This window comes from Pecten maximus, chromosome 12 (assembly GCF_902652985.1).
Source record: "Pecten maximus chromosome 12, xPecMax1.1, whole genome shotgun sequence".
Classification (NCBI taxonomy): Eukaryota; Metazoa; Mollusca; class Bivalvia; order Pectinida; family Pectinidae; genus Pecten; species Pecten maximus.
The window spans coordinates 35469630-35522654 of NC_047026.1; the positions used below are offsets into that span (position 1 = coordinate 35469630).

General features: G+C 37.6%; 3 protein-coding genes across 5 annotated transcripts; 2 read left to right on the forward strand and 1 right to left on the reverse strand.

Annotated features, from left to right (window-relative positions):
- Nucleotides 1-5751: 5751 nt before the first annotated feature.
- LOC117339070 (26S proteasome non-ATPase regulatory subunit 4-like) lies at nt 5752-16503 on the reverse strand. The gene is made up of 11 exons (XM_033900440.1): nt 16390-16503; nt 14449-14589; nt 13380-13491; nt 12865-12951; nt 10480-10548; nt 9704-9765; nt 8184-8337; nt 7712-7826; nt 7148-7306; nt 6747-6835; nt 5752-6288 (listed from the first exon to the last, which is right to left on the reverse strand). The coding sequence occupies exons 1-11, from the start codon at nt 16413-16415 to the stop codon at nt 6109-6111; spliced, it is 1194 nt and encodes a 397-aa protein (XP_033756331.1). The 5' UTR covers nt 16416-16503; the 3' UTR covers nt 5752-6108.
- Nucleotides 16504-16628: 125 nt separating this feature from the next.
- Nucleotides 16629-30264, forward strand: LOC117339071 (ultraviolet-B receptor UVR8-like). Of its 2 annotated transcripts, none has more exons than XM_033900442.1 (6): nt 16629-16670; nt 18595-18888; nt 19155-19332; nt 19881-20002; nt 29118-29600; nt 29956-30264. In XM_033900442.1, the coding sequence occupies exons 2-6, from the start codon at nt 18624-18626 to the stop codon at nt 30177-30179; spliced, it is 1272 nt and encodes a 423-aa protein (XP_033756333.1). In that variant the 5' UTR covers nt 16629-16670; nt 18595-18623; the 3' UTR covers nt 30180-30264. The 2 variants fall into 2 exon arrangements, with proteins under 2 accessions (XP_033756333.1, XP_033756332.1); XM_033900441.1 differs by having other exon boundaries at nt 16636-16821.
- LOC117339072 lies at nt 20463-24063 on the forward strand. 2 transcript variants are annotated; one of them, XM_033900444.1, is made up of 2 exons: nt 20463-21322; nt 21613-24063. In XM_033900444.1, the coding sequence occupies exon 2, from the start codon at nt 22800-22802 to the stop codon at nt 23892-23894; it is 1095 nt and encodes a 364-aa protein (XP_033756335.1). In that variant the 5' UTR covers nt 20463-21322; nt 21613-22799; the 3' UTR covers nt 23895-24063. The 2 variants fall into 2 exon arrangements, with proteins under 2 accessions (XP_033756335.1, XP_033756334.1); XM_033900443.1 differs by having other exon boundaries at nt 20463-21245.
- Nucleotides 30265-53025: the final 22761 nt, after the last annotated feature.

Genomic DNA, 53025 nt, shown 5'->3' on the forward strand with positions numbered 1-53025 from the left:
TAAAAGCATGAAACTTGATGTGAACAAAGTTAATAACTAAACAAAACATTTCAGATATGGACCCATCGCCAAAAAGCCATACTATCAAGAATCAAGATGGTCGCCGCGGTATCAAAATAACAAGATTTTAGGCAAAAACAATGGTTGGATATGTTGTATATACTAAAAAATACTGTTTATCAACAATCTACTAAGTATACAAACGAATCAACTTATTCTTCATTATGTTTTGCTTTTTTTTCTTTCAAAACGAAAACTTCCGGTTTCTTTTAAAATTGTCGCCATTTTCACTTTTATTTGAACAAAAAATATTATCAATTTAAAATGAAGAAGGATATTGTACTACTTCGTGGAATTTATTGCAATGAAACAATATAAAATCTTATAAACAAGCCAAATTTTGTGAAACTAAATGCGTTTCTACTTCCGGGTTTCAGGGCGAATAAAGAATTTGTTCATTACAAAAACTTTACATTTTACTAACATACTACTATAACATGATTTGTACCATGCATCAATAGTTGCCTACCAAAATATTCACTGTTGTTTTTGTGGTAAGACGATGCACATGACTTGTTTCCATTTGGATTTCCGGTTCCAATAAGCTAATATCGAAAATTGTCATTCAACTTCCGGTTATTTTTTTTGTTCTTGTAGTTAAACCCAGTCAACTTTGACGTTATCAGTTTTACTTCAAAATATATTTACGTTCATCCTGTTCTGCTTAATTTCCGTTCCATTTCACCATCTCTTAGTTACATTGACCTTTGTATATAGTTCAAAATTACGTTCTCGGATTGCTTTCACAGAAAACAAGATGGTTATTTCAAGTTGAAAAGTTAATAGCCAGTACTTGAATTGTGGTCTTTCGTTTGCCATTCTTTAACATCATTCATCTAAAGAGATTGGTTGTTCTTCGAAAGTCTGCATAGTTGTCATAAGCTGAGGTCATCAGTTTATACAAAGCATTTACAGCTACCTGGTGTGCTCTTCTCGTCCTCGTTGCATGGGAGACTTTAAGAAAGGAATCTACTGTTCCTGAAGAGGCTATGTTCGCCTGTGCTAATGCGAATGTCCATCCCGATCCTTCCAACCAGTCACCTACTAATTTGAACAGGCCAATCTCAATATGTAGGCCGCCAAACATTACAACGAACTGGTTTTCGCTATATGAATCTGGCCAATTCCACTTTATCTGTTTTGCAAGCGCATAGAGCGGTTGACCAAGTGCGATAACCGGAATTTGTCCAGGATTTTAGGACTGGACACATTTCCGGATAATCGTCATTGAGTGTTTAATCATGGACGACAGAAGCACTATTGGATAAAGTTTCATGTGTTCCGTGGAATGCTCCCCATGACACAGCAGGTGATTCTCCCAAATTCTCAGTTGCTTCTCGTACTTTCTGAAGCCACCTCTATTCCTCGATCTTGCAATGGAGTAGAAACGTCGACGATGTCCATCCTGAGGTCGTCTATTGGAGGTACAGTCGGAAATTTGTCTTTGAATATGACCGAGGAAGACTTGACGTGATGCAAACAGATGCCAGCATCGGGAAGAGAAATCCTGTCGTGTCCGGGTCAGGCCTCAGATGTGTGCTGAAAAAGTGATATCCCTGGTCCATGAAAAGAATCCTTTGCTGTTGTTGCACTCGGATTATGGTCGATGTTATCAATGTTTGTCATCCTCCTGATATTTTTGGCATAGGGGGTTTGTTATGTTTGTTGACATAGATAGTACGACTAGAGTTTGACAATGCATAAGAATACCAACATATACAGGTAGAGGTGTTTCACGTAATACCGCATGACGATGACCTTTGCTACGACCAGCTTTGAAGGTGTTGTATGTAAGTAATTGTGACATTGACAAGGTAATCTATGAAGGACTTTCGACCTTCATACTTGGACCATGCAGAAGCGCGTTTACAAATGTTAGTAATGACATGGGGACAGACTCCTCTTGACATTTTGGCCTGAAATCAACAAATGGTACATGACGGCGTTTTTAAAATGTTTTTTTTTCGTAACAGCTTTGCTGCAGCAAGTATGGTCATAAAACTGGCATCATAATTCTCGCTGCTAACCGTGTTCAGGACACTGCCAATATCATCTTTAAAGACAAGTAAATTACCACGACCTTCCTTTTGAGACTCGATGTCTGGACAATGTTCAAGTATTCTGATCATGAGTCTAGTAGTATGAACACATGCTTCGTCTTTAAACCAAGGTTCTTAATTCTCTCCGCATATTTTTTGATATATCAAACATTTTAAACACGTGAGACATATCTTCTTCATTTCAGGAATTTTCAAGAAAGCTTACGATCTTGAAGCTCGATTTTAAAGCAAAACTAAAAACCTTCGGTGGTACTTAGCTTCTTGAACTACAAGATCACCAGAACTTAAGATAGCATCCTGCAGGATAAGTTTCGTCTCGTGTGTTTTCAACATTCTCCTAGAGATTCGTCGTCGTTCTCAGCTTGATAATGGCGCTTCTCAGCTCTATCTACTTCTTTCTTGTTATATCGTAAACTGCAATGCTTGTGCAACTTCGCTTACTTTGTTTGTAGTGAGTGTGCAAGTCCAGTTCCATCTTCCAAAGCACTGATGTCAATGTCACTTTTCAGGTTCCTCTATCTTCATGAAATTGTCCGCCAGAGTTTGTAAACTGCACCCGCATTCTTTCGTTTTGAAGTGGATGGACACTGTAGTGCTTCTTCAGTTTCTTGCTGACAGATAATGCATCGCTACATATCCAATTCCTGTGCTACTCTCTGTGGTGACTGTGTCTGAGGCAACCAACTTGAATATTTTGCGGACATCTTCGAGAATTGCTATAAAAATAAGGTCAAACTAATGTTCTCAATTTTAGGAATTTTGTTATTGGTACCTTTATTCACATCAGATTTATAGAAGTGTTCCTACCCCCCCAAAGTACCTCATTTCTATCAATAGAAAATGTCAACAAGCCTAATATGTTTTCTAAATTCTAGAATTTTTTTTTAAATATTTCTAGATAGTTTACATTTAGGTGGCCGAGTGGTTAAGGTCTCTTGACACTTTATCACTAGCCCTCCACCCCTGGGTTGCGAGTTCGAAACCTACGGGGGGCAGGTGCCAGGTACTGACCGTAGGTACTTCGGATTTCCTCCATCTCCAACACCTGGCACATCCCTAAATGACCCTGGCTGTTAAATAGGACTTTAAACAAAATAAACCAAATCTGCAGGTAAGGAAGAATCGCACTTGCTGCCCCAATTACATGATAGTAAAAGGCGACTAAATTTAGGATTTTGTCTTTCTCTTCTCGCTATAATGTCTCCCTTGAGACCACCTCACTTTTGGCCTTTGAGTTGCGCGTTCGCCCAGCTATTTTATTGCGATAGGTGACCGCCATATTAGATTTGAACCGGAAGTCGTATCTGTTTTAATGAAATGGAAAATGCTGCTCACTGGTGAAATAAATTAACGAAGTAATAATATGTTTCAGCACGGTTAACAAAATTATATCAGTCTGAATCATTTTTGGTGATAATAAGACTGCATTTGAATCAGGAATATAATTTTATTAGTGTGTCATTCGAAAAGATACATCCACTTATTCATCTGGAATTCAATCTAATTTTGTTTCGTTTTAACTGCATATCTGCATTTTGCATTTACCGCTACATACTTCATCTTGACCAGTTACGCCACCTGTCGTGTCAAATCGGGGACCAAAAGAATATTATACGGCTATGCTGAAAAATATCACAGAGATCGAAGCAAATTTTAATGGTTTTAGAAGTATATGTGTCTGCCATCTTGGATTTTTACCGGAAGTAGGGCACTGTTTTGTTAGGTCATAAACTATTGTAGCGGGACTGGACTGGGTCGATCATCGGTGACCAGGTAGCTAAATTGGTAGAGCATCCGGCTAGTGTTTGGAGGTCCCGGGTTCGAACCCCGGTCTGGCCGCTACATTCTCTCCTCTCCTGTTACAAAATTGGCGCCCAACTAAAATACCCACTGTGGTGGTATTAGGGTCTCGTGTGTCTTCAAGGGCGAAGACTTGGAAAAAAGGAGGGAGGTGTGTAGCGGGACTGGACTGGGTCAATCATCGGTGACCAGGTAGCTAAATTGGTAGGGCATCCGGCTAGTGTTCGGAGGTCCCCGGTTCGAACCCCGGTCTGGCCGCTACATTTTCTCCTCTCCTGTTACACTATGTTCAGGCAAAGTTTCATGCTTTTACCTACTCCTATACGTATATGAGGTCTTATTCCACCTGATTACATTGGTGGATATTGTTACATGACAGCCTGTCAAAAGTTTCCTGTCGTGTAAACCTCTAATATTATTTGAGTAGCTTTTACCATGCAGTATTCCTCAGAAAATCGCTAGTTAGCTGCTGTACTATATAGGTCGAGTATCGCCATTATGCACCATACTTATCTGATTATCTCTTCATTCAAATACAGTGGCATGTCTAGTCATATATTAAACAAAAGCTCCGCACACGAGAGCATGCTACACCCGCCACTGGAAAAGCTACCACAGGAAAATGTAGCATCTTTAACGTACTAAGGTATATCTTGTGCTGTCCGTTTGCTTTTCCTTATTTAATTGCGAAATTCCGCGATTATTTTTAGCAGAGTTATGCCACTTTTATTGCCACATATGGGTACTGTGTAGAAAAGTTTTTATTTTTTTCATTAAATTTCTCAGATTTTGCACAATAAAACTAGAAGCATATATTACAGGTTTTTGGCTTGTGTTTCAACTTGGCATAACCGCATTGTATATTTATATTTGCTCAGGTAAAGCTCATTTTTTGCAGTCCTTCCTCCCAGTATACTCCTCGCCAAATATCTCTGGACTAGCTACCTTGCTTATTCAGAAAAAGTTAATATAACATCTATTTGACCTCAGTGACCTTGAAAGAATGCCAGAGTCGAACAAAATAGGTAGCACTTTATTCCAGCATGCTACTGGCCCAATATCTTAACCCTGGACCTCTTATTGAGATAATGTTGTTTCATTTGACCCGTGACATTGAAAGGTCAATGCTGACCACCCAAGCAAGATCAATACCAGTCCACATCTAACCTAAGTTTTTTTTTAAAGATTTGAACACATTTGACCCCTTTCACCTTCATCCCAGCAAGCACGACACAATAATATGATGTTAGGTCTCTAGATTATTCAGTTGTAGTTTAAATGGAGATGTTGACGCCAAATACTCAGACAGCTGATGTATGGACAACAAACATTGCACCAAGACATAACCTCACTTACTTATAATGAAACACCAATATGCTGTGTTTACATCCCACGACTTGCCAATGGTATATCTGATTAGACGAGTTTTTGTACCATAGATCAGGAGGCCAGATTTGGGCACAAGACAAAATATGGTCTTCCCTCGAAATGCAAGTTTCTGTGTTATATATTGTATGATTAAGCAATGCATAATATATCCCATACGATATAGTTGTAATTGTTGTTGTTGTTGTTACGAATTTAAACCTTTTAAGGTCTGTTAATTGTTATGTTTTTATTATGATACAAAACCAGGAATTACCCGAGTCAACCTAATAAGTGCACTATAGTACCCATATAACTGCATCCCACCAAGGGCAATAACTCTGTTCAAATGTTGCATGCGTCACAACATGAATGTTTATAGTCATGAAATTGATGACAGGTAATGTTAATGGAATAACTACTGTTTTACAAATGTATTATGGTAAGTAAGAAAATAAATACAAAATTAGTGTAATACTTTATTAGACATCCTAAACATTCACACTCGATATCATCCAGGACACCAGCCTGCCTGATGCCCACATTCCACCCTTGATGAAGTAACTTCAAGTTTCAATGCATCAATACATGTTTCCCTAAACTTCAAAAAGAACAGAAACACAAAACATGTGATTGCTAATTTGAATATTGAAGAGTTCAGTTTGACGATTAGATTACAGATAAATTATATCCTGAACAGATATTCCATCTTCCAACACAACAAAACATGTTTTTATCATTCTCGATAACATCGGCAGCACTTTAGCAAACATCAGTCCTTTCATTCACAGATATTTACATTCCAATTAAATTTTAGAGATTACTATTTACTGTCTTTGTCTTTATCCTTTTTTCCATCCTCTTTTTTCCCAGAATCCTTTTGCATTATAGAACTCATGGCATTCTGTATTGTTTCGCTATGAGGATCCACACCGGGTAAATTTTCCAATACATTTTGTAGAAACTCTGGATCATTCATGACTTCCGAGTAATCTTCATCGCTCTGGAAGATAGACACAAAAATGTAGCACTAAGAAAGATGATAAAATTAGTGTACTGGGTGGAACTCTTCCAGGGGCACAACACAATTGGATATAAACCATTCTTTTTTGTTCTGACTGCAAACAAGTATGATGATTAAAAAAAACAAAGTTTTTTTAAAAGGGGGCACAACTTCTAGTGATTTGTATTCAACATTTTTAATGCATTGGCCTTATCAAGCAGAAGCTGGCATTGCATGTTTTCAAAGATTATGAATTTAAGATGGACCTTATCAAGCAGAAGCTGGTATTGCATATTTTTAAAAATAATGAATTTAAGATTAACAGTCAATCTAATTTGCACAAGAATAAGATACCCCTACGAGGAATATTCTAATTCAATGATTAATTCTGAAATGTCACTAAAATAACACTTCCTTCTTCAATACATTGTTTGATAATATCAAGGCTGATCACTCACAGGTTTTTTCTCCTCTTGTTCTGCTGCTCCAGCTTTTGCATCATCATCTACATCCATCGGTGCTGGAGTATTCTGTGTGGTGTTGGCAGCTAGGAAAGAAAGATTTAGAAATGATAGGATGACTGACACAGAACTTTAATCAGTCTACTCACTGCTTTTTTTCTTTCATTTTACCCCACTACCAATATATCTAAATTTCACAATTTTTTTTTTGGATAAAAAAAAACAACAAAATAAATAAATCAACCACACACAAATTGAATGAAATGATGACTTAACCATCCAAGAATGCCATTAAATTGTAGTATGGTACCTGGCTGTACAAGCTGGTAGACTATGACCAACACTTATCCGAGGTGGCTTGTTTAAAAAGGATATTTTAGATAACAACTGTAACCTACCAGAGTTTGCTAATGACATCTGCATGGCATACGCTATCTGCTCTTCCTCCGACATGGAGCCGAAGTCTGGAACACTGGGGGTAGTGGTCTGCTGTTCCATGGCATCTGGCTGCATTGACATGGCAAGGGCCTGTTCCAGCATTGCCTCGTCTGAGGTCCCTGTGGTAAAAATAACAAAGGATGTATAATTTTGGGGAAGTCTATTGTTTAGATGAAGGTGAAATAAAATGAACATCTAAGATTTTCTCACAACTCTGTGATGTGTGCTAACTATTTCACACACAGTTTTTAGTTAGGATCCTGACTGGCATGACTTGTACTTAAGTTACAAGGCTCTTTTTTAAAGACTCCTGAAGCATTGCAACTAGTTAATGGTGGGAACAAATTAAAAGAAAATACTTTATCAAGTCTCCAACAACCAAGTTTCTACAGACAGTATCAGACAGAAATGTAACCAGTTCCTCCTGTAGTTGTTTGGAAAGATATCTGCCTTATATCAATCTATCATTACCTCCTCCTGTAGTTGTTTGGAAAGATATCTGCCTTATATCAATCTATCATTACCTCCTCCTGCAGTTGTTTCCATGCTCTGTGCTTGTCCCTCCTCCGGTGCTGGTGCAGTTTTCTTAGCCTCATCTTCTTGTCGTGCTCTTTGCTCTTCCATAGACACTCTCAACGCCTAGGGAAATTGATAATTCTCATGAATATTAATTTTTTTAAGCATATTCAATATACTTAATACTATCAACAGTTTCATTTACAATGGGGTATTTATTGAGCCAGCTTTTTGTGATGTAATTGTATTATAGTTAGACTACAAAGTAAGTATTTCGTCTAGTGCTCAGCATTGTCTGTTCTTATTCAAAATATCCTCCACTTCCCCCAAAAATCATAATTGTTCCTAATGTAACTTGTACAAATCTTGAATGAGCGTACTAATATAAAGTTAGTACTTAATTACCTGGTATTCTACAGAGATAATGATATGATGAAGATAAACATCCTTGATAAATTTTTGTATTGTCATTATACTTACCAAGGCTAATTCTGGATCTTCGTTGGGGTCAACACCAAACTCGAATCCAACTGCTTGCATGGCTGCTCCTGATCCATCCTCACCCACAACTATAGGGGAGTTCATCAAGGCCTCGGACAACATGGGACCAGGTGGAATGGTCACTAGGTGGGAGCTGAGTAAAGACAATGTACTAACATCTGTCATCTTGATATATCAATATCTGCTAGGTGCATGATTGGAATTTAGATAAAGAAAGACCAAAATTGAGAGGAAGAGAGGAAAATGATCATTTTTGTTGTTTTCTCTTTTGTTTTTCTTTTTTCACCAAAATACCGGACTATAAGGGCAATTAATACACCATGTAATTTTAAAGCAAAGCCTTCTTCACACAAATAGTTGAGCTTTGTGATAAATTCATGGCAGGATTAGCACTAAAATTTCATCTTTGGAAGAACTCTGGTTTCTCAATAGCAAAAGGTGTTATATTTGTCCCGCCCCTCGTAAATTTTTTATTAAAACCACTCTCTTACCAATGATGTTCCCATTATTTTGATAAAATACCAGTTGTAATATCTTTGGTGTTATGAAAGTCACAATCAATCAAATTCAAGCTGACACTTTAATATGGTGTATGTACCTGGAATGTTTGCTGCAGAATTATTTTTGCAGTCAGACTACAGCTAATCCAACCATGTCTAGCAGCTAAAACTACTAGTGACAGATGGTTGAAAAGTTTAGCTACCTTACAAAAGATGTTAATAATAAACTTTACCATTACTATGAAAGATTAAAATACTGAAGACAATTACATTCTATCATTAATTATAAGATATGTTTAAAAGATGTTTACATGTATTATTCATTAAACAATATTGTGCCAAATCAGTGTCAATATCAAAATACCTGAATTGCCAAGGCAAATGATATTTGGCATTATCAGGGGTTAATCTGTCATCTGACTCAGGAAATTGAGACACATGATATTTGGCATTATCAGGGCTTAATCTGTCATCTGACTCAGGAAATTGAGACACATGATATTTGGCATTATCAGGGCTTAATCTGGGATTTGGGGAATACTAACCATTATGAAATTTAGGGAAAATGAAGGGCTGCAGTGTCTTGAGTTAATCTTAAAACTCCAACATTTTACAGCTATTCTTTGCTATAGTTCATCAAAATTTTGAGGATTTTCCCTGTTTTGGAGAATTTTACCCGGTTATATGCGATTTTCTTGAATGGAAATTTGTTTTTATTTTTAAAACACCATCAGTGAGGAATACTACCTAATTTCGGATGTAAATCGGTCTATATAAACCTCTTGACTAGATACTGTCTCATGACTGTCATGTAATTTCTTGACTACCTAAAGAAGATGTCAGGTGAAGTGTGTATACATAGCAGACCTGGACAGACCCATTTTCTCTACAATTTGATTTAATTTGCAAATACAAATTGCTTGATGAAACAACACAAATAACACTGCTTTAAATTTAAAGCTGAATACAGAAGTACAAATCCTGCTCCGTAGTACATACCCAGTTCCATCTTTTCCATTCAGAGCATTTACCATGGCAGTCAGCTTCTCAGTGTTTAAGCCCTTCAAAGAGATGTATTAATATGATTACGTACATTTAATAAGTCTGCCAAATAGTTTGCAATTTTAAAACCAACAAAAGTTAATGTAAGGACAGATTTTCATATTCTCTTTCCTTTAGAGTCAATTAATACAAATCCTAAATGCATAATACAATATCATTTTTGTTGAATTACTTTGAGCTAGATGATCTCATATTAAATTATTTAATATTTCAGAAACTGCATATCCATCATTTGGTGTGAATCAAGTATTCAACAAGTGTACTGTATACCGTAATGTCCTGTGTATTGCTCACTTCGTTATATTGCCCACACAAGCCAAAATAATGGTTTAATAATCGTAAGTCTGCAGATAGCCTGCCCTGGTACATTGCCCGCAGGTTAGCTGCTACGTAATAGAGTACAAGTTCTCACTATAAGGGGAATCCCCGACAGTTGACCTGTATTACCTTGACATGTAAACAATGTAATTTTAAAACATATTTTAGATCTACTTGTGAGTTGTTTTCATTTGATATGCATATTTATGCCATGAATAGGTATGTCGGGACCTGATATTAAGTACACCAAGGAAACAAACAAGTTAACTTGGATTAAATATCAGATAGCCCCCACAAGGCATCTATTAATGTTTTAAATCATATAGCACAATGTACGGGCAATACACAGGATATCACAGTAAAAATGTACATGGTGTATTTGTCATAATAATTACCTCTTCACCAAAGTTGATGATGTCCATATTTACTTTTTCTTTCTTTAGTTTTTTGGCCATTTTCACCAACTGAAATTAATAAACTAAAATCTGTGACTTTGTACATGTGGATACTTCTCATTAACTGTCAAATTATGTCAGAGCTGAAACCATTCAAATGATATAACCATTTATCTGCTTCACCAAAGTTGATGATGTCCATATTTACTTTTTCTTTCTTTAGTTTTTTGGCCATTTTCACCAACTGAAATTAATAAACTAAAATCTGTGACTTTGTACATGTGGATACTTCTCATTAACTGTCCAATTATGTCAGAGCTGAAACCATTCAAATGACATAACCATTTATCCTCACAAACATATCCACTATTAGGGAGCTCGAGGAATGTAGCATTCAAATTCACACACTGCATTTTATTTGATGAATAGAAAAGATATGAGACATGTAGACAATTTCAATTTCATAGTTTGGATGTGTTCACATAGCATATGTCATGGTGGCCTATGGGTATATCTAGTAATCATGTCATGGTGGTCTATGTATATCTAGTAATCATGTCATGGTGGCCTATGGGTATATCTAGTAATCATGTCATGGTGGTCTATGTATATCTAGTAATCATGTCATGGTGGCCTATAGGTATATCTAGTAATCATGTCATGATGGCCTAGGTATATCTAGTAATCATGTCATGGTGGCCTATAGGTATATCTAGTAATCATGTCATGGTGGCCTATAGGTATATCTAGTAATCATGTCATGGTGGCCTAGGTATATCTAGTAATCATATCATGGTGGCCTATAGGTATATCTAGTAATCATGTCATGGTGGCCTAGGTATATCTAGTAATCATGTCATGGTGGCCTTGGTATATCTAGTAATCATGTCATGGTGGCCTAGGTATATCTAGTAATCATGTCATGATGGCCTATAGGTATATCTAGTAATCATGTCATGGTGGCCTATATGTATATCTAGTAATCATGCCGTGGTGGCCGAGGTATATCTAGTAATCATGTCATGGTGGCCTATAGGTATATCTAGTAATCATGTCATGGTGGCCTATAGGTATATCTAGTAATCATGTCATGGTGGCCTAGGTATATCTAGTAATCATGTCATGGTAGCCTAGGTATATCTAGTAATCATGTCATGGTAGCCTAGGTATATCTAGTAATCATGTCATGGTGGCCTATAGGTATATCTAGTAATCATGTCATGGTGGCCTATAGGTATATCTAGTAATCATGTCATGGTGGCCTAGGTATATCTAGTAATCATGTCATGGTGGCCGAGGTATATCTAGTAATCATGTCATGGTGGCCTATAGGTATATCTTGTAATCATGTCATGGTGGCCTAGGTATATCTAGTAATCATATCATGGTGGCCTAGGTATATCTAGTAATCATATCATGGTAGCCTAGGTATATCTAGTAATCATGTCATGGTGGCCTAGGTATATCTAGTAATCATATCATGGTAGCCTAGGTATATCTAGTAATCATATCATGGTAGCCTATAGGTATATCTAGTAATCATATCATGGTAGCCTAGGTATATCTAGTAATCATATCATGGTAGCCTATAGGTATATCTTGTAATCATATCATGGTGGCCTAGGTATATCTAGTAATCATATCATGGTAGCCTAGGTATATCTAGTAATCATATCATGGTAGCCTATAGGTATATCTAGTAATCATATCATGGTGGCCTAGGTATATCTAGTAATCATATCATGGTAGCCTAGGTATATCTAGTAATCATATCATGGTAGCCTAGGTATATCTAGTAATCATATCATGGTAGCCTATAGGTATATCTAGTAATCATGTCATGGTGGCCTATAGGTATATCTAGTAATCATGCCGTGGTGGCCGAGGTATATCTAGTAATCATGTCATGGTGGCCTAGGTATATCTAGTAATCATATCATGGTAGCCTATAGGTATATCTAGTAATCATGTCATGGTAGCCTATAGGTATATCTAGTAATCATGTCATGGTAGCCTATAGGTATATCTAGTTATCATATCATGGTAGCCTAGGTATATCTAGCAATCATGAATGTAGTCCTGTGGTGAATATGTACTCCATAAATAAACTCTTTGATCTGTGGTCTTTAGATTCTGTGTTCTTCAGCTATACATATATCATCAACAATAAAAATAACTTTATTCCAACCCAAGGATTAATGACTATGTTCCATGTTCAACATAAAGCACACCATTGGATTCAAATGATTTTAATGAGAAACCAAAACCAATCACAAATTACAAAATTAAATGTACACAGTAATGTGAAGTCACAGCCAAGGTACCATAGTGGCCCCCAAAAAGCCAGAAAAGTAGCTAACACTGTAAATACAGAGAGATACCTACTTCTTTTTCATCCTCTGTGATAGGACTGCCTACAAACAATACAATCCTCATCTTGTGGTTACGTCCCTGTCTATGTTTGAGTGAAAGCTGTAAAATTATAATTCAATTAATTAATTTATGTGCCAGCATCACATATGGATTGAGCACTAAAACAATATCAGAACCTCAATACATGTATAATCACTTTCAAAAGTAAATCACTAAGTATTATTAATATGACATAATAAAATTTGAAATAATAAATTTTCTCAAAACAATGAATATATTAATCTCCCCTTTATGTATCTCACACAGCATGTTAGATGATAGATCTATTATGAACAATACAATGTTTACAGGTACCTTATTTTTGTATCTATAGTAAACCTACTGGGTAAATAAAACATAACAAAATTATAAATTCACTTGCTGATATTAACTGATTTTCAACACTACTCCTCACAGTCTGCAGTGAAAATGACACTTACCTGTCATTTGTTGTTATAATAATATATGAACAAAAAGTAAATAATTACATGAGCCACTTTGAGTGCTGTCCCAAACTTTAGGTCTCCTTTTGGCTGAACTTGATGGAGTTTGCTAAGAATGCGACCAACATCAGTTGTAAGTGTAGCCAAAACCTCAACACTGAAAGAAAATGTACAATGATATTGTGCCATATGCAACAAGGCATGTCATATTGATTAAAACTAATCTATAAATATCTTCACAAAACATTTGTTTAACTTTACTCTATAAACTTTTGATTAGTTAGCTCTTCCCACACTTTGTGTTCTTTCCGGATTTTGTATCGGAAGAACTTAATAGGCTCGCCAATAGAAATTTAAACAAAATGGCAGACTTACAGACTACTCCATATATGCATATTTGATTTTGGCATGTTGTTTTTTCATATAGAAAGACAAAGGGCAGTATTATCTTCACACGTTATTGAGAAATGTTTAACTAATTTGGTCTATATGTCTACTCTCATGAAACACTATGAAATTCCCTTGGGTTAGTGAAAAGTACAGCCATACTATATTACCTTAGTTTAATCTTAATAATATGGGAGTTTGTTTGTTTTTGTTTAACGTCCCATTACATAATTAACAGCCAGAATCATTTAAGGACGTGCCAGGTTTTGGCCTCTGCGGCCCCCTAATATTGGAGTCATTTGTACCAAATTGATCATACAAGACGTCTCCTTACCATAGCTTTTACGACATTTATCAAATATTTAATTTTCTGATTTTTCCCCATATTGTTGGGGTCCTAGATTCTTAGTTTGGGCTAGTAGAGTTTTGGTGTCTTATTTGCCCTGGGCTAGTGATGAGAGCATTTTTTTACACCCCTTGTTTATTTTTGTGAAAGGATGAATTCTGATGATCAACCCAGCTGACACAAATAAAAAACAAAATCGTGAATTGATACAGCCATTCAGACTACTATATAAATATATGCGCCCATATATGACAAAGGGATTCTGCACAATGTTTTAGAATAAAATTTCCTATGTCGTCAGGCCCTAATATATATGTCACTGCGGCCTGCTGGAAATCTTATTCAGATATCTTCGAATTCACACCTATAATATAATTATACCTCGACATAGTCAGTAGACCAACATTATTTTCTGGATTTGCTCGTGTCTTTGAATGGCAAACAAGGTTGACTGCATCCTGCTGGGCCTGTAGCCGTGTAGGAACAAAATCACCATTTCTCATGTAATCACTGTTGTCAACACTGCAAGAAAAAAACACAATACATAGTATAGCCTTTAGTTCTAAAATAAGAAACTGAAAGGGAATCTACTTATTATAGTCACTCAGTGTATATTAGGAAGTCCATATAAACACAGAAGTTTGATGTTCCCTAGGTTGCTTCGCCCTTAAACTAAAATCTTCTTTTCATTTTAGTGGCTCTTTTATTTAGTTACCAATAAATCAATCTAATGTTTAACATTGTTTTCTTTTCGTGATATCTGTACACGTGTACATTTATTTGTTGTTTTAGCTAATTTTAGGTGATCATTTCATGAGAAGTTTTATAAGATAGCCTGGAGTTCTATGGTATTGCGGTAGTTAACATTTAAACAAAGTAAACACAATGGCTGAATCAACACACACAAAACTATTTTGGGTAATTAATCTTAAATATTTTTTCATATTATACACACTGTGAAACAAAGAGCATGAATAATTTAATTTAAATCACTGCCTCCGCTAGGGATTGAACCCAGGACCTCTGGCTTGCTTACACTCAACCAATCTAGCTAAAGAGAAGTATATCTCTCTAGCTGAGCAGTATATTGCGACTAGTATTTACCAGGGTTACATACTCCCCATCTAGGAAAGAACTCGTCCTCAAGTTTCCAGAGGTAAACAGCCATGCTTGTGGAGCAAAACTGAGTATTTTTCCCCTGAGTCCCTACATGGGCGCCAATGTAATAAAGTGCATGATTAAATGAATTTATATTACTGCCTTTGCAAGGGATTGAGCCCGGTACCTCTAGTTCTGGCTTAATAGTCTTACACTCAACAGATCAAGTTAAAGTGAAGATCTCTCTAGACAAGAGGTATATTTAATTACGACTAGTATTTACAAGGGTTACAACTTGAAAAACTTTTCCAACACTTACATTTTTCAGTGTATCGGCAACGTTTGCGCCCCTGATGTCTAACATCATTCAAGGGAGAGTACTATGATATCGCGGTATAGTTACATGGATAGTTGATGATACACAGTCTTCTTTATATATACATCATTATATTAAGTTTGGTTTGTTTGATAACTTGTTTAATAATTTGTACAAAAATGTGTACCATCTGACGATAAAAAAAAATGAAAAATCAGGGCGAAACAACCTGGGGCGAAAAGGATTTAGCACGAGAAAGGCTTTAGGATGAACAGGATTGAGAGCGCAAAATGACCTGTTACCTAAACTATTAAAGTGTTTTTTTTGGCATGGATATGCAGGCCTTATTGACAGAACGGCAAACACTAGTGGTTTAATTAATAAACTATTCAGGAGGACCCATTTTTATAAGAAAACTAAGGATTCTATAATAAAATAGCCAGTGCAAACAATAGATCAAGGCATTTACAGCAGTACTGGTGACTTGACTGACATATAGGCCTAGACTATTGGATAAACCTACAGGGTTTCCCGGCGAGACTATCCGTCGAGCATACCTCTGAAATTCATTTATCCTGTAAATCTAGTAAACTAACATAAACGTATACCAAACAATACACTAAATTCTACATATGTCGAATACAGAGAACATATAAATAAGAAAATAATACAATATGCAATTATGCGGGTCAATATATTATGAAAATTCAAACAATTTCCGAATGTCGAAAACGTCTATTTCGCTTTGTCATTACACAAAAATGTTTGAAAAATATGGACTTCGTTCATAAATTTCAAAAAGTTGTTCTTCAAAACAACCATTCTATAAATTACACCAATATTCTCTCATGAAAAAACAATTTGGTGAATTAAATTTTACTAAAAGTGGCATTTTAATTTTTGCTTACCACACAATCGTACTTTCAAGCCCCATCTTGGAACGATATGATCACATGATAACGTTAGCATTTGATTGGCTATTATAATGTGTTGGAAAATGTATTTATTCAATTACTCTATCAAACATAACAATTAATTCTGTTTTAAGTAAAATATGTAATATTTATATATATCACATAGATATCTATTTATAATAAATAGGAAAGTAAAAATTCAACATTGTGCGTTCCTAGTCTTTTTGTCAAACTAAAATGGGAAACGGCGAGTTGAGAGATATCCGGCTATGGATGTATGTGTATGGGGCGCAGGTTTTAACGGGTTCAGACAAATTTCAGAACAACAGCAGCATGACAGTGTTGCCTCAGTCCCTCAAATTATTAAGTCCACACGCTGCATTTTACAAAGCAGCATTTCCTGGTCTCATTTGGCATTCCTTGATGGTAATAACAAAACTGTAGACTTACACAAGTCCCACACATTGTACTGTATGTGATTGCTACAACTCTATATATATTTTATTTAAAGTGTGACAGGTAGCTGTGGCTTTATTTTTCTATTTTTTTTATAAAGGTCGAAAAATAACTTTGTAAGTTTAAAAATAAGATTTTGTAAACTGTAGTATTTTTTTATATTCTTGTAAACAGTGTAGTATTTTTTTACATTCTAGTAGTGTTTTTTCTATCATTCTATACTATTAATTGTTGTATGTATCTTAATAGCGCATCTGTCTGTTGACCAACAGGGGCACATTACAATTATAATGTATACATGGAATTATTAACAAGGTATGGTGTTATGTTTATACTGACCCACATACATTTTTAATCATTCCATCGTGTATACATTACTATGGTAACGTGCCCCTGTGGTTGGTAATGAGTTGGGGGACACGCCACACCATTAATCTGTGAAGTAATTCTTCATGCCCGTGGCACTTATCGTCCGCATAGCTCTCCTTCTTTTTTTTTTGCTCCCTGTTAAAGAGGTATTTATCGCCTTTCGATCCCATTATCTACTGTAGATGGGCACACCAATCTGGGGGATCATGTAATGTCCATATCTATATTGCACAAGGTCAACAATTACTCGTCGCTAATTGTTATTCTAAGTGTTACGTGTCACATTTAGGTAAAAGGGGCCAACCGCTCCTTCACAGGAGCGGGCTGCTCCTGGTGCTCCTTCTGCTCCTTCTGTTCTTTTGCGAGCGCTCCTGCAAGTTTCTGTATAGAAGAGGTGAGAGCGAGAGCAGAGGGGGAGTTTGAGTTTTGCATACCTAGGTGTTGCTTTGCTGGATTTTACTGGTATTCCTTATGGTTACAGTTTACAGAGTAACTTGCAACATCGCTCTCGGCGATGTTGTAAGTTACTCTGTAAACTGTAACCATGTCCTTTGAATGAGGATGTTGCTGAATACAGATAGCCTGGAACTGTAATGTGGTGTTGAATTGTGTTTTCTCAACGACCCACTCTACTATAGGAATCTAATTTGACAGTTCCTTAGTTTTTGCTACCAGTGTAAACTGATATTGATATCAACTATTTTTTTAACATTTCTACATTATGATTCCTTAAATATCTGAATGTTCTTGATTTGTTTGTCAGAAAATGTCATTTGTGTTTTTTTTATGTGTGTATAAGTATTGAAAAACTTTGACGATATTACTTTTTATAATGGCCTTAATTCACTTACATACATGCATGTACAGTAAACTAAATTTATTAGTAAAATCAACAACAAATTTAATATGTTATATATATTATGCTCCATCAAAAAAAACTGTTGACATTAACCAAAATGTGGCATCAAGCAGTTGTGTTTATAGTGATATTGAGTTGAATGATCCAATTCCCTGTGATATTAATTGGAATCAAACATCAAACTTCTAAGAAAAGGCATTCACATGTATCATTCTTTTAAATGTAGATACAGTAGCCCATTTTCTTGTCATGAAAATTTGAAATAAGATACAGTTATAATTGCATTTATAATAACAGTTCACTAATCAAATCAATTAATTTTATATCTTAAATAACAAAGCAAAAGATTAAACAATATATGTATTATTAATGTACTGTATATCATGTGTGAATCCTGATAACTAAAACTTGAAATGGACCCCAATTGAAAAGAATCAATTCCCCTGCCAAAATACATTGAAATTTAATTTATACATGTTAACGTTGTATCTGAAATAATAAGTATTTTATTGTAGGTAATGGGAACATTTCCACTTCACCATTAATGGAGAAAGTTGGGACTGTAAAAGTTAGCAATGGAGAAGATGAACACAGTGAAAATTCAACTTGTAGGAGTTTAGCATGTTTAAACAACCAGATAGTAGCTCTACTTAATGATGGTAGTATCAAAATACTGACATCTTGTGGCCTGAAGTATGTGAGCTTTGGTGAAACAGATGTCCTCGTTAATAGTAAGTTTAAACAGCCAAATAGCACAGTATCTACAGAGAGCATCCACGGTACAGACAAGGAATTGCTGTTTCTGGAAGGTTGGTGAATAAGCAATTTACATGTATTAATTTGTTACTCGGACCATTTAAAAGTATACAGTTCAGATTGCAAAGACAGATTATGTCTGTTGTAAAGGACAATACCAGTTATTGAAATTATTACTGGAAGATTGGGATTAAAAATGAAATGTTAAGACTTTTGAAAAATTCAAATGAAGCATGCTGCAAAGTTGGATTCATTAGTTGTGCATATTGCTTTTTCATGACATTTGAGGTGTTTAAACAAAAATGTATTCTGTTTCTAGTTGGAGGAAAACTAAGCTGTTGTACTCTCACAAATATTGACACAGATACATGTACCTGGGTTATGTCCCCCTTAACGTCTGTCTTATGTGCGGAGCCCATTGTAACAGTTAGCTGTGGCAAGGAACATGTGCTTCTGTTAGGCCAAAACAGGCAGATTTACTCTTATGGTGGAGGCAGGTATGTACAGCAAAAACCAAGGAAATAGGACAAAGCTTTAATTAATGAATTCAATGGAACATTTTTCAACAGTGAATAATTCAAGGCATTTTAATTTTCTAATCTGATAACTATATTGATACTTGTAACATATTTGTTAATGAAACATAAATGTATATTGTAATTTATGAAATAAACCAATTACCTGGTACTAGATATCATATCTCAAAATCAGTTTTGAAATGTGTTGGATAATGTGATGTCCATATCCAGTTATAAATGTCAGTCATGACATACTGCACTTTTTAAGATAATTATATTAGAAAAAAAGAGAAATTTTGATCTGAACTGCTCTCAAGGCTAACACTATTATGAATATATGATTTAATAGTTCTCTTATTCCTGTTTATTATTGATATAAAAGTGCTATTTATAATATTTAATTTGCACCAGTTTTATTTTCATTAAACAGCATTGACTTTAACATGGAAATTGTTGCTATTAATCAGTTAATTAAACCAAGATAATACCTGTAAGAAATAAATGCATGGTTGCTGATTACTTTTCAGTCGTGGACAGTTGGGTCATGGAGATGTTGTGTGCCAGAAAGAGCCGCAGCTGGTTGAGGCACTTGCAGGTGTGGGATTTAGCTCAGTGGCAGCGGGCGGGTGGCACTCGGTGGCATTATCAGGTATGTACAGTGTACTATTATTACTGTACAATGAATTGTGTACACAAATTAACTAGAGGATTGTATTAGTTACATGCATGTACATTGGTGTATGATGTAAGTCTATTACAAATCTGTGAGTTAAAATGGTGACATTTTTCCAAATCATAAAACCAATTAAAAGTGGCTTTCATGGTCATATAGTGTTATCTATAACTGTCATTCTGTTGTTCTGTTAATCTGTCATAATGCCTTGTTTCCAATCAGCTACTCATTAACATATACAGATCTAGAACTTTCATGTAATTTGGTTAGCTGGGAAATGATAATAATTATGCAGATCAATTAGATTAAGGGATGAATTGGATACTGTCAATTCATTTGTTCTAGAGCTACAGTGTATGGTCAAAACTCTAGAACATTTTGATTAAAATAATTAACACATGAATAATGAAAAGTTTACACCAGTTTCATTTGTTGCAGATGTAACCCAGTCTTATATGTGTACATGTCTATGTATGTAAATCTGTATATGGTCAGGGTTATATAATCACGTGATCTTGACATCCGTGTTGTGTGTTTGACATATATGTTGACATTGACCTGGACTCGGGACATCTGCAATGCGACAAGTACGACACTGACCGGAACTCGCACTGCACGCTCCAATTTCCCGCCGGACATAACACTCTAACATCCGGTCTGATGACCGCACCATCATTATGTGTTTTGCTCGCGAGGGCAACACATCGTAGGAATCATAATACTAGCCTTAGCTGCAAAGCTACTGAAGGATCGGGGTGCCGGATAGTCTGGTAAGCACAGCATATATGAGTAAACGTGTTTGTGTGTGAGTGTGTTAATTCTACTTTCGGTTTACCTGTATTTAATATTCGTATAGTCCGTTTCATTGTTCTGTGAGTAAGAATGTGTTTGTATATTACAGGTTTCTTGTATGAAGGAACCCGATGAAAGGAATAAAGTGTGTTGCAGAGAATCGTTGTCCGATTGATCTTTAAAAAGAGCCTCATGTTACAATGGCGCCCAACGTAAATTGATAAAGAAACCAGACGGTATTCCGGCCAAGAGAGTCCCTTTGCTGGAACAGACTATAGAGGTGGCGGAAGTGACCAACATGTGTTGTTTTGACGTCCGTGAGACTGATGAGTGATGTACAGTACCTGTGATTCGTGGAGAGATGGAGTCGAGGACGCCTCTTTCAGGACCGGGGACCAAGGGATGAAAGCGGAATGAACTTTTGAAAGTGACTTTTGTTGTATATTTCATGTGTATTTGATTATGTTGTGTTAATAATATGTATTTTGTGAGTAGCAACTGAGTGTAAGTATGATGTGTTAGGCCAGGGATAACTGTATTTATATCCTGTGCTTGTCAGGCTATCTGGTTAATCCTATATGATTGATATCTATACCGGGTTGCAAATTCTGTCGTCTATATATTTATACTCTATCTAGATCTATTTCTTTTTGCACATAGATTATTAACAAAAGCTTGCAATCACGTACAAGACATTTTGACTGTTAATGACTGATTTGACCAAGTTATTTGTTGTGTGTCATGTATTGTATGTTGTTGAATATTATATAAAGTACTGTGAATTTGAATTGCAGCTAGTGTAATCCATATCTTGCGAATTTCAACCCAAGGCAGACCATTGTGTACCAATGCAGTTTTCGAGAGATAACATGTATTACAGCAACAGGTTGACAGACAGTAGCGGTTTGGAGTTGTGAGTAAAACTGCATGTGCATGGTTCATTTATTTTGTAGGTGATGAATAGCAAGTTAAGCAAATATGTAGATAAACCCATTTCTTTCAGTGGTGATTTGAGTAGGAAACCAATCATTTTGACTAGTAGCAAGGGGTTTTCTTTGAAACGAAATGTGGATATTGCTAGCAAGATAGGTGTAGGTATTGAATTTGTTTGTAAGGCAGGTGCAAGATTTGCAGATTATTTACCCTGGTTACATAAAAATTTAGAAGCGCGAGTAAATGTTTTAGGAAACATTGTGCTGTATATATGGTTAGGTACCTGTGACCTCACTGTTAAGCAGGGTAAATTTATTAGTCTGAGGCATTCCTCCGATACATGTGCCCAAAATTATCTTGTCCATTATATTACAGAGTTTAGAAAGTTTGTAGCAAAGTTTCCCACTGTAAAGTTGGTTTTTGTAGAAATACCTCCATACTCAATAGTGGAATGGAATCGTAGCAAGGGTCATTGGAATCCAGAGTCATTTCGTGATCAAGACTTTGTATTGAGAAGTCGAGTTACCTGTTTGAATGATTTTTTGCATTCTATTAACAGTGACTTGGGGACAAGATCACCCTGTCTTAGGGTTGATTTGTTGAAATATAGGAAATCTCGTAAACAGGAGGGTTACAGAGTTTCTATTCATTTTCCTTTCTACAAGGATGGAATTCATCCCGGCACATTGTTAGCAAGATGTTGGATGAAAAAGTTTGTGGAAGCCATTCTGACTGACTGTCTATAGATAAACTTGGAATATCTATTGTTTTTCATTGGATTGCTTGTATTTTGTTGTGTATTTTCAAGTAGATTGTTTAAAGAATGCACACTACGTCACTGGCATGGCAATAGACTCAAGTACCTTGTAGGTAGGGGTCGCCCAATCACTCGGAAACTTGTGTCAGTATATTGTTTATGCCAAGTGTAGGCGTGTCACTATTTTTCTTCATTTTTAATATTGTATATATTGTAGGTAATAGTTGAAGTTACTCCACCTTAACATTTGGATTAGTTGTATATATCAGTATTTTTTCAAACTAAACCAACATGTCTCTGACACAAGAGGAGTTGCACATGATCAGTGTATTGAGTAAGAGTGGAAAGTTCAAAATAACTCCATTAGTCCAGTTACCCTCTAGTACTCCTTATAAGAAAGAACCAGATTTCGAGGAATTCACTGATACAGAAGATGAGAGTGAACTTCCAGGAATAGGTAACAACCTTCAAAAAGGTGCTTTGGTACCAAATAGGGATGTAGGACACTTGTCTGGTAGTGTGAATGAGGGTCGTGATCATTATGCTGTTCAAGGAGTTCCCAAGATACCACCTTTCTCTGGTGAGGATCTTAAAGGGGATGTGACCTTTGGAGAGTGGCGATATGAGGTACGCTGTCTCCAGCATGATCCAGATATTTCTCAGAACCTACTCATGCAGGCTATCAGGAGATCATTAAAAGGGGTTGCTAGGCGGATGCTTAGGTCTTTGGGAGAGACAGCCACTGTAGGAGATATTTTAGAAAAATTGGATACTTTGTTTGGTGATGTGTCTACAAATGGAATGATAATGCAGGAGTTTTTCAGTTGTTATCAATTGAAGGATGAGAGTGTTACCAATTTTGGGTGTCGGTTAGAAAACATGCTTCAGGTAGCAATTGAGGGTGGTTATTTAGATCGAGCTGCCAAGGGAGAGCTACTCCGGCACAAGTTTTGGACATCTTTGTCCTCAACAGAGCTCAAAAGCCAGACTCGCCATAAATATGACTCTTTAAAGAGTTATGATGAACTCTTAAAGGAAATTCGTAGGGTTGAGAAAGAATTGAATATAACACCAAGGCAACCCAGTTCATCAAATGAGAGTGCCAAGGGCAGTAGTGGCAAGAAGGCTCATCAGCATGTTATTACAAATAGTTCTGAGTCAGAGAGTTGGAATAAAGATATTAAGGTCTTGGAGAAAAAGATTGATGATAGGTTGCAGAAGATGGATAATAAAGTAGATAAGATCTGGGAAGAGCTTAAGAAACCCTATCAGGGTAACCAGAGAGGCCGCGGGGGAAATAACAGAGGTTATAACCGTGGCAGGGGTAGATTTAGCAACAATGGACAGAATAAAGAAAGTCAGAAAGGGAATAACCCAAACGAGTAGAGGTCTCTACTGGTGGCCATGTGGGGACCTTATCTGATAAACAGAAAGGCCAAATCTTGTTGGATAGAATGGTGGGGGTGTCCAATGAGGGTACAATTCTTATTGAAGGTGTTGAACTCCCTGCTTTGATTGATAGTGGATCAATGGTCACTACCATATCAGAATCTGGTCTTTGTAGGTTACCAGGAGAAAATCAGTTACTGAATTTGAATGAACTTGGTTTGGAAGTGTCAGTAGCTGATGGGTCACCATTAGGTTACCTTGGATATGGGGAATGCAGTGTTAAATTACCTTTTCTATCAGAAGCTGAGTTCTTTGTGCCTATTTTGGTAGTCCCCGACACCAAATTCAATGCTAAGTGCCCAGTGATAATCGGTACTAATGTAATTAGGCAGTGTAAAGATCTTTTGACACAGGAGGGTTGTGATGTACCTCCAGAGTGGAAACTAGCAGTAGCTAGTATCCAGGCTAAAACTTTTGTGGTCAAAACTCTAGGTAAAAAAATGGTAAGATTAGATCCCTATGAGTCTGTAGTTGTTCAGGGAAGGGCTACAGGTTTAGATACAAGCATGGGTGAAGTTGTAACTGAAAACTTGGATACTGGTCTGAGTTATGCAGTGTGCCCACGTGTAGTGAAACTGGGTAAAAATGCTCATGTAGCTAGGATACCAGTAAAAATTTGCAATATTACTGCAAAACCAATGATTATTAAACCTGGGTCGAACTTATGCCAAATACAAGAGGTCAAGGTAGTTGATAGTCTGGGTACTGATTCGCCTAGCCAGAGTCGGGACACTAAGACAACCAAATCTGTACCTGAGGATTTGGGGGCTACTATAGCCACAGATAACCTAAGTGAAGACCAGCTGTCTCGGGTAAGAAAAACACTTACAAGCTGGTCGCATGTGTTTTCCACGTCTCCCTCTGATCTAGGTAAAACTAGTTTGACTAAACATGAGATAGAATTATTGGACGAGACACCATTCAAACAGCCCTATCGAAGGGTTCCACCTGGCATGTACGAAGAGGTACGCCAGCATCTGAAAGACATGCTTGATGCTGGGGTAGTTAGGGAATCGAATAGTCCATTTTCTTCCAATATAGTGCTGGTTAGGAAGAAGGACGGGTCTCTTCGTTTCTGTATTGATTATAGAATGCTTAATTCTCGAACCAGGAAGGATGCCTACATGCTTCCTCGGTTTGATGATGTGATTGACACTTTGAATGGGTCTAAATTCTTTTCCAAGCTAGATCTTAGGTCGGGGTACTGGCAGGTTGAGGTCAAGGAAGAAGACAAACCAAAAACTGCATTTTCTGTTGGGAATCTAGGATTCTATGAATGCAACAGAATGGGGTTTGGTCTGACCAATGCTCCCGCAACTTTCCAGCGTCTCATGGAGAAGTGCATGGGAGACCTGCATTTGAGGGAGTGCTTAGTGTTCATAGATGATATACTGATATTTTCCAAGACTGTTCAAGAACACCTTAACAGGTTGGAGTCAGTATTTTCTAAGCTTGAACAACATGGTCTAAAGTTAAAAGCCTCCAAATGTGAATTTTTCAAAACTAGTGTCACATATCTGGGACATGTAGTGTCAGAGGATGGTATCAGCACTGATCCTGACAAAACAGCTGCTGTCACAGATTGGCCTGAGCCAAGAAACATCAAAGAACTCAGACAGTTCTTGGGTTTTGCAGGTTACTATAGGAGGTTTATGAAAAACTACTCTAAGATAGTTGAACCCCTTAACTCCTTATTAAAAGGACATGGAACTAAGAAGTCTTCTAAGACGCATGACAGTACAACAAAGACTGTACCTGCTAAATGGACTTGGGGCGAGCTTCAGCAGAAAGCATTTGATGAAGTCAAGATAATGCTCGTAAACACTCCGATTTTGGGGTATGCTGATTACTCGTTACCCTTCGAAGTTCATACAGACTCTAGTGGGTCTGGTCTTGGTGCTGTTTTATATCAAAAACAAGAGGGTAAGCTGCAGGTGATAGCATATGCTAGTCGTGGTCTTAGACCCAGTGAGAAAAATTACCCAGCACATAAGTTAGAGTTTTTAGCTCTGAAATGGGCTGTCACAGATAAATTCCATGACTATCTTTATGGTATGGAATTTGAAGTCGTGACAGATAACAACCCGTTAACTTATGTACTTGCAAAGGCAAAACTGGATGCTACCAGTCATCGTTGGGTCGCAGCACTGGCAAGCTATGACTTTACTATCACTTACAGGGCAGGCAAATTGAATGCTGATGCTGATGGTCTGTCTCGCAAACCTCAGCTATTTTCTGAGGAAGTGAAAGCTATTTGCCAAGCAGCCTTGGTATCTGTCCCTTTAGCTGAGTGCCTTACTCAGGATGCTGTCCTTCCTTCGGCCGGGGGGGTGATGGTATCTGGAGAAGAGTTAGGTAAAGTCGATTGGGCGGCTGCTCAGAGAGGGGATGTGACCATCAGTAGAGTTGTTCAGCTCATCACTAGCGATCCTTTTCCCAGGAGAGAAGCACTAAAGAGTGAACCTGCAGAGGTACTAAGATATTTAAGGGAGAGAAAACGCCTTGTGTATGAGAATGGCATTCTCTATAGAATCGCTAGTGTTGAAGCTGAGAGAGTGAAACAACTACTGCTCCCTGCAGCTTATCGGAATGATGCACTTAAGGGGGTTCATGACGATGTAGGTCATATGGGAAGAGAGAAGACTCTGTGGTTAGCAAAACGTAGGTTTTATTGGCCTGGGTTAGAAGGTGATGTCAACACATGGGTAGAACAGTGTGAACGCTGTATTTTGCGAACACCTGTGAGAGCGGTGGCAAACTTAGTCCCTATAGAAACTTTCAAACCTATGGAACTGGTGTGTGTTGATTTCTTAAGCCTGGAAAAGTCTAAAGGTGGTTTCGAAAATGTGTTGGTGATAACAGATCATTTCACGAGGTATGCGCAAGCTATTCCGTGTCGCAACCAATCAGCACATACTACAGCCAAGGCTCTGTATGAAAACTTTATTGTGTACTACAGTTTTCCAGAGAAACTTCACAGTGACCAGGGCCGCAATTTTGAGAGTAGGGTAATTAAGGAACTGTGTAAACTTGCGGGTGTGAAAAAAACGAGAACTACTCCATACCACCCTATGGGGAATGGTTCTGTTGAACGATTCAATCAAACACTTATTAAGATGCTCTCTACCCTTGAGGATGACAAGAAGTCTGATTGGAAATCGTATGTCGCACCTCTTGTGCAGGCCTACAATGCTACCAAAAATGATTCCACCGGTTTTTCTCCCCATTATCTGATGTTTGGGTGGCACCCACGTTTATCAGTAGATGCTTTCCTGGGATTGGAGCCATCAGACCAGGGAAAGGGGGCTGATCATCAAACATACATAACCAAACTCCGGGGGGAAATGGAGTATGCATATCAGGTCGCTACGGATGAAGCACGGAAAAGTGCTGCCCGGAACAAAAATAGATATGACATGAAGATTCGAGATTCTAAGCTCGAATCTGGTGATAGGGTGTTAGTGAGGAAAGTAGGTTTTAAAGGAAAACATAAACTTGCTGATAGGTGGGAAAAGAATCCTTACGTAGTCTTGAGTATACCAGATAGTGAATTACCTGTGTACAGGGTAAAGTTGGAAACTGATAAGGGGCCTGTCCGGACTTTACATAGAAATATGTTGTTGCCCTTTACAGCTATTCCACCTGGAGAGCATATGCCGGAGGTCGACTGCAAGGTCACTCCAAAACGAGGCATCAAGATTGTCACTGATATTGATCAGGGTCATCCTGAATCCGATTCTGACTCGGATAACTCTCAGGGCTATCATACGTATGTGATCCCACAGAGAAGGAAAAAACCAGGATTACCTCCCTTGGACAAAGGTCAATGGAGACATGAATCCAGGTCTTCTCATAAGAGTATCAGTAATATAGATTCCCAAAACAACACTCCTCCAATAGCATTGTCATCATCATCGCGAGATAATTCGTATCATAGCGAAACCCGTATAAACAGTGATTCCGCTGGGAACACTGGAACTGACATGAGTCACCTAAATACTCACGTAAAGGTGACAGATGATGAATATGCTGCCAGTCATATCAGTGACACTGATATCAGGGAACAGAGTACAGAATCAAGTCCTGGAGTTAGGCGGTCTCAGAGAACCAGAAAACCTCCAGAACGGTTCGGTCAGTGGGTTTGTTCCCAAATGAAAACCGATAGACAGGAAATTTATGTTTAACCATACGTGTAGTATACAGTTTTGTAATGAGGTATAAAATATCACATTTTACATTTTATGAATGCCAGTTGTATCTCTGGTTAGGATGGATTGTCAAGGACATACATAATAGAGTATAACCAATTTGTAGTTGGGATTAGTGTATTCTGTAAAGTGATGGCAATACACCTATTGTTTTATCTAGTCTACTCTGGTATGTATCAGAGTATGCTGGTAATCCGTTATCGATAATTTAATAATTGTGAAAGTTATTATTTTACAGGAGGAATAATTTCCATTTATTGCAGGAGCTGCTCTCTTCGTATGTTGTTACATGTATTATGTAGTTAAAGGTTGTAAATAACTATCTATTTTTCTCATAGGTCGTCCAAGAATGGCTGTAGGAAAATGTGGGACACATTTTCATTAAGGGGGGGAATATGTAACCCAGTCTTATATGTGTACATGTCTATGTATGTAAATCTGTATATGGTCAGGGTTATATAATCACGTGATCTTGACATCCGTGTTGTGTGTTTGACATATATGTTGACATTGACCTGGACTCGGGACATCTGCAATGCGACAAGTACGACACTGACCGGAACTCGCACTGCACGCTCCAATTTCCCGCCGGACATAACACTCTAACATCCGGTCTGATGACCGCACCATCATTATGTGTTTTGCTCGCGAGGGCAACACATCGTAGGAATCATAATACTAGCCTTAGCTGCAAAGCTACTGAAGGATCGGGGTGCCGGATAGTCTGGTAAGCACAGCATATATGAGTAAACGTGTTTGTGTGTGAGTGTGTTAATTCTACTTTCGGTTTACCTGTATTTAATATTCGTATAGTCCGTTTCATTGTTCTGTGAGTAAGAATGTGTTTGTATATTACAGGTTTCTTGTATGAAGGAACCCGATGAAAGGAATAAAGTGTGTTGCAGAGAATCGTTGTCCGATTGATCTTTAAAAAGAGCCTCATGTTACACAGATATTGGAGATGTGTGGGTTTGGGGGTGGAATGAGAGTGGACAACTAGGATTGCCTTGTAATGGAAATGACATTGACAGGAAAATCCTGCTCAGTAAATCTACAAATCCTTCAGAAGCATGTTTGGAAAAGTGTGAAAAACAAATCGACAGTGAGATAGGAACAAACAAACTCCTTGGGGAGTCTTCATCTGCTTTATTTGACAGTCTGTCTTCAAGCAACCTCAGCCGTTCTGATGAGAACCAATTAAATGCTAGAATGCTCAAAGACTGTATGCCACAGCTGTCATCAAATACTACAACAGATTCTATTGGTTCACTTTCTTCCAATCCAAAACCACCAGACAGTATGGAGAGTCATGTGTATGTCCAGAATTGTGTTGTGTCGTTCGTCCATGTACAGAGTGAACCTTGTGGCCTTGACCTTTTGGATACAAGGGTCAAACAGATCAGCTGTGGATCTAGACATACTGCACTTTTAACAGGTGATAAAATTATGCATCAAACATTTATATTAATGTTCAAAATTGTATTTCTACCATCTTTGATTCACTTTGAAAATTGAAAAAAAGATGAAAGTCTTTTATAGAACCAATAAAGATCATTCAATGGTGGATGTCAAGATTCCACTGGTATCCTTGTTTTATCTCAATAGGGTATTAAATTTTAGATTATGAAACATAACTAACATTGATGTGGCAAATTCTGGATTGTCCAATGTTACTGATACTTATGTGACTAATTCAAGAGTAAACAATATGTAACAAATATATTGATTGATTGACTCAATGTCTTGTGAAAGAGGAAATAAAGAATGTTTGTCTGATTGATATTTTCCAGATGCAGGAGTTGTGCTAACATGTGGATGGAACAAGTATGGACAGTTGTGTCATGGTGACACATTGAACAGAGACTTTTTTCGGTCTGTTGATCTGTTTGTAAAACAGACATTAGAAGTTACAGACATTCACTGTGGTCAGTGGAACACCATTGTCATCACAGAAAACAAAATACACAATGCTGTTCCAACTGGAGATTTATCATCACACCGATCTTTGTCTTGACAGCAAATTGATTTAAATATCTACAAATAAATTTGGCAAATTAATTTTAAAAAATCACAAAATCATAACTACATGTATCTACACAGGCAATATTTCTGTGATTTTTTTTTCACATGAATTTCACGTGAATATTTTTTTTCACGTGAAATTCACCTGAAAAAAATTCATGTGAAATACACGAGAAAAATTTCAAGTGAATTTCACGTAAAGGATCACGTTATTAAAAGTTGTTTGCTTCGTTTACAGTGGCAACATATTTTCTTCTTCCCCATCCTAAACAGCTGAAATAAGTCCTGAATAAAGAGACATGAGTGATATTAACATTTACAATGTTTGAATTGTTCACTTTTTGACAGGCATTGGTTGTAAATATTAGCACAGACTCATATCTATATAAGCCCCGATATCAGTTTTGATTTTTGGATGAATTTGTCAGTCAACCACGACCTGGTAGGATAAAATTGATTGTAAGGCCATCATTCTTTCTAAGCCTTTACAAAACACACTCTTGTCCTCGATTTTAAAAACTACAATCTGTTATTTCTTCACTGTAGATATCAATTAAAAATATTTGAACTTAATTGAATATCTGCATGATCCCCAGCACGAGTTAGGATCCGTTTAAAGGGGACATAACTCTGTCATACTTTTGCTTGCTGCGTTATATGTACATTTGTATATAGAGGATCTGTCATGAGTTTCCCTTCATATTAGATTTATGATACGAGTTTTGAATTTTTTATTTTTGCGAGCCTCTGGCGAGCAAAAATAAAAAATTCTAAACGAGTATCATAAATCTAACATGAAGGGAAACGAATGACAGATTCTTTTTATCATATGACGTTTTCTTTCATCGTTCCCCATCAAAAACTGATTTTCTCTTTTGCCTTGAATCGTCACATCTCAACCAAATCACCCGAACCTTCGAAGTAGGTCAATTATACCGACGAGAGAAGAAATAGTTCTAACACAACTGACTCTTGAAAAGGATTCATTTTATTAAATACACGTCTCAAAACAAAATTTCAGCATTTTTTCATTTAATCTATAATAGATAAATTGTCCTTGGTGTTTGAAACAATGAGGAAAATATTTTAGTTTGAAAGTTCATGAGCGACTGTTTTTGATGTGACGAAGCCGTGACGTCACTTGGCGCGATAATGGAGGCTTCGTTGTACAAATGTCTATTCGCTGTCGCTGTCGTACAGAACCATTGTACGGCGCCTTTTCACTGCTTTGTGTTTATCCTCGTCCTCGCGGGAGTTTATGGAGATGTGAAATGTTCCACCGTGAATATTCCCACTGAACATCGTGTTCAGACTGCCGTGAAAAGCGACTTTGGATGCCGATTTGTTGGCAGTGTTGTTTGTTTTGACATTACACGTGTTTGTCGACGACAGTGTCAGCATGTTATTCTGAGTAACCGTTGAAGGCAAGTTGTAACAAACTACATTGCCGTTTTTCATGAGGATTTTATTAAATAATGTTATTATTTGTTTATTTGAAAAGAATCTAGACTAGATATGTCTCATCGGACAACGCAACCGCAATTTTCTATCGGAGTTGAAATATGTTACTAGGGGTCATAAAATAGATGTTTGCCAGGCCTAATTTAACATCTTATAGTATAAATATAATTAAAAAACTTAGGATATTTACATCTTGGATTTTATCTTTGATTGTACAATATGTTATGTTAATAGACCAATTTGTCGTTCAGTTGATTTTTTTTCAAAGTTTACAAGCACTAGTCGCCATTTTTACGAGTCGTAGTAAAAAGAAGTAGGTCGTTCCCACGCGTATGAATACAGTTCTCACGGAACCAGCCAATCAGCGTAGCGAAAGGTGTTATTACACTAGTGTCATAAAGAAAATTTATGTGATGGGTTTATGACAACATATATAACGGTAGTCATATGATAAATCCTTTTATTAATTCACTTCACTTCGGGACATGGAATAAATCATTCACAAAGATTACCTCTATAACATTACCACAGGAAATCCAGTCTATACAGCGCATACCACGACTTCCCTATAATTTCTTTGCACTTGGTTTATTTTTAGGGGAAAATTGTTTTCTGAAGTAGCATGTCTTTATATTGATTCTCTTATTTAATTTCACATTTGATAATCGTCCAGATATACGTTTTTATAAGTTTAAAAAATTCTTTTTGACACAAACGTAAGTTTGAGTCTATGTCAGCGCTTTTGAGGTGTAGCTGACAAAATCTACGATGCCCTCTGGCGGATACTGCCTTGGCCAATCTAACCGTTGCTTTACAGTAACTCCGTAATGCTATGCAGTAAATATTTGTAAATATCGTAAATATTCACGATAAAAAATGACATATTGTAAAGTTCAGCTATAAAAAAATCACCTTTTGTTTTGTTGACACAAACGTAGACACAAACGTAAGTTTGAGTCTATGTCAGCGCTTTTGAGGGTAGCTGACAAAATGTACGATGCCCTCTGGTGGATACTGCTGTTGGCCAATCTAAACGTTGCTTTACAGTAACTCCGTAATGTTATGCAGTAAATATTTGTTTAACTTCACGATAAAAAATGACATACAGTGAAGTTCAGCTATTAAAAAAAGACCTTTTGTTTTGTTGTATTTTAGAAGCTGACAGGACAATGTTGGTTTTTTTTGGCATTTTCGTTCGCTCTGACACAACTTCCACTGCCACTTCACAATCATATTCTATCGAAAAAAAAAAAATAGTCCCGTGACTTACGGAGTCAAATGCAACACTGCAGTTTCGTTAGATATATGACAAAACAACAGAACCTCACAAATAGATAGTTTTCAAAGTATTTAATTTAAGTATGTTCTGTCGATGATACGTAAGAATATTTTTCCGCGTTGAACGCATTAGATTTCACGCGGAATGATACAATCGACTTTTCGCTGGCGCCATATTGCTGCTTACCTGTGACCCGGAAGAAAAATCTACTAACATCACGCTGAATTTTCATCATCGACATCTATGTGTTTTTTTTTCTTTGGTGGCATGTTACTGAATGGGTTATAATATTGATAAAGTTTCGTCGGAATATCGTTGTTATTTTGTACATTGAAAATCACTCATCCAGCATCCGATTTTGTCCGCCATCTTTCAGTAATATAATGTAAACAATAATAAAAGCAAGAGTAGGTGATCAAACCCAACTTTGAGTCAAAGTTGGGTTTGATCACCTACTCTTGCTTTTATTATTGTTTACATTACTGAAAGATGGCGTTTGACTGTCATTTTCTCACTGAAATATTAACTTGCATGTGATTGATGTAGTCTGCAGATGGTTAGATTATATATATGTTTTTTTTCGAAAGAAAAAAGTTGTCTATTCATCATGACAATACCACAACAACGGCAGTCGAGTACCATACGCATGTTTGCAAATAAAAAGTTAAATAAATTCTCACTAAATAGGGTTTCGAAAAGGCAAATGGACTTGTGAATATTAATATTGACTTCGGATCTATTGATTATATCCTACGTAATGCACATGAAGTTTTTCGTTTACAGAACGCGTACCGCATTAACGTGGCTGTCTGCATGCAGATGTAGACGTCACTGAAAATTTCATCTCTAATTATAGCGACTGATTCTTTTTTTCTAATATTCGTGATGGTTTAAAAAAAAAAGATCTATCATTATCATTTGAAATATTACATAACAGTCGAAGCATATTATAAAAAAGAAAGGGGTCTACGATGTACATCTACATAGACCTTTATTATGTTTGGTGGAGTTTTGAACGCTTCAGGGACGGTTAAAGGGCAGTAACTCTTTAGAAAACACCATTTTTCATGGAAATGTACTGATTGCTAAATTTAACCAGAGATATTGAAAGGCAGTGGAAATGTTATATTCCTACATCTGCGGTTTTTTCTGTCTTAAATCATTTCAGCTTCTGAATTAAATTAACCTTTAAACTAATGCACAGTAAAGTATTGATAAATCAATGCAAATAATTTATTATAACTTAGATTTATTATTATTATTTAATCTTTTTTTCTTTACAACACTAGTACATATTATTTGAGAAGAACAGCAAAAATTACTAAGTTCATTATTCTTCTAAACAACAAAAATGTGTAAAACTTGTTTGTGTTATTGTGCATATATCCTATTGTGAAATAACTTGGCATGATTAAGATAATAGTATTGTCTTGATGGCTGTTACATACTATATCATAGGTTGAGTTAAATAATTATTTTCTTCTTATCAATTATGGTCAATGGTGAAAACACATTTTTTTCATTTTAATTGTTAAGTCGGTTTAATGTTCAAATTCAGATTAATTTAATTAAAGCAACTATTAATAATGTATATATGTGTTAACTTTTCTGACAAAGTCTTCAAGTAACCTGATTATATTTGACAGAGAATCAAAATGAGTAATTTTGTTGTTAAGAATAGTGGGCTTAGCCATTTACAACTGTTTAGATTCTACTTAATAAGGTTTGATTTTTAACATTTTGGCAAATTTATCTTATCAATATCCAATTTAGTTTTAAAGATAAGCAGTACTTCCATATTTATGAAAATAAAAATTACTTCAGTGTTCTAATAATTTAAACACATGAACAATTGAAAGAAATACATTTGTATGAAAAGCATTCATAATGGACTTTGAAGAATGCTACTACATGTACAGTTCATCCAGTTTGGGCATTCAAACTACATTTTCATCTGACAGATGCTGCAGATTAAAAAAAAAAACTCTGATTTTGAAATCGATGATATCAATACATATAGCTACATTCACATCTCACTAACATTAATTAACATGATATATATACCATACATATATATATGTATCGTGCAGTTACAGTTATGTATATGGTACATATACTATTGCGGAGAAAAACAAAATTCCGCTTCAAATTGATTTGAACTGTACATGTGAATGAATGTGTTTTTGTTGTATAGATTATTTGTAGCTACACAGTATGGAGTGTAAACATATAACGTAGAGTGCTATATGAAAATCATGTTCACTTTAATGAGCGATTAAGAAACTGTCTCAAGTCTGAGCTGATATGAGCATCTAATTCTAAGTTTTGAATATAGTGCTTAGTTTAATGTGGCCGTTGTGATGGTATACCCTGCCCTGTCTACATCCGCATTCTACGCCTCCAGAGTCTGTTTATCAGACCCAGGTGTTTTTAACCCACCATCTGATGATGCTATTCAAATCGCCCTGCGTCCGTGGTCCGTCCGTCCCTCCATCCGTAAACAATTCTTGTTATCGCTATTTCTCAAAGTACTTAAGGAATCTTCTAAAATTTCATATATAGGTTTCTCTTGGTTTCTAGTTATGCATATTGCATTTTGAGACTTATCGGAAAACAATATGGCCGACAGGCAGCCATCTTAGGTTTTGACAATTGAAGTTTGTTATTGCTATTTCTCAGAAAGCACTGAATTGATCTTTCTCAAATTTCATATGTAGGTTCCTCTTGGTGCTTACATTAGTTATGTATATTGCATTTTGAGACCAATCGGAAAACAATATGGCCGACAGGCAGCCATCTTGGATTTAGACAATTGAAGTTTGTTATCGCTATTTCTCAGAAAGTGCTGAAGGGATCTTTCTCAAATTTTATATGTAGGTTCCCCTCGGTGCCTAGTTATGGATATTGCATTTTGAGACTAATCGGAAAACAACATGGTCAACAGGCAGCCATATTGTATTTTGACAATTGAAGTTTGTTATCGCTATTTTACAGAAGGTACTGAAGGGATAGAACAATCTGCCACAAAATATCATTCAAAACCTTGACATAACATCATTCAAACCAGGGCTCACACACACGATAAAATCCTAAAACAATCACACAAGTGTTTTTAACCTGAGCTCTGATCTAAAAGCTGGTAGCTAGATGGGGCGCTACATCAAATGTATAAATATCTTTTCAATGGCTAATGATAATGATAATTTGTGAAGCGCTCAAAAGTTTGAAAAGAAAGGCCTCATTAATTTTACAGGTAATCTAGGACCTTCATATTACATCTACAACTACGTATACATTAACCCATTGAAGATGTCAAATAAGATTACCTGAGTACCTATTCTGACAATTAGCTGCCAAGACGCACTTGCAATCAAAAGTAGATATGAATTTCTTTTCTTGCCAATATTTTGTCCTAGTCCTAATCAGGTATTGGTGATGTTCCATACAAAGTTGACCATGTCCCCACTAAACAAAAGCAGTTAAAATAATTTGTTTTCGTTTGTGTCTTCAGTACTTTCAGTACTTTGATTATAATTTATTTATCTAAATAACAGACAACTCTGATTAGTACAATGTACTGTAATGTACTGTATGGAGTACGTAACCAGAATGATAACAGCAAATAAATGATTAAATTTACAACTACATGTACATGCAATGTGTAATTAAAACAAACTCTAGATCTAACTTATACTATATTAGATTTGAGCAAAGTATGCACAAGAAAATGTCAGTATTTACATAAAATCACTTAAAAAAAACACGTTTCAGAAGGATGAAATCTTTGCAACACCCCCCCCCCCCCCCCCCCCCCCCCCCCCCCTATGTAAATCTATATTATGTTCTTAAACTGAAAACTATAAAAATGATTCTGTAGAGCAAAAAAAACAATTTCTCCGATGAGGCTTTGATCCCTAAATACAATTTCAATCATGAATTATAAAGTTTAATGACTGCTTGAAGTTAATTTTGATTAGTCTTTTTATTGTTTGATGGGTTGTTAACAGATTTTTTTTTCTGTCCTTTAGATAACCAGGAAATTTTTTGAAGCAGAGTTTCCTTATAGAAACTGGTGACTAACTCGCTGACCTATATATAAGATATGTCTATTGCATGCTACATATGTACAGTATCCAGAGCAGCAAGGTGTGTGGGGGGTGGGGTGGGGTATGACCTTGTCGAGACGTTGTCGAGACGTTGTGGAGACTTTGTGACAGTCATCTACACAAGGACAATTATGGTGACCTTAACCTTTGAAAAGTGTGTGTGAAAGTAAGTTCATCGTGGACAATACCATGTGGTTCTAAAAACAACTTCTAAAGAAATGCATGATGTTATATGTTAATATTCTGGCATGACTTTGGTGAGTTGAACGCTACTATCCATTAAGTTCAATCAAATTGATGTAAGACTGACCTGCATGCTATATATAACTATAGCTCACAGTGGCCAAACGTGTGAAGTAAATAAGTCATCAAATGACTTCTATTGTAACAAACCATAAAGTTTTAAGTATAGTGGTATTATTTGGCATGTAGAGTTCTTGGATGACAGATTAACGTTGTAACATGTACGGTGTAACTGCATTAATATTTATAAGTCAGGTTTTCTCACGATGAGTCCTAGCTTATACATGTACATGCATACTTCATGAAAATGTAAAACTATTGCAAGTAGTTCAGGTATAAATCTTTTGGCTCGATACTGTAGGTAAGTGGTGGTTTTGTAATCATTATTTGATAGAGTTGGGTTTGGACTGTTTTTTTTAAAATCACCAATAGTGTTGTATATTGTTGTTTCTTTTTTAATTAAGCATTTGTGTCATTTCAATGTATGTAAATGTTCAACAATTGCAAAACAAGGTCACTCGTTGGGGTTTGTTTTGTTTGTTTTCTTTTGTTTAACGTCCTATTAACAGCCAGGGTCATTTAAGGACGTGCCAGGTTTTGGAGGTTGAGGAAAGCCCTCCACCCGGAGAAAAAACACCGGCCTACGCGTACGGTCAGTACCTGGCAACTGCCCCACGTAGGTTTCGAACTCGCAACCCAGAGGTGGAGGGCTAGTGATAAAGTGTCGGGACACCTTAACCACTCGGCCACCGCGGCCCCACTCGTTGGGGCTGATGAAAGGACGTGATGAAGTTTGCTATGCGAGGAAACAGGATTATACTTAGAGAAAACCCATGTGGTAGGACAGGTAAACAATTAACAAATATACCGTTTTCACGCCGAAGAATTTATCCGCATTCGGTTAAAGGCAAGTGTGTCTTTAACTATATCTGCCCTAGGACGCACACTGTCGGAGATTCGTAAGAGGCGACTACATTTGGGTTCTATCTTTTCTCTTTCTGAATAACTTGTCCCCTAGCTAATGTGTCCCTTTACATGGCCTCATTGTTTTGAATTCAGTGGAGGAACGACTTTGGCTTTTTCTTGGTCGCAACTTACTACTCCTGTTTAACGCTCAACATTTTGGGAGTGGGGTTTCTTGCTTGCCCGTTGTCGATATAATATGACCGGGTGGGGTGTCCTGCTGGTTGTTTTTGGCAATATGCTTCAGTGAGTTAGCACTATAAAGTCGACATCATTTCTGTGCAACCACAAGGAGGCAAATATGAATTACCCCAAAATACATATACCCAATACAGTACATGTATATACATACCTCGCCACATGCATCACGCTCACAAGATAGAGTATCCTTAATGATAGTGACGTTAAACAACATATACACGTTAGGAACCATCCATTTCAGTATGAAAATTTTGATTAAAAGTGATTTAAAAAAAATTAACATTACCAGCTCCTTGATGCGTCTCCTTTTGTGTTTGATGCCCAACTTGACGATAACCCGGATCAAACTTGGGTACCTCGTACTTCATCATCGCTTGCCAGTGGTGTTCGATACGATACTCTCCTTAAGGAGGGAGAGACTGGATCGTAACCTTTGGTAAGCCAAGAAGTCCCTTACTCTAACAAAACAGTTTGCTTTGTCATCTAAAGCAGCGTTTGCAGGTGTATGGTATACATTGTATTGTAAACATGCTCATACTGTATTTCAAAAAGACACGTCCAAAATGTCGACATCATTTCTGCGCAACCACAAGGAGGCAAATATGAATCTCCCCAAACGCATATACCCAATACATGTTATATAAATGTATGTACTTCACCACATGCAGCATTTGCAGTGTTTGGTATACATTGTATGGTAAACGTGCCCATACTGTATTTTTAAAAAAGGCACGTCGAAAATGGACAAATTAAAGATGGCAAGCTTCTGGAGTGATTCAAGGTGGTATCACATACAGGCAAATAACTGCTTGTTTTAATGTCGGCCATTCTGTTATTTCTCGGTTAAGCATCTGAACCAAACCGGTCACGTTGACGAGCGTCCCAGGTCTGGTTCACCCCGAAAGACTACGAATTGAGAAGATATACGTCTGTATAGACAGGTGAGACGAGCCCCTTTCACTACAGCCAACAGACTCGAAGGACAAAGGAACGTCAATGTTCACGTTAGTCGACGCTCCGTTAATGACGTCTGAACAATAGACGACCAGTAAAATGACCTGTTAACTGGAAGACACAAACAAACAATACTGCAATGGGCACATGATCACCCGACAGGGAATATGAGGTCTTGTCGAAGAGTCCACTGGTCTGATGAAAGCTGTTTTGTACTTAGTGCGACAGACGGCAGGGTCCGTGTTTGGAAACCAAACAATAAGGCATACCATCAAAAACATATTCTGGACACAACATCATTTGGTGGTGGTGGTGGTGGTGTTACTGTCAGGGGTAGCTCGGGTGTCAGGGCCAGAGGAAGCTCGGGCTATGTTAAGGGATGGTTTTCTCTAAGCTGTAAGTTTCGCTTGCACGTCCTTGATGTAACTTTTAATGGGCAGAAGGGATCAGGCCGTGATCGGACCCTTCGACCTTTAGTTGTTCCGCATATCGATACCATCTATTATCCAAAGCCCGCCTAATGCAAGACAACTTTCAACAAGAAGTGATAGAGACTCTCCCATGGTCTGCAAGACATAAATCCAACTGGTCATCAATGATAAGAGACGACGAGTACAAGAATCCTACCAGAAGCGTATGGTTATACCCGATTCCCAATAGCCTAGTCGATTAGTTATTTTTATCAAATATAATTTGGTGATTTTATGACGTACATTGTATCTGCTTATAAGAAACATTTAAAGTCGAATCATTTGCTAGACTTAGGGAATTACATTTTGAGAACGTCTTTTAAAACAGATTCAGCACTTCTGGTTCTGTAGATTTATTTTCCTATCGACTGTGTGATGTTCCATTAGATGCCTAAACATATTCCTATGTATCCTATTGAGTTGTCATGGGATAATTTTTCTTGAAAACAGTGAACAAAATAGAGTCCAATCTAAGATAAAGATGGTCACTAACTTATGTGCAAGTGTACAGAACCAAGTCATAAGTAAAGCCGTGTAAATTGTAACACCACAGATGTAGGCTAATTAGCTGATAAAATGTTTGATCAGTGATGATGTCATATTGTACGTATTCAGTAAACCACAAACAGGATGTTTGTACATTATGTTTTATTTTAAATGGTCTATCTCAATATAGACGTGCGTCACTTAGTCTACCGTCAAGTAATTATGAGAAGATACATTATAGTATATATAACCCCCACGGTGTTTTATTTATCAACAATATATCTCGTTTAACAAGTAACCGGGTACTGTACAATTTACATATGTTGCGCTTGGTTAAACTGTGTGGCGTCTTGTTCCAGTACTGAGTTAACCAAGTGATTAACATAACCCTTGCCCGACATGCAGTTTAGCGCGTTCTTTACTCGTAAATATGCCAATTGGTTCCTTTGTGACCGCCCTATTCTCATTTTGAGAACATGATACAAATGTAATAATGCCATGATTTGAGTTACAAATTAACATGGAACCCTCGAAAAGTACAGAATATGACAAGTCGTTCCGGAAGGGTTAGCGTTTTCTGCTTCACCAACGACAACCGTCATGCACATCTAGGTCAAGTCCGGGTGAACTAGAGTGGTGACAACAGAACCACTAGGCATATCAATAAGCATCCGACACGCTTGACTTCATATCGTACACGGTCCCAGTGACATGATATGAACCATAAAACTTTCCCTTGGTCCTCATCAACCTATGTTGAAACCCTTTGTTGTTATTTATCCGTCTATTTGGTTTGGTTTGGTTTTATTTGTTTATCGTCCTATTAACAGCTAAGGTCATTTAAGGACGGCCTCACGTGCGTGCGATATGCATGGTTGTGGGGAGTGCGTATGTGTGTTTTGGGAGGCTGCTGTATGTTTGTGTTATGTCTCCTTGTGATAGGCCGGAACTTTTGCCGATTTATAGTGCTACCTCACTGAAGCATACTGCCAAAGACACCCAGCAGGACACCCCACCCAGTCACATTATACTGACAACGGGCGAACCAGTCGTCCCACTCCTAATATGCTGAGCGTTAAACAGGAGTAGCAACTGCCATTTTTTAAAGACTCTGGTATGTCTCGGCCATGGGACAGAACCCAAAGCCTTCCTCACAGGGTCTGTAGTCGACATATGAAATCATGATAATTTGAACGAGTGTTTAAATATCGAATCAACCGGTACACGTAAGGTAAAAGGAAGCAAAAACGTTACTATCTAGAAATGGAATATTAATAATTCGCACCAGTGTTGTTCAGAACTAAAGTTCTTTCTTCCAAATCCACATTCCATTGATTCCATTTCTGGAGTAAACAGTATCCCAAAAGGAATACAGCTATGCATTTAATAATACTGAGAATGGTAGTTAGAAGCCTGGACAAGCCCGCAATAAACGCTGTCCATAGAGATTCGTATGAAGTTTAGAAATCCAATATTAAGGAGGTCTTTCTCATTAGCCGATGTTTTGAAAGAATGCCATTCTGCAACATGATTGACCATTATTTTTCCTTTAGAGCAATCTAATTATATACAGGCAGAATTTCTCTGGTAATCAAACAAGCATAGTTCCTTTTGCAAATTTGAAATGTAATAGTTTTACATTATACTATCCGAAGAATTTATGTATCGGGCTTTTACTACATACAATGAAATACTGATGTTTGCACTGTTCGACAAAAAGAAGATAGAATGACGCAAATATCTCTGAAAGGTATTTAAAATCTTTCACCAGCCAACTATTTTGTGATATTGATGACCAATGATGTAATTTTCATGACACTTCAATGGCGTCGTGACCAATAATATGAGTTCCAAGTCTGTCATTTTCCGTCGTTTCTGCCGATAACTAATGAGAACCTCACATACGCGTATAAATCAAAACATGATTGGACATAATCATATATGTATTCCAAGCCGTTAACAAGGACGCCGATGTCTAACAAGAACATAACATGGAGATTTTACTTTTACAAATTAATTTCTATAAGGGAATGGTGATTATCAAGCCCTTTAAATTTTAATAGTATTCCAAAGATATACATTTTAGATATATAATTTAATAGGAAAATTAATTGCATGGTTAATGATCCTGGAACTCATTTCTATAGACGTTTAGTGTATGGAAGATACAGTGTGACGTCAGTGTACAACGATATCTCTGTAGAGAGTTGTAAACTCACACCTTTTTATAACCGACAATGGCCGATTGTAGGCAAGGATGGGTACGATTACATGGCAAGACATGGCAAGACACACGTACTCTTGCATGCGCGGGCTTGTAAATGTACCTATCAAATTAATGTAGCTAGGATTCACTGCCATCAACTTTAATACTCTGGCATACGGTCAGGACGAAATTGTAATAGGGACAAAAGCTTTTTTGAATAAAGTAAATGGTGGGTTTTTTTTCTATGTTTCAAAGATTTTATGGCTATATAACCTATTTATTACAAATAATCTAATTGGTTACACAGTATCAACAAAATAACATTATATGTGACTTTGTCCAAAAAAAGTAAAAAAAAAAAAAAAAAAAAACTGCCGAGAATTTAAGAATACACTTTATTATAAGGCTCCTATGATAATTTTATCTCGAACATTAACTTAGTAAAGCAGTTCCTCACTCCCATTCTCTTATCCAATCTTAATCTTCATCATACTCCTTGCGTAGCAATAGACAATATCATACTATTTAGTATAAAAATAAGTATGTTTGCAGATTCCTTCCAATTAATTGCAGGGTCATAATTTAACAGAAAATCTGAAAACATTTAATAACCAAGAAAAAGCTTCCAGAACAAGGATTAAGGGAAAACAAATGTAATGTTTATAGAAATGTGTATAAATCAGAGCTACAAATCTGAAAATGTAGCAGTGCAAAATGATTTAATGATTTAATAAATATGCATGTACAAATGTATTTTATTTGATATTTTTGCTGTCATGCATATAAAAAAATCATATATGGATGTGTAATCAAAGCTAACAAGAAAATAGCAACAATGGAAGAGGCATCCTGCCATGATAAGCCCGGTATATTTCATTTCCACTTTTGGTGTTTGATGTCACTGTTGGATCGATATTAAAGAACTTATTCCTAGTATCATGATCTCAACCACAGACGTCTTACACAAAACCTACACACCCACTTATGCTCATGTAGAAAGCTTTTATGTTAGATAGAGCATCATGCTCCCATTGGGAAGTATTCTACCATAAAATATGACGTTTGGCGTCTAGGATGGTTGTAATTTTGAAAACATGACATTACCTCGGGCCATGAACGTTCCTTAATTGGAAATAATTCCCTAACTTAAAATCGTCCATTGGTCCAAGTATCATTGCATTTAAGGGATTTCTTCGTTGAGGAGATTGTCTTAAACAATGGAAAATTGAAGTCAGTAATTTCTTTAAGTTAAGGAAAATTGATTAAACTAAGTCCGGGAGTTGTAGGAGCATAACACGCTTACTTTTCCGGAACACCTGGTCTTCACACTGCGTCAAGGGTCGTTTTGTCGTTATATGAGTGATTTGGGGTCGTTTGTGCTTATTTGTCGTTATATGAGTGATTTGGGGTTGGAATTACACATTGGCTTATTCTTGTGTTAAATGTATATCTATGTGTACATGTCAGCATTCTCTAGTTCTTTTAAACGCTGTCACCACTTATTTTGTTTCTTCTTTACCAATTAATATTCAATCACAAATTTGTAGCAACAGTTGATTTCATTTTAAGGAAGGGATTTGGCATAAAGTAAACAATACAGGCTTTAATCATACACATATCCCCCCTCTATACTGACGTGTGTGAAGGTTGTGACGCGATCATTTCTAGATGATGGCGTGAATATTAGCCATGCAAACAAAAAACTTTAATGGATTGGACAGTTCTTTATATTAAATTTGGAGTGCTTTTTAAACTTATACATTTCATATTGATATACCTCTCTTACTTTGCTCTGTGATGTCCTTTAAAACTAGGACTTATTTATAGTAACATTATATATTAATAGATATCCAATTGCCTATCGATCCCTAGTACAGTAATATATACACCAGATGATAGTTAGATGATTCATTTCATTTGTGTGTACATGTTTGACTGTCATTGACTCGTGGGGTAGAGGGGAGTAAGTTTACACTGTTGTCAGGTGTTTATTGATATGGAGTTTTGAACTGATCATGATCATATAAAAGCGACGTTAACGTCATAGGGTATTTTCTGTAACGCATTACATATGTTAGAATGCATGAATAAGGACTAAATGTAACTATGATAAATTATAATGAAAATAAACTACGAATACAATGTAGACCTAGGATCACAAGTGGTAGATTATCATACTTATGTATGTCATGATACATTGGCGGCGTATTCATAGATGTTGGTTTTATATCAAGTGGATGGTCCATGATATATACATGTACCATATATTTCAGTATTGTATTAAAAAATTGAAGGGTTGGAAATATAACACACAAAAACTATTTTCTTTCTGTTTTTGCGTTACATCTTGATGACATAAAATATGTTCCTTATAATTTAATCTACTCTACATCATCAATGTTGAACTCTTCTCTCCGAACTTATGACACCTCTATCAGCCAGTCATACGCGACGTTACTAAAGGCGGCGTCATCATTTACGTAATTGGCTGATAACATAGATTCTAAGCCAATGTAAATGCTTCTTGCCAGCAGGATAAAATCATAGAGGGACAGATGAAATACAAGCAATACAGATTGGGCTATTAACTTAACCTTTTATTAATCATTTTAAGAACTCTGTGTTGGTAATAGTATGGTCGAGAATGTTTCCATGGTTGATGAACTATCCAGGTAGCCAAAACAAACAAATCCGCTGGGTGTCTTGACAGTCTGTTTTTTATCAGATGGCGATTTCCCGATGAAAATACGTTGGTCAGAAGCTAGATTAGAAAACAGGGTACCAGCTGGTATCGATACGACACCTAGGTGTAAAGTGGAGTCGTGTTTAGTGTGGCTTAGAGATTAAGGCTACGGGTTCGAGATGTGTAAATATGTAAAGTATAGTTAAAATCATACACATTGACACACGATATAGCTGATCGTTCAACAAGTCAGGAGCACAACACAATCGGACAATGTCACTGTGTACAAGTTCTAAGTAAACGACATATACAATGGTGACTGTGTTTCTGATTATCAAATATGAGTGTGTTTTCGTCAAAGATTTTCACATCTATTAGAATGTATTGGATTTCAAATCTTAAGTGAATCGCAGGCCTATTTTATAATATTTGTGTACATTGTAACCACCTGAAATTAATCACTCATCCTCTGGCGAACTTCCTAAGGAACCATTAAAGTCTGTCTATAACTACGTCTTCGCTGGTTGTGGGGGAGTTTTCACGGCTCTCGGTCACAGAACGCGTTGAAGTAGTCACTTCTCCTTCTGTCAATATTTGTTCCCCAGAATTCATTCAATTAGAAATTGTACAAGAAATATTTTGATCGCAGTTAATCGTTATATCATATTTGAGAACTAACAAAAGTGACGTAATGTCAACTGATGATGTAATGAAGATACTGACAATGGAAGAAACAGCGGGTTATGAGTACTTTTAAAAAGTCTGACAAATATAAGTAATAGACTACATAGTAGAAGACTTCCGTTCCCTTACGTACGAATACGTACAGCTGTTATCTGTTACAGTATAAGTACCTTGTATGATGGAATCCCTGTGTATTTGAATTGGCAGTGACTGAAGTCGTTCAATGACACATCTATATGGTTCCATTACACCATACTTTCGCTGCTTATACAGTCCTTGATGATAGCATTCTATTGTGTACTAAAGATGTGGAATTGATCGAATGTACTTCTAAAATCTACCTGTCATGAAAAACTTCCGCTACTGAAACACATTTCTTCTATATTAAATACTAGGAAAAAGTACATGAAATAATTATGAAGAGAGCTTATATTGTTAAACCCTGCTGCCCAATCATTTTGTTGAACCAATAACGATATACTGGAGATGAAAAAAACGAAAGGTACATGTGATAAAGACGTTGTCACTTTCCTCAAAATCACTTATATATATATTGTTGTTGTATTTATAGATATGTTTTCTTTTGATTATTTATTCAAAGAACACATTAGACCTTTTTGCATTGGGCCGTTTTACCTCACAAGTTATTTATCGCGATTATTCTACCGTAGATGTTTAATTTCAAGACAGGTACAACCCTACTCCTCAACGTACGCTATTTACATGTCACAGCTAAAATGTCGACATCATCATAAACTGCATCAATTTTCGAAAATGTATTCATTCTCATTATCATAATCATTGACAATAAGGAAACATGGAACCTATGGATTCTGTTGCCGCTATCATTGTGCTAATTTTGACACAACATTAATTTGTTATGACCTAGATTTATGATTTAAACCGATTATCTTTCCAGAGTAAATAGCATCAAGGCAGACAAGGAATTATCACACTGTCGCGATTCCCGATCTACTCTGTAATGATACCGAAAGTCAATTAATTTAGTGAAAAATTATGTATTTGCAAGCAGGTCTTCAAAGAGTTTTTGACTGATGAGCAAGTTTGAAGGTTTCGGAAGAAGAATTCTTTATTGGACTCTTGAAATTATATCTGATAGGTATTCACCTTTACTGTGTATATGGTAAACCCAGTTACCTTTACTGTGTATATGGTAAACCCAGTCACCTTTACTGTGTATATGGTAAACCCAGTCACCTCAATGTGTATATGGTAAACCCAGTCACCTTTACTGTGTATATGGTAAACCCAGTCACCTTTACTGTGTATATGGTAAACCCAGTCACCTTTACTGTGTATATGGTAAACCCAGTCACCTTTACTGTGTATATGGTAAACCCAGTCACCTTTACTGTGTATATGGTAAACCCGGTCACCTTTACCGTGTATATGGTAAACCCAGTCACCTTTACCGTGTATATGGTAAACCCAGTCACCTTTACCGTGTATATGGTAAACCCAGTCACCTTTACTGTGTATATGGTAAACCCAGTCACCTTTACTGTGTATATGGTAAACCCAGTCACCTTTACTGTGTATATGGTAAACCCAGTCACCTTTACCGTGTATATGGTAAACCCAGTCACCTTTACTGTGTACATGGTAAACCCAGTCACCTTTACCGTGTATATGGTAAACCCAGTCACCTTTACCGTGTATATGGTAAACCCAGTCACCTTTACTGTGTATATGGTAAACCCAGTCACCTTTACTGTGTATATGGTAAACCCAGTCACCTTTACTGTGTATATGGTAAACCCAGTCACCTTTACTGTGTATATGGTAAACCCAGTCACCTTTACAGTGTATACGGTAAACCCAGTCACCTTTACAGTGTATACGGTAAACCCGGTCACCTTTACTGTGTATAGGGTAAACCCAGTCACCTTTACCGTGTATATGGTAAACCCGGTCACCTTTACTGTGTATATGGTAAACCCGGTCACCTTTACTGTGTATATGGTAAACCCAGTCACCTTTACTGTGTATATGGTAAACCGAGTCACCTTTACTGTGTATATGGTAAACCCAGTCACCTTTACTGTGTATATGGTAAACCCAGTCACCTTTACTGTGTATATGGTAAACCCAGTCACCTTTACTGTGTATACGGTAAACCCAGTCACCTTTACTGTGTATATGGTAAACCCAGTCACCTTTACTGTGTATACGGTAAACCCAGTCACCTTTACTGTGTATACGGTAAACCCAGTCACCTTTACTGTGTATGTTAAACCCAGCACCTTTACTGTGTATATGGTAAACCCGGTCACCTTTACAGTGTATATGGTAAACCCAGTCACCTTTACTGTGTATACGGTAAACCCAGTCACCTTTACTGTGTATATGGTAAACCCAGTCACCTTTACAGTGTATATGGTAAACCCAGTCACCTTTACTGTGTATATGGTAAACCCAGTCACCTTTACAGTGTATATGGGTAACCAGTCACCTTACGTGTTATGGTAAACCCAGTCACCTTTACCGTGTATACGGTAAACCCAGTCACCTTTACTGTGTATATGGTAAACCCAGTCACCTTTACTGTGTATATGGTAAACCCAGTCACCTTTACTGTGTATATGGTAAACCCAGTCACCTTTACTGTGTATATGGTAAACCCAATAACCTTTACTGTGTATATGGTAGAACCAGGTATGCATATATGTAACTATTTCTTGCGATATACATATCAATAAAATTGTAAATATTTCAGAATAAAAAATATATACAATTGCACCATGGCAGCATATGTTGATATGTAGTTCTGTCACAGAACGGTTAATATTTACGTTTGATTTTAATTGATCAGCTGTATGAGGACATATTGTAGTTAGGTTCATCGTACAAGTAGTTAATGAATGTTTTCCGGAGTTTAGGAATCGGATTCTCAGGCTACCTGTTGATTGGTATCACGTGACTGACTTTGGGTGAAGTCCATTCTTGTTTACTCTTCTGTAGTTTCTGTAATGTATATATCCGGAATGACATTTCTTCTAACTCCGATAAAAGAATTAATTTGTGCAAATGCATAGAATTTTATTTGGTTTTTATACTAGAAGCACTATCATACATTTAAACTAAGAATGTGTTCATCAAACATGTACGATCACGAAATTTTAATGCTTCATTGAATTATTTTATAAATGAAGAGGACAAAATCCGTGCGATTTTAATGATAAAAATCTCGTTTAGACGTTTCTGAGAAAGGAGAAGGTGGGGTGAAGGAATGGTACTCCTTTCAGGATATTATCGCGAGCTCAAAGCCTAGTTACATTTACTTCATGGTAACACTGGAATTTGTCAAAAATGTCGTCAGTTTATTGCTTTTAATAATATAAACTGTCAATAGTATTTTTAAAAAGTTTAAAAAAGCAAAACAATCTTTAAGTTCTGGTTTTATTTTCTTCAACTAAAATCTGAACGATGTTTTATGTGCCGGTTAATGGCGATTGGTCGTAAACAAGTATATATCAATAACACCTATATGATTGAGGATATCAAAAACAAGTATATACATATATCAATTTGTCACGTACCTGTGTGATTAAATACACAGGCAAGTCGCTAACGACCGAATAGAAAGGAACTATAGCCCACACGAGATTCACCCAGTCGTGTTTTTGATTACTTCTTTTGTGTGTTATCACTTAAACTGGGCCTGTCGTGACTGTGTAAACAACAGAAAAAAACCACCCGAACATTGTTGATCTACAGCCCTACCATTATAACGACCTGTCATCAAATTAATCAATGGGGTATACTTATCTATTAGCCCGAGTTTCCTCTGGCCTACACCAGACATGGTGTCAGGGCCAGAGGAAACTCAGACTACTTACCTATGTGTGGTAAAGACATGATAATAGATTTATCCAGCGATGAAGGAAACGTTTAACAACCCAATATAAACATTTCATATTACAGACTTACACCTACAGAGTCATCATGACAGACGGGCACCTACAGAGTCATCATGACAGACGGGCACCTACAGAGTCATCCTGACAGATATGCACCTACAAGGTCATCATGACAGACGGGCATCTACAAAGTCAACATGACAGACGGCATCTATAGGGTCATCATGACAGACGGGCACCTACAGAGTCAACATGACAGACGGGCACCTACAGAGTCAACATGACAGATGGGCACCTACAATGGTCAACATGACAGACGGGCACCTACAGGGTCATCATGACAGACGGGCACCTACAGAGTCATCATGACAGACGGGCATCTACAATGGTCAACATGACAGACGGGCACCTACAGGGTCAACATGACAGACGGGCATCTACAGAGTCATCATGACAGACGGACACCTACAAGGTCAACATGACAGACGGACACCTACAGGGACAACATGACAGACGGGCACCTACAATGTCATCATGACAGACGGGCACCTATAAGGTCAACATGACAGATGGCCACCTACAAGGGTCAACATGACAGACGGGCATCTACAAGGTCATCATGAGAGACGGGCATCTACAAGGTCATCATGATAGACGGGCACCTACAAGGTCATCATGACAGACGGGCATCTACAAGGTCAACATGACAGACGGGCACCTACAAGGTCATCAGGACAGACGGGCATCTACAAGGTCATCATGACAGACGGGCATCTACAAGGTCAACATGACAGACGGCCACCTACAAGGTCATCATGATAGACGGCATCTACAGAGTCATCATGACAGACGGGCACCTACAGGGTCATCATGACAGACGGCATCTACAAGGTTATCATGACAGATGGGCACCTATAAGGTCAACATGACAGACGGGCACCTACAGGGTCAACATGACAGACGGGCACCTACAGGGTCAACATGACAGACCGGCACCTACAGGGTCATCATGACAGACGGGCACCTACAAGGTCAACATGACAGACGGGCACCTACAAGGTCAACATGACAGACCGGCACCTACAGGGTCAACATGACAGACGGGCACCTACAAGGTCATCATGACAGACGGACACCTACAAGGTTATCATGACAGACGGGCACCAACAAGGTCAACATGACAGACGGGCACCTACAAGGTCAACATGACAGACGGGCACCTACATGGTCAACATGACAGACGGGCACCTACAAGGTCAACATGACAGGTGGGCACCAACAAGGTCATCAGGACAGAAGGGCACCGACAGGGTCAACATGACAGACGGACATCTACAGGGTCATCATGACAGACGGGCACCTACAAGGTCAACATGACAGACGGGCACCAAAGAGGTCATCAGGACAGACGGGCACCTACAAGGTCATCATGACAGACGGACATCTACAGGGTCATCATGACAGACGGGCACCTACAGGGTCAACATGACAAACGGGCACCTACAAGGTAAACATGACAGACGAACACCTACAAGGTCATCATGACAGATGGGCACCTACAAGGTCATCATGACAGACGGGCATCTACAGAGTCATCATGACAGACGGGCACCAACAAGGTCATCATGACAGACGGGCACCAACAAGGTCATCATGACAGACGGGCACTTACAAGGTCAACATGACAGACGGGCACCTACAAGGTCAACATGACAGACGGGCACCTACAGGGTCAACATGACAAACGGGCACCTACAAGGTCATCATGACAGACGGGCACCTACAGGGTCAACATTACAGACGGGCACCTAAAAGGTCAACATGACAGACGGGCACCTACAGGGTCAACATGACAGACGGGCATCTACAGAGTCATCATGACAGACGGGCACCTACAAGGTCAACATGACAGACGGCCACCTACAAGGTCATCATGACAGACGGCATCTACAGAGTCATCATGACAGACGGGCACCTACAGGGTCATCATGACAGACGGCATCTACAAGGTTATCATGACAGATGGGCACCTACAGAATCATCATGACAGACGGGCACCTACATGGGTCAACATGACAGACGGCCACCTACAGGGTCAACATGACAGACGGGCATCTACAAGGTCATTATGACAGACGGACACCTACAAGGTCATCATGACAGACGGGCATCTACAAGGTCATCATGACAGACGGGCACCTACAAGGTCAACATGACAGACGGGCACCTACATGGTCAACATGAAAGACGGGCACCTACAAGGTCAACATGACAGACGGACACCTACAAGGTCATCATGACAGACGGGCACCTACAGGGTCATCATGACAGACGGGCACCTACAGAGTCATCATGACAGACGGGCATCTACAATGGTCAACATGACAGACGGGCACCTACAGGGTCAACATGACAGACGGGCATCTACAGAGTCATCATGACAGACGGACACCTACAAGGTCAACATGACAGACGGACACCTACAGGGACAACATGACAGACGGGCACCTACAGAGTCATCATGACAGACGGGCATCTACAGAGTCATCATGACAGACGGACACATACAGGGACAACATGACAGACGGACACCTACAGAGTCATCATGACAGACGGCCACCTACAAGGTCATCATGACAGACGGGCACCTACAGGGACAACATGACAGACGGGCACCTACAACATCATCATGACAGACGGGCACCTATAAGGTCAACATGACAGATGGGCACCTACAAGGGTCAACATGACAGACGGGCATCTACAAGGTCATCATGACAGACGGGCATCTACAGAGTCATCATGATAGACGGGCACCTACAGAGTCATCATGACAGACGGGCACCTACAGGGTCAACATGACAGACGGCCACCTACAGGGTCAACATGACAGACGGGCATCTACAAGGTCATTATGACAGACGGACACCTACAAGGTCATCATGACAGACGGGCATCTACAAGGTCATCATGACAGACGGGCATCTACAGGGTCAACATGACAGACGGGCATCTACAAGGTCATTATGACAGACGGGCACCTACAGGGTCATCATGACAGACGGGCACCTACAGAGTCATCATGACAGACGGGCATCTACAATGGTCAACATGACAGACGGGCACCTACAGGGTCAACATGACAGACGGGCATCTACAGAGTCATCATGACAGACGGACACCTACAAGGTCAACATGACAGACGGACACCTACAGGGACA

Excerpts from the sequence above, each read along its gene's own strand:
- LOC117339071 (XM_033900441.1), top strand. The coding sequence starts at position 16,665 with ATGGATGTATGTGTATGGGGCGCAGGTTTTAACGGGTTCAGACAAATT. Across the intron at positions 19,333-19,880 it reads TACTCTTATGGTGGAGGCAG|TCGTGGACAGTTGGGTCATG; the intron begins GTATGTACAGCA and ends ATTACTTTTCAG. Across the intron at positions 20,003-29,117 it reads GCACTCGGTGGCATTATCAG|ATATTGGAGATGTGTGGGTT; the intron begins GTATGTACAGTG and ends CATGTTACACAG.
- LOC117339072 (XM_033900444.1), top strand. The coding sequence starts at position 22,800 with ATGTCTCTGACACAAGAGGAGTTGCACATGATCAGTGTATTGAGTAAG.
- LOC117339070 (XM_033900440.1), bottom strand. The coding sequence starts at position 16,415 with ATGGGGCTTGAAAGTACGATTGTGTG. Across the intron at positions 8,338-9,703 it reads AATGGAAAAGATGGAACTGG|CTCCCACCTAGTGACCATTC; the intron begins GTATGTACTACG and ends GTCTTTACTCAG. Across the intron at positions 7,827-8,183 it reads AAGATCCAGAATTAGCCTTG|GCGTTGAGAGTGTCTATGGA; the intron begins GTAAGTATAATG and ends CAATTTCCCTAG.